Here is a 69,971-nt window from a genome sequence, read left to right as displayed (position 1 = left end):
ACCCCACCACTCTGCTACTCACTGTCCTCCAAAGGAGGCCCGCCACCTCCTAACCCTGACCCTCTGCCACACATGGAATGCATCTGCACCTGAAAGAAAGTTACAACATATGTCAAACACCACCAGGGTAACTCACAAGCTGCAAACACCTTATGTCAATCTAGGAACAGCATCTAGAGCCCAAGTACACCCCACATTACAAATTTCAACTCCCCAAGGCTTGTCCTATTGCAGCAGACCATGCGGCAGGGCAGAACAGCTCCAGCACAAATGTGTGCACACACCCGTGACACAGAACGTGACAAACAGGGGGACATGAAACACGACACATCATGCTTGTGGTGAGGGCCTCGAGGGGAGAGGGCAAAAAGGACCAAAGGACCCAAGGACACACTAGGGAACACGGCACACCGGACAACACAATGCACACCGGAGCTGTTCTGCACTGCCCGCCTGAAAGCTGCCATCAAAAGTAGAGCCTCTCCCTTTAGCTGTCCTAAGAGGCCCTTGGACAAGATTGCCTTTCCCTCTGCTCATTTTTAAATCTGCCCCAAGAACTCCCAACCTGCTACTCTCCCATCTCCAGGCTGTGGACACCAACTTATCTTTTGGATGATCGGTGATGGGAATCCACGCTGCACCTGAAATGAGTCTGCCTCGGAGGGCCCCGTGATGGCCTGTGAGCCTCTCAGACACCTACAATAAAGAAAACCAAAACCAAAGTGTGAGTCCAGAGTTATGTGGGCCAAATCCCAGTAAGGCAGCTACTTGCCCTTTCCTGAGTGTGCCTGGCTCCTTCAGGCTCCAGCTTCATCCTGATTCCAAGGCTGGGGCCTTCATTAGGGGTGGCACCTGGGTTAGAGAAAGGCAAAGTTAAAAGGCATTCCTCTGAGTGCACTGGATGACCTTGTGTGCTGTAAGACATGGGAATGCCTCTGATAGGCTTCTGAACAGCCTTGGAAAGGGTCCTCAAATAAACAAATAAACACCCTTTCTCACCCCGCTGTCTGCAAACCTCCCCCTGCCCACAGTAACTCCTAACTGGATACCTGATCACCCATCCTCTCCTAATCACAATCCTCAACTCACCTGAAGCCTCAATCTCAAGCATCATGCTTCACACTGGGCAGATGCCTCTTGTGACATGATGAATCTGCTGAGAAATTGTTGTTCTTGAGAGCTGAGTAATAAGAACTACTTCTCTCCACTGCTCACCTTGACTGCCGGTATCCAGATTTATATCCTAAAAAGAAAGACAAAGAACAGAGCGGTAACACAGTCACCATAAACGCTTCTGCTGCGGAGACAAATGGGGCCTCACTGCTCGGGGAAAGCCCCTCACCAAAGACGGGGCCCTCTGGCACAGATTTAACCCATCTCAATCTGAAAAAAGTTAGGACAAGTGTCAAAATGTTGCAGCATAACTCAAGAGCTCCAGATCTGATGTGTCCATGTACAAAACCCATCTAGAGTCCAACTACCCCCACATTACAAATTCCAAATCCCCGGGGCTTCTTCTATTGCACCAGGCTATGGCAGCAGGGCAGAGCAGCTCCGGCACAAATGTGTGCTGACACCCGTGACACCAGGACAGGATATGACAGACAACGGGGACACAACAGGGACAGAAATGTCTTGGCAAGGAAAATGGCTGCAAGGACTGAGAGAATGCAAAAGGAGATGACCGAGCTGAGACCGATGGTGAGCTGATGAGGCCCCGAGAACCCTGAAGGAAGGTGATGCTAAACTGGATGATTGATTCCAAGAACAGCAAAGATCGATGCCTAGGAATCCTATGCTCAGAATCCTCTGCCTGCCCTCACATTCTTACAAGTCCTAATCCACCAAAATGGCTCCAGGTGGGGCATAGCCGTCCATACAGCTGAGAACAAGACCTGACAAGACATCTGACTGGATGCTTCCAAAGAGAGAACTTTTGACCGGGGAGCTCAGACAGGTATCAGAATCGCATCTATGGCCTGGGTGCCAGGCCAGGGAATGCAGTGATCACAGATGCTAACAAGGATGCCAAGGTTTCTGACAGGCCCCCCTAAGGTAAAAGACATGGGATACACAAACAACACATAATGCACAACAGACAAGTGACATGAGACACACCGGGACTGCTCTGCCCTGCGCTCCTCAGCACTGGGATCAAAAGTGAGACGTGGCTTTTATGGGGCCTAAGGGGCCACTTCATGAACACCCCCCCAACTCCAAATTGGACTCAAAAACCCCTCCCAGTAATTCCCAAACCAGCACCATGCCTTCATCCCCTCTGTGGGTCACAGCCCTCTACTTATCTCTCAGACATCTGGGGATGCCGGTCCCTGTCAGGGGCATAGAAAGGCCACCTCGTCAGCTGGGAAGGTCCTGCTGGCACCGGGGCTGGGGTCTCTCAGACACCTACATTAAAGAGAACCAAACATCAGTGCCTGACCTTGGCACCGCATCGGCCAAAACCCCACCACTCTGCTACTCACCACGCTCCTAAGAAGGCCCGGCACCTCCTGACTCTGACCCTCTGCCACACCTGGAATGCATCTGCACCTGAAAGAAAGTTAGAACATATGTCAAACACCACCAGGGTAACTCACAAGCTGCAAACACCTTATGTTAATCTAGGAACAGCATCTAGAGCCCAAGTACAGCCCACATTACAAATTCCAACCCCCCATGGTTTGTCCTACTGAAGCACGCCATGCAGCAGGGCAGAACAGCTCCAGCACAAATGTGTGCACACACCCGTGACACAGAACGTGACAAACAGGGGGACGTGAAACACGACACATCATGCTTGTGGTGAGGGCATCGAGGGAAGAGGGCAAAAGGGGCCCCAAAGACACGCTAGGGAACATGGCACACCGGACAACACGACGCGCACCGGACAACACAATGCACACCGGAGCTGTTCTGCACTGCCCGCCTGAAAGCTGCCATCAAAAGTAGAGCCTCTCCCTTTAGCTGTCCTAAGAGGCCCTTGGAGAAGATTGCCTTTCCCTCTGCTCATTTTTAAATCTGCCCCAAGAACTCCCAACCCACTACTCTCCCATCTCCAGGCTGTGGCCCCCAACTTATCTTTTGGATGATCGGTGATGCGGATCCACGCTGCACCTGGAATGAGTCTGCCTTGGAGGGCCCCGTGATGGCCTGTGAGCCTCTTGGTCAGCTACAATGAAGAAAACCAAAGCATGAGTCCTGAGTTATGTGGGCCAAATCCCAGCAAGTCAGCTACTTGCCCTTTCCTGAGCGTGCCTGGCTCCCTCAGGCTCCAGCTTCATCCTGATTCCAAGGCTGTGGCCTTTATTAGGAGTGGCACGTGGGTTCCACAAAGACAAAGTTAAAAGGCATTCCTCTGAGTGCAGCGGATGACCTTGTGTGCTCTAAGACATGGCAATGCCTCTGATAGGCTTCTGAACAGCCTTGTGTAGGGAGGCCCTCAAACAAATAAACACCCTTTCTCACCCTGCTGCCTGCAAACTCCCTCCCAATAACTCCTAACTGGATACCTACTTCACCCTCCCTCTCCCAGTCACAATCCTCAACTCACCTGAAGCCTCAATCTCAAATATCATCCTTGACACTGGGCGGATCCCTCTTGTGACATGATGAATCTGCTGAAAATTTGTTGTGCTTGAGAGCTGAGCACTAACAACCACTTCTCTCCACTGCTCACCTTGGCTGCTGGTATCCATATTGACTTGCTAAAAATAAAGACAAAGAACACTGCTGTAACACAGTCACCATGTACAATTCTGCTGCAGAGACAAATGGTGCCTCACCTGTTCAGGGCAATCCCCTCACCCAGGAAGGGTGGCTCTGCCCTGGATTTTATCCTTCTGCAACTGAAAGAAAGTTAGGATGAAAGTCAAAGGGCTGCAGCATAATTTATGGGCTCCAGATATCCTGTGTCCATCTACAAATCCCATCTAGAGTCCAACAGCACCACACATTACCCATTCCAAGTCCCCGAGATGCCTCCTATTGCACCAGGCTACGCGGCAGGGCAGAGCAGCTCCGGCACAAACGTGTGCTGACACCCGTGACACAGGATAGACAGGACAGACAACAGGGACACAACAGGAACAGAAACCTCTTGGCAAGGAAAATGGCTGCAAAGACTGAGAGAATGCAAAAGGAGATGACCAAGGTAAGACTGATGGTGGACTGCAGAGGCCCAGAGAACCCGGGAGGAAGAAGATGCTAACGGAATGATTTTTTCCAAAAACTGCAAAGATGGATGCCCAGGAATCCTATGCTCAGAATCCTCTCCCTGCCCTCACATTCTTTCAAGTCCTAATCCGCCATAATGGATCATTGCGGAGCATGGCTGTCCGTACAGCTCAGAACAAGAACTGACTGGATGCTTCCAAAGAGAGATGCATTTCTGATGCCTGTCTGAGCTCCCAAGTCAAAAGTTCTGTGGCATGGGTGCCAGGGCAAGGAGCGCTGAGATCACAGATGCTAGGAAAGGTGCCAAGGTTTCTGACAGGCCCCTCACAGGGGGCTAAGATAAGAGACATGAGGTATCCAGAGAACACACAATACAGAAGAGACAAATGACACAAGACACACCAGGACTGCTCTGCCCTGCTGCACACCTCAGCACTGTGATCAAAAGTGAGACTTGGCTTTTATGGTGCCTAAGGGGCCATGTCTTGGCTACCCTCATTTCCAGAGCCAACTCAAACCCCCACCACAGAGAGTCCTGACCCAGCAATCTGCTTCCAGCCCCTCTGTGGGTCATGGCCCTCTACTTATCTCTCAGATATCAGGGGATGCTGGTCTCAGGTGCAAAGAAAGGCCACCTCGTCAGCTAGGAAGGTCCTGCTGGCACTGGGCTGGTGGCTCTCAGACAGCTGTATTAAGCAAAACCAAAGATCAGTGCCTGATCTTGGCACCACATCGGCCAAAACCCCACCAGTCTACTACTCACCGCGCTCCTAAGAAGGCCCGGCACCTCCGAACCCTGACCCTCTGCCATGGATGCAATGCATCTGCACCTGAAAGATAGAACATATGTCAAACACCACCAGGATAAATCAAAAGCTGCAAACACCTTATGTCAATCTAGGAACAGATCTATAGTCCAAGTACACCCCACAGGACAAATTTCAACTCCCCAGGCTTGTCCCCATTGCACCAGGTTACGCGGCAGGGCAGAACAGCTCTGGCACAAATACCTGCAGACACCCGTGACACAGAACGTGACAAACAGGGGGACGTGAAACACGACACATCATGCTTGTGGTGAGGGCCTCGAGGGGAGAAGGCAAAAGGGACCCCAAAGACACACTAGGGAACACGGCACACCGGACAACACGACACAGACCAGAGCTGTTCTGCACTGCCCGCCATGAATGCTGCCATCAAAAGTAGAGCCTCTCTCTTTGGCTGTCCTGAGAGGCCCTTCTAAAAGATTGCTTTTCCCTCTGCTAATCTTTAAATCTGCCCCAAGAACTCCCAACCCACTACTCTCCCATCATCCCATCTCCAGGCTGTGGCCCCCGACTTATCTTTTGGATGATCGGTGATGGGAATCCACGCTGCACCTGAAATGACTCTGCCTCAGAGGGCCCCGTGATGGCCTGTGCGTCTCTTGGTCAGCTACAATGAAGAAAACCAAAGCCAAAGTGTGAGTCCTGAGTTATGTGGGCCAAATCCCAGTAAGGCAGCTACTTGCCCTTTCCTGAGTGTGCCTGGCTCCCTCAGGCTCCAGCTTCATCCTGATTCCAAGGCTGGGGCCTTCATTAGGGGTGGCACCTGGGTTAGAGAAAGGCAAAGTTTAATGGCATTGCTGTGAGTGCAGTGGATGACCTTGTGTGCTCTAAGACATGGGAATGCCTCTGCTAGGCTTCTGAACAGCCTTGTGTCGGGGGGCCCTCAAATAAACACCCTTTCTCACCCTGCTGCCTGCAAACCCCCTCCCAAGAACTCCTAACTGGATACCCAATCACCCTCCCGCTCCCAGTCACAATCCTCAACTCACCTGAAGCCTCAATCTCAAACATCATCCTTGACACTGGGCAGATGCCTCTTGTGACATGATGAATCTGCTGAAAAATTTTTTTCTTGAGAGCTGAGTAATAAGAACTACTTCCCTCCACTGCTCACCTTGGCTGCTGGTATCCAGACTTACTTCCTAAAAAGAAAGACAGAGAACAGAGATGAAACACAGCCACCATAACACTTCTGCTGCAGAGACAAATGGGGCCTCACCTGCTCGGGGGAATCCCCTCACCCGGCATGGGGCCCTCTGGCACAGATTTAATCCATCTCAATCTGAAAAGAAAGTTAGGACAAGAGTCAAACTGTTGCAGGATAAGGTAAGAGCTCCAGATCTGATGTGTCCATCTACAAAACCCATCTAGAGTCCAACTACCCCCCACATTACAAATTCCTAATCCCCGGGGCTTCTTCTATTGCAGCTGGCTATGCGGCAGGGCAGAGCAGCTCCGGCACAAATGTGTGCTGACACCCGTGACACAGGACAGACAGGACAGACAACGGGGACACAACAGGGACAGAAATGTCTTGGCAAGGAAAATGGCTGCAAGGACTGAGAGAATGCAAAAGGAGATGACCGAGCTGAGACCGATGGTGAGCTGATGAGGCCCTGAGAACCCTGAAGGAAGGTGATGCTAAACTGGATGATTGATTCCAAGAACAGCAAAGATCGATGCCTAGGAATCCTATGCTCAGAATCCTCTGCCTGCCCTCACATTCTTACAAGTCCTAATCCACCAAAATGGCTCCAGGTGGGGCATAGCCGTCCATACAGCTGAGAACAAGACCTGACAAGACATCTGACTGGATGCTTCCAAAGAGAGAACTTTTGACCGGGGAGCTCAGACAGGTATCAGAATCGCATCTATGGCCTGGGTGCCAGGCCAGGGAATGCAGTGATCACAGATGCTAACAAGGATGCCAAGGTTTCTGACAGGCCCCCCTAAGGTAAAAGACATGGGATACACAAACAACACATAATGCACAACAGACAAGTGACATGAGACACACCGGGACTGCTCTGCCCTGCGCTCCTCAGCACTGGGATCAAAAGTGAGACGTGGCTTTTATGGGGCCTAAGGGGCCACTTCATGAACACCCCCCAACTCCAAATTGGACTCAAAAACCCGTCCCAGTAATTCCCAAACCAGCACCATGCCTTCATCCCCTCTGTGGGTCACAGCCCTCTACTTATCTCTCAGACATCTGGGGATGCCAGTCTGTGCCAGGTGCATAGAAAGGCCACCTCGTCAGCTGGGAAGGTCCTGCTGGCACCGGGGCTGGGGTCTCTCAGACACCTACATTAAAGAGAACCAAACATCAGTGCCTGACCTTGGCACCGCATCGGCCAAAACCCCACCACTCTGCTACTCACCGCGCTCCTAAGAAGGCCCTGCACCTCCTGACTCTGACCCTCTGCCATGGATGCAATGCATCTGCACCTGAAAGAAAGTTAGAACACATGTCAAACACCTCCACAATAACTCACAAGCTTCAAACGCCTTATGTCAATCTAGGAAGAGCAGCTAGAGCCCAAGTACAGCCCACATTACAAATTCCAACTCCCCATGGTTTGTCCTACTGAAGCACGCCATGCGGCAGGGCAGAACAGCTCCGGCACAAATACCCGCAGACACCCGTGACACAGAACGTGACAAACAGGGGGACGTGAAACACGACACATCATGCTTGTGGTGAGGGCCTCAAGGGAAGAGGGCAAAAGGGACCCCAAAGACATACTAGGGAACACAGCACACACCGGAGCTGTTCTGCACTGCCCGCCTGAAAGCTGCCATCAAAAGTAGAGCCTCTCCCTTTAGCTGTCCTAAGAGGCCCTTGGACAAGATTGCTTTCCCCTCTGCTCATTTTTAAATCTGTCCCAGGGATTCCCAACCTGCTACTCTCCCATCTCCAAGCCACAGCCCCCGACTTATCTTTTAGACGATCAGTGATGGGAAATCCACGCTGAGCCTGAAATGAGTCTGCCTCGGAGGGCTCTGTGATGGCCTGTGAGCCTCTTGGTCAGCTGCAATAAAGAAAACCAAAACCAAAGTGTGAGTCCAGAGTTATGGGGGCCAAATCCCAGCAAGGCAGCTACTTGCCCTTTCCTGAGCGTGCCTGGCTCCCTCAGGCTCCAGCTTCATCCTGATTCCAAGGCTGTGGCCTTCATTAGGGGTGGCACCTGGGTTAGAGGAAGGCAAAGTTAAATGGCATTGCTGTGAGTGCAGTGGATGACCTTGCGTGCTGTAAGACATGGGAATGCCTCTGCTAGGCTTCTGAACACCCTTGGATGCAGGGGGGCCCTCAAATAAACAAATAAACACCCTTTCTCACCCTGCTGCCTGCAAATCCCCGCTCCCAAGAACTCCTAACTGGATACCTGATCACCCTCCCTCTCCCAGTCACCTGAAGCCTCAATTTCAAACATCATCCTTGACACTGGGCAGATCTCTCTTGCGACACGATGAATCTACTGAAAAATTGTTGTGCTTGAGAGCTGAGCAATAACAACCACTTCTCTCCGCTGCTCACCTTGACTGCTGGTATCCAGACTGACTTCCTAAAAAGAAAGACAAAGAACAGTGCTGTAACACAGTCACCATACACACTTCTGCTGCAGAGACACACGGGGCCTCACCTGCTCGGGGCAATCCCCTCACCCGGGACGGGGCCCTCTGGCACAGATTTAATCCATCTCAATCTGAAAAAAAAGGTAGGACAAGAGTCAAACAGTTGCAGGATAACTGAGGAGCTCCGGATATCCTGTGTCCACCTACAAATCCCATCTAGAGTCCAACTACACCCCACATTACACATTCCAAGTCCCTGGGACTTCTCCTATCGCACCAGGCTGTGCGGCAGGGCAGAGCAGCTCCAGCACATATGTGTGCTGACTCCCGTGACACAGGACAGGCAGGACAGGACAGGACAAACACTGGGGACACAACAGGAACAGAAATCTCTTAGCAAGGAAAATGGCTGCAAGGACTGAGAGAACGCAAAAGAAGAAGAGTTGAAGCTGATGGCGAGCTGATGAAGCTCAGAGAACCCTGGAGAAAGAAGATGCAAACTGAATGATTTATTCCAAAAACTGCAAAGATGGTGGCTCGGGAATCCTACAGTCAGAATCCTCTCCCAAACCTCACATTCTTACAAGTCCCAGTCTGCTATAATGGATCATTGCGCAGCATGGCTGTCCGTACAGCTCAGAACAAGACATGACAAGACATCTGACAGGACGCTTCTAAAGAGAGATGCATTTCTGATGGCTGTGTGAGCTCCCCAGTCAAAAGTTCTATGGCATGGGTGCCAGGGCAAGGAACGCTGAGATCACGGATGCTAGGAAAGGTTTCTGAGAGGCTTCTCACAGGGCTAAGATAAGAGACATGAGATATCCAGACAACACACAATACACAAAAGACAAGTGACACGAGACACACCGGGACTGCTCTGCCCTGCTGCGCACCTCAGCACTGTGACCAAAAGGGAGACTTTGCTTTTATGGGGCCTAAGGGGCCACATCTTGGCTAACCTCATTGCCAGAGCCAACTCAGACCCCCACCTCAGGGAGTCCCGACCCAGCACCCCACGTTCATCCCCTCTGTGGGTCACAGCCCTCTACTTATCTCTCAGACATCAGGGGATGCCAGTCTGTGTCAGGTGCAAAGAAAGGCCACCTCGTCACCTGGGAAGGTCCTGCTGGCACCGGGCTGGTGTCTCTCAGACAGCTGTATTAAAGAGAACCAAACATCAGTGCCTGACCTTGGCACCGCATCGGCCAAAACCCCACCACTCTGCTACTCACCGCGCTCCTAAGAAGGCCCTGCACCTCCTGACTCTGACCCTCTGCCATGGATGCAATGCATCTGCACCTGAAAGAAAGTTAGGACACATGTCAAACACCTCCACAATAACTCACAAGCTTCAAACGCCTTATGTCAATCTAGGAAGAGCAGCTAGAGCCCAAGTACAGCCCACATTACAAATTCCAACTCCCCATGGTTTGTCCTACTGAAGCACGCCATGCGGCAGGGCAGAACAGCTCCGGCACAAATACCCGCAGACACCCGTGACACAGAACGTGACAAACAGGGGGACATGAAACACGACACATCATGCTTGTGGTGAGGGTCTCGAGGGAAGAGGGCAAAAGGGACCCCAAAGACGCACTAGGGAACACGGCACACCGGACAACACGACACAGAGCGGAGCTGTTCTGCACTGCCCGCCTGAAAGCTGCCATCAAAAGTAGAGCCTCTCCCTTTAGCTGTCCTAAGAGGCCCTTGAAGAAGATTGCTTTTCCCTCTGCTCATTTTTAAATCTGCCCCATGAACTCCCAACCCGCTATTCTCTCATCTCCAGGCCTTGGCCCCCGACTTATCTTTTGGATGATCGGTGATGGGAATCCACGTTGCATCTGAAATGAGTCTGCCTCGGATGGCTCTGTGATGGCCTGTGAGCCTCTTGGTCAGCTACAATAAAGAAAACCAAAACCAAAGTGTGAGTCCAGAGTTATGGGGGCCAAATCCCAGCAAGGCAGCTACTTGCCCTCTCCTGAGTGTGCCCGGCTCCCTCAGGCTCCAGCTTCATCCTGATTCCAAGGCTGTGGCCTTCATTAGGAGTGGCACCTGGGTTAGAGGAAGGCAAAGTTAAATGGCATTGCTGTGAGTGCAGTGGATGAACTTGTGTGCTGTAAGACATGGGAATGCCTCTGCTAGGCTTCTGAACACCCTTGGATGCAGGGGGGCCCTCAAATAAACAAATAAACACCCTTTCTCACCCTGCTGCCTGCAAATCCCCCCTCCCAAGAACTCCTAACTGGATACCTGATCACCCTCCCTCCTCCTAGTCACAATCCTGAACTCACCTGAAGCCTCAATCTCAAACATCATCTTTGGCACTAGGAAGATCCCTCTTATAACATGAAATATCTGCTGCAAAATATGTTGTAATTGACACAACCAGGAACCTCTAGAAACTGTGCTCCTCCTGAAACCAAGAAGACAACAGAACACGAATAACACAAGAAATTGCAAAGGTACTTTACCACCCCTAAGCTCAAAACCCAAAATCATGAGCTTAAATACTTCCTGTATTCCATGGTGCTTTCTTCACAGAGTTTTTCAAGCCTCTGTTGCTTCAGATGCCCAAAAACACCTGCTGGAAACACACTGAGATGAGCTAAACGAGCCTCCTTACTGAAATGAGAGGAGAGCTCTTACCCCAGTACATCCCATAGAGGGAATGAAGGCCCTCAGCCAAGGCTGGGGTTAATATACCCCTGATGGTGCCCGCCTCTCGTTCCCATGGCACCCGGGAAAAGGGAGGGGTCGAATCCCACTGGGTATAAAAGCCCTCAGAGCAGCTGCAGCTTTTTGGCTCTGACTCAGATTCAAGGGCAGTAAAGGGCTCGTTATAGAAGAAAGCTCTTCAGAAAAATAACAGCGCTTGGATTTTTGTAATAGCTACTTGGAGCAGAAGAACAGAAAAAAACTGGTAAGACGTAAAACTTTGTGTTTAGGTAGCATAGCTAGATAAATTGGATAATTGGGTAATTTGCTGTTAACTTACGTAATTATTCTTTGTTTCACAAAAGCTGTCTAATAAATTCGCACCCAAAACTCCAGCAGCCCAGCTAGCCCTACCAAATGTGTATGTTTATACATACAGTAAACAAAACCAAAATATCAATACTACCTATCACAAATATTTGAAAGAAACTTCTTGAAATTAGTCCTACCTCAAATACAAACCAACCCATCTGGAAAGTTCGCTTCACTCAAAACACAAATTACACAGAGTTAATAATACCGAGAAATGAAACAACATACCATATGCCACCAATGAATATAATACTGAAGGAAAAAAAACTACTTTTTTTTCATTTTGTTTCTTTTTTAACTATTTTTTTTATTAGCTAGAGCAAAAGATTTTGCCAGGATTGTAACAACAGCAACTTTTTCTTCTTCTGAAATGTCCCTTCTCATTCCCTAATTCCTTACAACTTCTGAGTGTAAATCCAAGCAAAAAGGGAAATTCGTGCACTTGTGCGTTCGATGCTCCTGTCAGATTCTCTGTTTTCCTCCACATCTTCTTACACTTTCAGTCTTCACGCTGTTCTGCTGCCATGAGTTTGACAGAAGAATTGGTAAATATTAAGAGAGGATTTCCCTCCCTCGCCCCCTCCCGTCCTCCCTCCCCAGAGCTGGTTTCCTCAGTGCATTTCACTTAATCCCAAGCCTGCAATGATGCATGCTCCCCACAAGGCTGACAGCTGTTCGGCTAAATTCAGCTGTTGTCGGCTCAACTCGGAGATTGTCGGCCGCATTCGGCTGTATTGGTCTCTTCGGCGCGGCTCGGCTCGCTTCGGCCGAACTCGGAGCCGCTCTGTGCGCTCGGCTCGGACAGCCCTGCCAGGGATGCTGGGGGTGGGACTGTTGGCATGTCAGTGCAGGGCCAGGGGTAGAACGCGATAATCCTTGTGGGTCCTTTTCTAGTTCGGGATATCCCACGGCTCTATCCCATGACTGCAGCTGCAAGACGCTGGCTTCAGACGGCTGTCAGCCGAGCCGGGCCGCGGTGAGTGTGGCAGCGCTGTGCCCGGCGCTGTGAGTAGGGCAGCGCTGTGAGTACGGCAGCCTTTGCCCGGCACTGTGACTCGAAGGCGGCTCTGTCCGCACGGCTGCTCCCGAGCCCGTCCCTCGGGTTCCGCTCCTCGCGGTGCTCCCGCAGCGGCGGCTCGGCGCTGGCTGTGCTCGGTTAGTTCAATCCAGAGCTCCGTCCCGGCTCGGGCCAGTGCCCGCCCCCGGCTCCTCCCCTCCGGGGCGGGCGGCGCAGTGCGGAAGGAAGGAAGGAAGGAAGGACGCGGGCCGGGAGGAAGCGGATCCCGCCGGTCCGCGGCACCGGGCGGGGCGGCCGGGCGGGCGCACGGTGAGCGGGGCGGCGCCGCGGGCCGGCCGGGGCTCGGGGGACTCCTGCGGGCTCCGGGCGCTCCTGCGGGATGGGCCAGGCCGGTCCCTGCGGCGGCCCCGCGGGGTCGGGCAGAGGCCGGGGCGGGCGGTGCGCGCTGATCCGAGGGCACGGAGGTGCCGGCAAGGGAGGGCAGGCCCCGCAACGAGAGACCCTCGCTGTGCCCGTTCTGCCGATTCTTAGCACGGCGATGGGGCTGCTCTGGCGTTTGTTTATGGTTTGCTGCGCTGAGAGAGTTCCGGAGGGGTTTTTAGGATCGCACTCGCGTGTGGCTGGCAGGCAGCGTCACCAGCACGGCACTGCGATGCTTCGGCCGCCGCAGGGCAGGGTTTGCATCCAAATCAAACGCTGCTTTCGTGAAGGAAGGCGGGGGGAAAGCCAAAAATAGGTTGACGTGTTTGTTCAGTCCTTTGAAATGTCTTGATGGCTTCAGTGTTTAAAATATCCTGTCCTTTTGTACAAGGGCAGAATTGGTGAAATAGATCTAAAAATTGAAGGCTCTCCGTCTGCTTTTGGCGCTAGTATACCATTAAGGTGGCTGTTGTTCTTCCGTATTGCTGGTAGCTGGAAAACCTTTTTTTGTTGTATTTCCCTGAGAAGAAATCCTGTTTATCAAGTTTTGGGTAAGAAATTTAAGCTAAAATGGAGTAGGGTTAGATTTAGGTGTGCTCCCTGAGAAGGTGTTGAGGCCCTGGGACAAGGTGCCCAGAGAAGCTGTGGCTGCCCGATCCCTGGAATTATCCAAGGCCAGGTTGGACAGGGCTTGGATTAACCTGGGATACTGGAATGTGTCCCTGCCCATGGCACGGGGGTGGCACTGGATGAGCTTCAAGGTCCCTTCCAACACAAACCAATGTGGGATTCTGTAAAATTCTTGTTGTCTTAAGCAAGCTATCAAATAAATCCAGATGTTGAAGGGTGTTTCTCTGGTTAGTTCTGTTTTTGAAACACTCTTATGCCATCTTTAGGTAATCCCTGTATTTTTTTGGACTTAGAGAAACCAAATCTCATGAGGTAGGATGGGGGAGCAGGGGATTTGTTGTTAGTTTTTGTTCAACGCGTGAAATCCCTGGGAAAGGATTCAAACCAGCTTTGCAAGGGAGTTTCACTAACACCGTTCTGTTGCCTGGGCTGCCCATGCTGAGGCACCATGGCTTTCAGCAAGGAATACCCAGTCTATCACAGGCTGGATCACTAACACCATCCATCTTGTGTTGCCAGGGCTGCCCTGCCGAGGCACCATGGCTTTCAGCAAGGGGTTCCGAGTGTATCACAAGCTGGACCCGCCTCCCTTCAGCGTGATGGTGGAGACCAGGAGCAGGGAGGAGTGCCTCATGTTCGAGTCCGGAGCCGTGGCTGTCCTCTGTGAGTCCATCTGGGTTTGTGTGGTAGGGGTGGCACACCTGGCGCTGTGTGAGCCATTTCATTTGGGGGAGGGAGAGAAGCAACTCTACTGCTTTTCTGTCTGCTGATGAAGAGGCTTCTGGTTTAAATGAGTAAAGAGACAGTTTCTTATCTTCATCTGTAGAGAGAGAGTGTTGCACGTTTCATTACGTTTCTTTATACATCTATATTTTTGTGTCCACTAAACTTTCTTACGATTGCCTCCAACATCACCTTGTTTCTTGGGTTCTGAACAACCCTATTTTGAACATGTGATAACTCGCTGACCAGCTAATTCTGCTGTTGCATTTCATAGCAATAAATTCTGTGTTCTTGAATGTTATATCATAATTTGGTTTTATCTCATTTTGTGTGATTTTTGATAGCTTTTTGGTTTTTAGCTTTATTTTGTCACTATATTTTTCACCTCCCTCTAGACTGAGTATTGCTCTGTCTTGTAATAAAATGAGTAATATTTTGAAGCAGGATGTCTTGCATTGCAAAGTTATTTTTACATGTCTTAAGTGAAAAATGCATGAAGATAGTTCCTTAAATTTTTGCCCCCTCCTTTTTTGTTTTGCTGGAGAACACTAGAACGAGAAGTGCAGAAGAGAACCTTAAGGCCTCTACATAGACTTTTAAAATATGTAATATTATAAAATGTGTTTGTGTTCTTTAGGAAGTCAAAGCACGTGGTTGCACAGCTTTCCTGAGCTGGATTTTGGCTCCTCTGCAGAAAGCTTTCATTCCATGGCAGCAGTTTTCTCCTTAGCCAGCACCTGTTAGAGGCCAGGCAGTGACTGATGTGGCTGCTGCACCTGTGTGATGGTCCAGGTGAACAGTGGGTGCTTTGCTCCTGTTTTTAAAATTCTGCGGTTTCTTTTCCTGGTACAGTTTCTGCTTGCCATGGCTTTGGTAGCAGTATCCATAAGGCACTGTGGTGTGGATTTGGGATAAGTGTCCAGTCATAAAGGCAGCAAACAGTTTTAGTGCAAGCTGTGAAATATTTTGAAGATTTGTGGAACAGGTTGTTTTATCCTTTTTGGTAATTATGGAACATGCTTGAGCTGCTTAAGGGCTAACAGATGAGAAATGGTTTATTCCTGAAGGTTATGCTGGAAAAGGGCAGTTAGTCACTTCTCTTGGCAGGGTACACTGCAGGCACCTGGATAAATGGCCTTTCCTAAGAATTAAATCCTGTGTCACAGTTCTTGCCCACCTTGTTGTTACCAAGCAGAGGAAGGCAGCCCTGAAGGAGCTTGGAAGCCTCTCTCCCCTTGTGTTCTGCGCTTAGGGGTAGCTCATCATTAATGTGCACAGCTGTGTCCTTGGGGTTCTCACTGGTGGGTTAGGTCACAGCGCATGCTCATTCTCAGCTGGAAGTAGTTACTGAGCATTGTTTGCAGTGAGCTTAACCAGGAGACAGGTTATTCTTTCTCTCTCTGGTGCATGGGCATAGTTTTCCAGTGAATATTTACAGTGGCATTTTGCTTTAATTCCCTCTGTTTTATTTCCACCTAATTCCTTAAATTCTTTAGGTGCTGATACTTTTCTTAATGGTTGAAGATCACAGTCTTAAACTGACAGCAGAAAAGACCCAGGAGTCCCCTGGCTCAGGTTTCTTTCTTCTCTTTTTCTGCTTGGTGTTCCCGTCTGGTATCTGTTCTTTTTAGCACATATTTAAAGGAGCACAGTTATTACTACTTGGGAAGATTTGTGAAGTGTTGCTTTATCTCACTGGTCGTGTCACAGAATCCAGCCAGAAGATTGCAGGCTGTAGCTGTACAAACTTACAGGTGTTTGCACAAAATATAGACCAAGTTAATGCTATACTGCTGTGCCTTGGGCGAGATTTCCCATGTTTGTAAAATCGCTGTGAATAGACAGGAAAATGGTCCGACCAAGTATATATCAATGTAAATCCAGAACAGCATCACTTTAAACTGCCAAAAGCTTCTGGGTTTTGATGATGGTGCTGCCGCTTTTTAGAGTACAAAAATTGACAATGCTGACCTCAAGACTGTTAGACATTTTCCCAAATATTTTAGTAAATACTGGAGATGAATTAACACGTTTAGCCTTACAGCTGATCATAGTTCTTAGCTGTGTGTGGAGTGGATAATACATGCACAGCAGAGTAGATAATACCTGCACAGCCCAGTGAAATACGTTTTAGCATAACTGATTCATGTGGCTCAGTTCTGAGAGCCTTAGTGAACTGCAGCTCCTGGAATATCCAGGTACAGAAATTTGGTGTTGAAATGGGCTATGAGAACGGAGTGGAAGCTTACTGATCCTGCAGATGCCATCTTAAAGGAAGCACGTGTGTCACTGTGCTGAGGGAAGGATAAAACTGCTTTAACCTTCCTCCCCATGCCCTCGGTGTGGCTCTGCGGGATGATTCAGAGGATTCAGCCCAGCCTGGGTAGGAAATGCTGCACGGCTCAGGTGGTGCAGCACCTGGCGTTCAGAGTGTGTGCCATGTGTTGTTCCCGTCAGCCAGGTCCGAGGGAAGCAGGGAACAGGGTGGAAGGAATGGTTCAGAGGTGGTAGTTGTGTAACCCCCAGTCTGAACGTGGGAGCAGCCCAGGCCATGCTTCTCCTGGAGGTGCTCTGTGTGGGTTATCTCATGTTGCTGTGGCTGATCACCTGAGCCATGCTTTGCTTTCCTGTGTGCATTTAACACCTCTTTGGTTGGTATTGGGTTACTGGAGTGTGGGGATCCTTCTCAAACCTGCTGAGAGCACCTGGGTTTAAATGCCAGCAGCTTCACTGCTGAGTTGTTTGGATTTTAGTGGGAGGGTGTCATAGATGTGTTTTTGCTGCATGGGCAGTGTATTTTTCCTTTGAAATAGGGCTTTCTGAGATGTCTGAACTGGATAGGTTTCCCTGGCTGGGCAGGAGTGTGTTCTCTCCCTCTCCTGCTGGTGACTCATCCCACATGAGTGCTAAGCTGTCTGTGCTCCTGTCCCTGCCATGGAGAACATTCTGTCTGATAAACACAGAGCCGTTACTGTCACGGCATCCCTGGGACCTCAGTGTCGCTGCAGGTGGGAGCAGGGGGAGCACACCTGCGCTCAGTGCCACTGCAGGGCTGAGCAGGGGAGGCACACCTGGGCTGCCGGGATCTGTAGTAACCTGTGTGTACCCTGGTAGCTGTTCACTGCCATGGGGAGCAGTGGTACTCAGACCACTCCTTAGAGAGGAGATCCTTCCTTGCAGATCAGCCAAGGTGGTCTCAGCAGGCCTTGAAAAGCAATGTGGCAGGGTTTTCTCATCCCCAGCATTGTGAGCTGAGCCAAAAAGAAGAGGTGTCAAAAGTAATAAAATAGATATTTGGTTGGTTAATTTAATAGGTGAAAGTGGTGACTCTGTTCTGATTGTGGTAATATTTGGGTTTTAGCTTTAAGTTAAATACCAAAAATCTGACAGTTGTAATTTGACAAAACCCTTGAAAACCTTAGTCTTAAAAGATCAATACCAAATGGTGTTCCTAAATTTTTCACAATTTTTTCATATTTTTTAGGTTCTAAACCTTTTAAAATGATAGTTGTGTGGGCTTTGTCTCGTCTAGTGTAAGTTAGAAGTCCTGGGTCTGAAGGAAAAGCATTCTGAGAGTCCCATGTTCTACCTGGGAACTGTAGGCACTGACTGAAATGTGCTGTCTCATGCCCCTGTGAGCACGCCAAGAACAGAGAAAGCCTACCTGGTGACTTTCAGTGTGATCCGACCCTTTCAGGTGTTAAAACTGGGAAACTGATCTCTGCATCTGGAATGAAGGGGAATACACGTTGAAGCAGATTATCCCAAAAACAGTATTGTTGATGGGGTTCCATTTCTGTAAAACTGGGAGGGCTGATGTATTCCCTTCAAAATCGTGGAATTGTTCACCTTTGGGGTTCCATTTCTGTAAAACTGGGAGGGCTGATGTACTCCCTTCAAAATAATTAATTGTTCACCTTTCTTGTGAGAGTCGGTGATTGAGCAGGTGTGCTTTTTACAGATGGTGTTTTAAAATGCTCTTGGCTGTTAATCATTAATAAATAGTGACTTGAAATTTTGTTGTTTTTCTCTTGACACTGCAGATTGGGTTTTCTCCAGAGTACATTACAAATGAATTTAAAAATCACTTTGCAAGTGTTGTGATCTTGTGCAGTTTTTTGTTAGTTTGGTTTGGGTTCCTTGGTAGTGCCTAACAGTGATCCTGCAAGGATAAAACCTTTCTGTTTTTGGAGGGCTGCAGATGGGGTCAGTGGGACTGGTGCCTTGGGCTCTCAGAGAGCAGATTTGGCCTGTTCAGGAGGCTGGGTAGGAGTCCTTGGGAGGAGAAAGGGAAGGAGTGTGGTGGAGCTGTGTCTGCCTGAGTCCATCGTGGTTTGCAGAAGCTGCAGTGCTTTTCCTGGATGTTGTAACGCTGCTGACCACAGCAACTTCCTCACTGGGCACTGCCTGGAAAGCAGAAGCCTGGTGGGCATGGACCAGGGCCGGATGGAGGAAATGATGCCAAATTTGACGTTTTCTCATGTGAACTTTGGCCTTAAAAAACAACTTGAGGTGGGAAAAGTGCAGGCAGTGTGAGAAAGAAACGCTGAGGAGGTCACTGTGGAAAAGCTTTGAGGTCACACTGAATTGGGGCCAATGGAAATGAAAAGCATGGCATGAAACGCTTGTGGTTGGATCTTGGGCACTTTAAGCAAACAGCAATTGACCAGCCACAGTAAGCTGCTCTGGTTTTATTTGATTAGTTGGTTGGTTTTGCAACCCTTTGCTACTCTATTGGCCTTTGTGGGCCTTTTTTGTTGGTCTGAATTTGCAAAGCCCACGTTACTTAATTTACTTTTTGAGGCTTAGCAAGGATATCCAGCATTCTCTGCACTGGAAAAAGAGAATAAATCCATGTGGGACAGAAAAGGCGTTGTTCTGACATGTCACCAAATCCCAGCAGGCGCCTCTAAGGAAAATCCTGCAAGAAGTTTGAAAGGAAACCTGATCTTTCCATAATCATTTCAGTTGTGGAGGGAGAACACAGCAGCTTTCTGGGAACTGAGTTTAGAAGAGTGCGTTGGTATCGTGAAACCCGTTCTCAAAAACAGACTGAAGGAACCAGGGTCTGAGGTTTAGGAGTTCTTCCCAGCGCAGTGGTTTTCTGGTTAAGAAAAACGCAGTTTGGTGATGCTCACAAAATGTTTTTAGATGAGCTGCAGGTTCTTAGCACTCACCCTGGGTGAAGACTTCAGAAGTACATCTTCATATTGCTATCAAACTATTTTTATTACATCTGTATTAAAGGAATATTAGTGCAATAAGGTAAAGAAAATTTTAAGAAGTCCACTGAATAAAACATTTAATAGGGTTGGATTTTAGGCTGTGGTTAAATAATTGTTTAATCTATTTTAAGTGTCTGATCCACTTTAATGAAAGAGCTTGCGGATATTTGAACACAAGGGTTGTGCCTGTGCACAGGCAGGGCTGTACTGATCTTTGGGGATGCTTGTTGGGAAGAGCAGTTCTAGGTAAAATAGAGGGTTTTTATTCTAAATAAAATAGAGATTTTATTCTAAATGATGCAGCTGATGTGAGAGAGAGGACAGCAGAATGCCAGAGCAGATGGGCGTTTTGATTTACTCCTCTCCATGTCATGTCCTGAGGTTTTCAGTGCCAAAGCAGAACGGTGCTGATTGTTGGTAGCCATGAAATCCCGATCCCTGCAGATCCAGTGGCCAGGCTGAATTGTTGGTGTTCCCTCCTGGTGCAGTCGTGGTCGTGAGCAGAAGCTCAGGCCAGGTGGGATCCAGGGATCCTGCTGCTCTGGCTGTTACAGTGCTGATGGAAGGGCTCAAATATTCACTGAACTCCCAGGAGAGCCATGGCAGATAAACTTGAATTTCTTCTAAAATATGACAGGGCTATTTTGTGGGTTTTGTTTCAAAACTGCCTGTGGAAATTGTGTCTTCCCCATTCATGTAAAACATGGCTTTTCAATACCAGTTTTTGCAGACCTGCAAGAGTTCTGATCTGCTTGGAATATTTCTAAGATAGTTAAAATGGACTTGTAATAGTCTTGTGCAGAGATAACACTGCCACATGACAGCTTTATTCTTGGAGAAAAAGGGTCATTTAAAAAGGATAATTTTTTTTTCCATGAAAAAAAACAACATTAAGCACTAATTTTAATTACAGGAGAGCCTTCTCAGTCATCTGATTTGTCTGTGCTGTACATGCTTTTTATAACAAGAGATGATGTTGTTAAAATGCCAGTGTTCTCCTTTAATGTCACTTGGAGTTTTGCTTTTTTATTGCTGAAAAACATGGCACGATCATACTTTGTCATAGAGTCAACCCCTCATTTTCCATTATCAAGTGCCATATGCTCATGCATTTTGATTTCTCTCCAGAAGCCTCAGTACGCAGCTGCTTTGTGATCCCTCAGTTTGGAGTTTTCAGTGTGGAGTGTCTCGTTCTCACTGCCATAGTACTGGGGCTTTTACATCAGCAGATCTTTCATTTCCTCTCCCCAGCCTCTGCAGAAAAGGACACAATCAAGAATACGTACTCCAAAGTCATGGATGCGTACGGGCTCTTGGGTGTGCTAAGGTTAAACCTCGGTGAGTCAAAGATGTGAAACTTGTGTTTTTCATTTGGGCCCAACCCTGTGCTGCTCCTGTGCAACTGCATCTTTGCAACAGAAACTGGGCTTATTTTTTTCTGTTTGTGTGGTTTGATTTTTTTCTTTGCAGACTAACTTAGAAATTTGGAGCACTCCCAGAAATGAGGGAGTGGACAAAAATAGCTTCTGTTTTTGCAATCCCTGCTGTTTGCGGAGTAGTTTCTCCTTGGCATTGGCTCTCTGTGCATTTTCAGGCACACTGGGGTGGGTTTGTGAGCCCTTAGTACAGGAATGGATCAGCACCTGCTCTGCTGAGATGCGTTCTCTCCCTGTGCGGCAGGGGACACGCTGCTGCACTACCTGGTGCTGGTGACGGGGTGCATGTCCGTGGGCAAGATCCAGGACTCGGAGGTGTTCCGGGTGACGTGCACCGAGTTCGTGTCGCTGCGCGCGGACCCTGCGGACGAGGACCGCGTCTCCGAGGTGCGCAAGGTGCTCAACTCGGGCAGCTTCTACTTCGCCTGGTCTGCCACGGGGGTCAGCCTGGACCTGAGCCTCAGCGCCCACCGCAGCATGCAGGAGCACACCACTGACAACAGGTTCTTCTGGTGAGTGCACAAGTGCTCTGGCAGCGTTACACCGTGAGTTCCTTTGCACAGTAATGCCTGGCAAGTGTTTGTCCCTGTCCTTACCAGCTCTTACGTGTGCACCTTTCTCCCACAAACCTTGGCATTGATTAGCATTACTCCAGCTCTGAGGGCAGAAGTGTATTACTAATGACAGGCTGTTTCTGTGACCACTTGGAAGCTTCTTAATTGGAAGGCACAGATTTTTCACTGCTTATATTGTATTTTCATCTGAACATTGCCTGTGATGTTGTGTTTCAGTTTTGGTGCCTCCTAATTCTTCAGTTGTGTCAGTTTTTTAAATGGGTGTGGTTATGAAACTTAACAGGAAAAAATTACTGTTTTTTAGAACATTCTGAATTCTAAAATTATGTGTTGTTTATAGATAGATTCCAAGGGGGTTTCCAACATGTGAAAGCACTTCAAAAGTTTTGTTACTCAAAAAATTGTGATTTTCCGGGTTTTGTTGAGACAGCTGGTGGGCTCTGCTGCAAAGTGCGCTTTGCTTGGCTGCTGCATTCACTCTTATTTTACTGGATTTTTTTGAATAAAGTATTGTTTAGAGAGAGAATTTTTGGTGAGAGGAATACTGCTCTTTCTGTCGATCAGCAGCATAAATAATGCCAGTAATGCACCCTGACATGTCAGAAATTCTCTTCCCCTCAGCTTTTGCTAAAAATGCTCTGTGTGTCCAGGTGTCTTGGTAGGGTGCTGAAGATTTGGCTTTACACCGTTAGAACAGGTGAAAAGCTACATCCGTTCCCCTCTGCTGGCCAAAATACACCCAACCAGCTCCAGCATAGGAGCCAGTGTTTCTCTGGTCTCAGTCAGGTAGAGGAATCTGATCAGAATGTAATGCAAGAAAAAATTGTTAAGGAAATAAATAAGCTCAGGTTTTCAGAAACATTATTCCTTGATGTAGGTTTAGAGGGCTTGTAGAGACCGTGCTGTTTGTCCGTGCATCTGGAAAAACACTTGGCTCTCCATGGATCACTCAGGGCTTCAGAGAAACAGTGCCTGGTAACCCTGTCAAAGTGAGCTGGGCTGGTTCTGACCCCTGCTGTAAAACTCTGGCAGTGACCCTGTTCTGTGGGTTTTTAGCAAGGACCAGTCCTGCCAGGAGGTGGCTGGAATGTCCAGATTCCAAGGTCTAGAAATGCAACCACTGAAAGCCAAGAACAGGAAGTATTCTTGCATATGCACTGAAAGTCAAGAACAGGAAGCATTCTGCATATGCACCTCAGTGAGCTTCCTGGGGGTTTTCCTGCTCAGAGTGCCCAGGGGAAGACTTTTTCCTGTGTGTCCTATTATAATGCACCTGTATACTCAGGTTTAGGATGAAAAGGCTAAAATTTAAGAGCTAGAGATTTACAATGCGTTAGAGAGTTATAATGAACATGCTGTTTGCAATTCCAGTAGAGTTTTCTGGGCAGAGGCACAACCAGGCATCTTCCTGGAATTGGCTTTTCTTTGCTGTGCTGAAAACTTTGCTCCCTTTTTATACAAGTGAATGTTTCCAAAGAGGATGAAAAGCCAAGCCCCACTAGAGTGAGGCAAACAGAAAATCTCACAAAACCCAAACTTAAGTCTATCTTGCGTAATGCAGCATTGCTTAGTGCTGGTAAGTGTGCAGGTACATTCAAACTGTGGATCTTCCTTTCATGTGAGCAGTGACTGCTGTTAGAGAGTCATGTATGCAGTACATGGAGTACCAGCACCCAGCCCTGAAACTGATGTTTAAAAATGAAGAGGGCCAATTGGCTGGGAATGTGTTTCTGGGAGCCTTTCTCGAGACCAGGTTAGGGTTAGGTGGCATGTAATGATGACATATAATGGAGTATTCAATATCTATTCTATTGTAGCTTTATTTTGTGGTGGTGTGAGGTTGAGTGGGGCTTTACACACTACAAAACAAGTAACCCTGTCACTGGAATCCTGTCATGCTTTCCTGGAGTCTGTAATCTTTGGCTTCTCCAAAAAAGGCTGAGCAGAGCAGTATAAACAACTTAGTGGTTTTTTTTGTTTTTTTTGGGGGGGTGACGAACAAGGGCTATGAAGGTTATTATTTTAGGGTCATGGAAATTGATAGCTTCACCCTGTTTTCTTATTGTGCTATTTGCAATTTCAGGAAGAGAGTTAATGAGAGTTATATCACAAAACTGTAGCATGCCTGTTTTCCTGGTCCCATTGGTGTTAGTGGGTGTGAAATGCAAGGAGTTAGCTTAAGAGTTGGAGCTGAGTTGCAATTCCCTCTGGTTGTTTGGCTGTGTTCCCCTGCAGGAACCAGTCCCTGCACTTGCACCTGAAGCACTATGGGGTGAGCTGTGACGAGTGGCTGCTGCGGCTCATGTGTGGCGGGGTGGAGATCAGGACCATCTACGCGGCTCACAAGCAGGCCAAGGCCTGTCTCATCTCCCGGCTGAGCTGCGAGCGGGCGGGCACCCGCTTCAACGTGCGCGGCACCAACGACGACGGGCACGTGGCCAACTTCGTGGAGACAGAGCAGGTATGGCGTGCCCCAGTGCCCACAGCCGGGCTGACGAGGCAGTGGAAGCCCTCAGTCACTGCAATGGTGAGATTCCTGCTCTAAATCAATGTATCACAGGTCAAGTCTGGCATCAGCAGGTATTGGAATGGTTTCTTTGATGCTAAATGAGGAAGCTAAGCAGGTTATGTAATTTGATGATCTTGGTTTTTAGTGTGGCTTATGGCAGGGCATGCCTGGGGCTGAGTTACAGCAGCTTAAGAAGGTGCTGAACTCCTGTGGGTGCCTTTGCTTCCCCTGAGCCCCTGGAGCTGCGTGTGCCCCTTCTGGCCTGAGCTAATCTGAAGCAAGAGAAACAGGCAAAAGGGATTTTGGGCAAATACCGAAACACTGGAACCTTGTGGCTCAGGAAAGATAAAAGCATTGCACTTAGCACAGCTCCTCTGGAAGGCAGCCTGTAGAGCCACTGTCCTTCTGCTGCCTTGGATTGTCATGGCTCTGCCGTCATCACACAGAAATGTGAGACCCTGCTAAATCCTTTGTGCTGGCTTGCCTTGGTAGCCTGTTCCTGCCGGGGTGGTTCCTGCAGGGGTTGTTCCTGTGTTAGTGCTTCCAGGTTTCTTTGGCTGACTGACTCCTTCCAGAGCCCAGTGACTGAGGGAGGATTCCGTGCAGGAAGGGCTCTGCTTGTGCACCTCCAGTGCCAGTTGTTCAGTCAGAACACCCTTGTTACACTTGCTGTGCCCAAGTTTCCTGGTGTGCCAGTGTTGCTGAATGGCTGTGCTGTGTTATTCCACTGCAGTTTTCCTTTCCTGTGTTATTCCCCTGCAGTTTTCCTTTCCCGGGTACTTCATGGACTGTGATACGTTGGTTTCTGATGCAGAAAATCTGTGCCAGGGCTCTGAGTGGGCTGCACAGTGATTCTCTGTGCATTGGTGTTCATTTTAACTGTTCCTGCAGGAAGGTCTTACCAAGTTGTTTCAAACATCCTACTCCTAGTGCAGAACTTACTCAAGGCCAAATAATAAAAGCTGTGTTTCTGTACACGTTGTGAATTTGGATTCTGCAGGGGACCATGAGAGTGATGGAATTTGTTGTAGGAATTGTTCAGAGTCTTGGAAACAGTGTTTTAGTTTGTAGTGTGAAGTGTGTGATGCATAAATATATTGTATTTGCTCCATGTTTAGGTAAAGCTAAGATTTTGAGAATCTTACACTGTGATAATTATTAATACTGTGCTTTACTTTCCTTACCAGGTGATCTATTTGGATGACTCTGTGTCATCTTTCATACAGATTCGAGGATCTGTTCCATTATTTTGGGAGCAGCCAGGACTGCAGGTGAGCAGGAGATAGATTCAATGATACAGATAATTGTTATTCATGTCCTTTTAAACATCATCCAGTAGCCTTTGGGCTCTGCTTCCCAGCTGCCTGTGAGGATGAGGTGGTCCTTGAGAGCATGTGGGTGCTATTGTGTCTCACCAAACCTGCTTCTCTCAAGTCCAAAAGTTTCTTTTGTCCATTCTTTGTTCCATGTCTCCTCTTGGAAGTTCTTTTTCCTCTTTAAATGGGTTATCCAAGGACATTCACGGAGGCTGTTTTCTTCTGAATTGCTCTTGAGGAGAAGTGTTCTCAAGAATAAGGATCAAGAGTTACTGCAATACAATTTCATCACAATTTTCTGGAAAGAGGGACTGATTCAGCTCCTACTGCTGTGGCACATTTCTCACAGGAAAGGTTAAAGTAGTTTGTGCCTTGCAGGGACTCTGGGTCCTTTAGACATAACAGCATTTCTCTCCAAACAAGACAATTGAATGTGCTCTTGGTGTTGTAGGTGGGATCCCACCGTGTCAGGATGTCAAGGGGCTTTGAGGCGAATGCACCAGCTTTTGACAGGTAAAATCATCTCAAGGTTTTGCTAATGCACTAAAAACCTCTGATAAGTTCTATCCCATCACAGAGATGGGATATGTTATTCCAAAGGGGAGGCTTTGTCTGTACAAATGTGGAATTGAGCAAAGCTGGGAACTTGGTGGGGATTGCTTGTGCCTTTCAATGCTTTGTTGACAAGTGTGAATAAAATTTGTTTGATACTTTCCAACTTCTCAGTGTTGCAGGTGTTGCTGTTAATTTTTTGTGTGCCAGAAAATGACTGTGGGATTTTTCTTCTGTTAACAGGCATTTCCAAACACTTAAAAATTTATATGGCAAGCAAATTATTGTAAATTTACTGGGGGCAAAGGAAGGGGAGCACATGCTCAGCAAAGCCTTCCAGGTGAGTATGGCAGTTCTTTCCCTGTGCATATCCTTGGAATTTGCTTGTTTGCAATGAAGCTCTTAACAGAGCCCCTGGGGGAGTAAGGGACAAACGTGACTTTGTGACAAGGGAAACAAAATGCACATGTGAAATATTAATCAGTTCTGAGTGATTAATTTCAATGGTGATAAAAGTGGTTTCATTTTACCTAAAAGAAAGCTAATAAAAGCACTTTTAAAATATTAGTAATCTCTTGTTTAGCTCCTACTTCTGTGTGTTCAGGTACTGGTATATTGATACTTTTTTTTTCTGTTTCCAATGCCAGAGCCATTTGAAAGCATCTGAACATTCAGCTGATATCAAAATGGTGAACTTTGACTATCACCAGATGGTTAAAGGTGGAAAGGCAGAGAAACTACACAGCGTGCTTAAACCTCAAGTCCAGAAATTCTTGGAGTGTGGATTTTTCTATTTTGATGGGAAGGAAGTGAAAAGGTTTGTGTGTACAGCTTTCCTCAGATTAAAATGTGGTGCTGGGATGTGTTTCACCCCTCAGCAGGAAGATAAGAGAAAGCATGTTGCCTCTGTTATTGCGGTTTTAGTGTATCTGGGTGATCCTTAACAGCTGAAATATGAGTCACCATTTTACTCTGGTGAGATCTTCTCTCATTCTGTGTGTGCTCTAAAAATCTCTAAAGATGATCTCTGTGAGACATTCAAGGGGCAGGAATTAATTTCAGGCCTTTCACCTCAGGATTTTGTGAAAGGGTCAATGATCCCTTTTCTAGCAGGCAGCCACATGGAATTAATGTCTGTTTTTCCATCTTGCTGTGTAACAGGCTGAGCACTTCCCTCGGTGATGGACCCACAGTGCCATTTTTGTGTGGTGTAAATGTTTGTGTTCAGGACAGTGGTTTGGCTGTGCCTGGATCCCCTGTTTGAGAGATTCCATTCTCTCCAGCAGGATTGAGATGCATGTATCCTGCTCTGTCCTTATTCTTGATTCTTGGAGCAATGTTCGTGTTCAGGACAGTGGTTTGGCTGTGCCTGGATCCCCCATTTGGGAGATTACATTCTCTCAAGCAGGATTGAGATGCACATTTCCTGCTCTGCTCTGTCCTTATTCCTGATTCCTAGAGCAATGGCTGTTCTCATCTCAGCAGGAAAAGAGAAGCAGGGATAGAATAGGCAAGACTCCTTCTCTGCTCCCTTCCACACCCTTAGTCCTTTTAACTAATGCAGGGCAGGGTGCTGAGTGAGGCTCTCCCTGAATGATGAGGGGATGAGCTCCAAAAAGCTTTAAAAGTGGCATTTTGGTTTTAATTGGGGGATTCAACTAATGTCATCACAAATGAAAATTCAATAGACGGAAAGCAAAAAAGAGTTGTGGCTTGTGACAGCTCAAGGAGTTGTGTTAATAGAAGGTGGTTATGCTTGTGAGTTCATAAACTGTCTCCCTTGGGAAATGTCAGGCTTTTTGCTTTGTGTTTCAAATCAAATGCAGAGACATTAATGCTAAAAAGGAAAAATCTTGAAGCAAGTTGTTCAGAACTTGCAGTTTTTGGTTAGGTCTCTAAAGGTGCTGAAACCACCCTGCCTTTGGTGGGCAGTGTGCAGTGGGAATGCCACCAGTGAGGGATAATGTTGTGTCCTTGGGAGACCCATCAGTGTTTGTACTCTGAGCTGAGCAAGCAGCCCATGGTTGCTGCTGAACATGATCCTGTTGAGAGCTTCTAGCAGGAGTTCCTGGGCTTTTCCCAAAGGAAGTGCAGCAGTCCTGAGTGCTTACAGGCCTCAAACATCCCTTGGGCTAAAGGGGAGAGGCTCGTTTTTCATTTTTATCAGCAAGTACTGAGGCACTGGAATTGGCTTTAGTTAGATCATAAATTCCTGTTACTTTTAGTTAAAGAAAATTCAAGAACTGACTCAGTAGGTTTGTTTTTTTTGTTTTCTTTTTTTCATTTTTGTTGTAACTACGAGTTATTTCTCTCTGAGGTTCTTTGGAAGTGTGTTAGTTTAAGTGCTTGAAAAGAAACCTTAATCTCGCATGGCACTTAACCAAGCAAGGAGGACTGGGAGCAGGGGAAGCAGAAGGACTGATGTGATTTGCAGAAACAGCCTGAGCTGTGCTCAGTGAGCACGGGAAGCTCACCCTGTGTTGCTGCCACGTTTATTGTGTCCTTGTGGGGCGCGGACAGTGCCCTGGTGTGCTGCTCTGTCCCTGCCTGTGCTGAGGAGCTGTGTGCTGGGTGAGTGATTTCAGCGTTTCCCTGTCCCGTTGTCCTTGGCGCAGGTCCCAGAGCGGCACCGTCAGGACCAACTGCTTGGACTGCCTGGACAGGACCAACAGCGTGCAGGCCTTCCTGGGCCTGGAGGTAGGAACTGCATCCAGCTGGGCTCTGGCTGGGAGAGCAGCCTCACCTTCCCTGGGAAGGGCAATGGGCTTTTCACAGCTGCATCCTACAGTGGGACCTGCTTCTTGGCCTGACTGCCAGAGACAAGGCCTTCAGCGTGTTTGGAAATGCAAATACATGCATGCTGCAAGGTCAAGCCATTATCCTTCTGTTTTCTGAGTTTTATTGAGTTAAAATCCCCCTCTTAAGAGGAATTTCTGTGACAACTTACAGGTGTTGGTTTTGGAACAGACCTATCTGATTGTGGACTGTGTAGTGCTTGGCTGCTGCATTTACCCAGTTTGCTGTGGCAGAAGACTCTTCTTACATTTTTGATGTGTAGAGTCCTTAGATGTCAAACATAGCTATCTAGCTCTGTTTTTTCCTGTCATATCCTTTTAAGAACTGCATAAATACAACGGTTTTTTTTAAACCAGGTGTGCCAAGTTTTTCAGCAATGAGAATTATTATTTCAGCTGAAGTATGAGAGCTAAAAGTATACAACTAATTAATAAGGGAAATGGCTAATCCTGAGGAACTGCTTACTTTAATTTAAAATGCTATTAAATGAGATATGTGAATTCTTACTTGAAGACAGTAATACTTAAAGTAACAGGTACTGAACTCTACATGACCCCCTAAAATTATCAGAGCAAGCACCCAATTTCTAAACTTCTTGTCTATTTCTTCCTTATTTTGTTTTGCAAGTTTCCTTTTGTATCTTTTGTTAATTGCTGCCCCGCCTTCAGAATTGTGCTTTTGCCATTCTGTGTCTGTTATTTGAGGCTCCTTCTCCTTCTGTCAGACACCCTAAGGTTTTAAAGATTTGTAAAAGCTCTTGAAAATGGCTTTTGTGTTTAGTTTGGTGAACTTCAATGTGAAAACATTTACAAATCAGCTATGTATTTTTTTCCTGTATTACTGCCTATCTTCAAAGGAAGAGGCAGTGTTGGTGCTGAATTACATGTGTGATGCAGCCTTTCAAGCATGTTGTGCTGACAGTTTGCTCAGAATGAGACATATAAACCCACAGGATTTGTGGGGGTTTATACATATCTTCTGAAAAACACAACATGCCTTATAAGAAATGTATTTGAAGTGGGGTTATTTTTTGTTTTGGTTTGGTTTGCTGGGTTTTTTGCTAATGCTGTGTTCCCCTGTTACAGATGCTAACCAAGCAGCTGGAGGTGCTGGGGCTGGCTGAGAAGCCTCAGTTAGTGACTCGCTTCCAGGAGGTTTTCCGATCCATGTGGTCTGTCAATGGGGATTCTGTCAGTAAGATCTATGCTGGAACTGGAGCCCTTGAAGGAAAAGCAAAGGTAAAGTACATCTCCTCAAATGCTTCACCAGTGTTCAGTATGGGTTTGAATGAATTCTACCATTAATTTAGCAATGATGAGATTTTATCTTCAAAAAGCTGCTCTTTGTAATCCTAAAACAATCCCAAACAAAACCCAACCAACCAGAAAAATTAATTTGAACGGTTGGTTCTGTTGCTAACCAGGTCATGTTCCTGTACATCCCTTCCTAGCCATGCTCCTGCCTCCCACGTAACACTATTCTGTTGGATAATTCTGAAATCTTCCATTTCTTTAGAACATAGCTCAGGAAAATGTATGTTTGAATTAGCTTTTGTGTCTTTGAATACTTTTACTTTTCTCTCTGTACCTCTCCTATTATTTCGGTTCCATTCACTCTATCTCCTTGTCAAGTGTGTTTGATGGGATGTTGTTCGTGTTTTTCATGTTTAATACTGTTAATACTAATCCAGTTGTAGCCTGGTGGGTTTTGTTTGTGTGTTTGTCCAGCTTTATCTTCTTAGTTTTGCAGTCACTGAAAAACCCCAGGTTTTGTTTCCACCCTGCTTTTTAAGGCTGTTAGAACAGTTCCATGCTCCATGACAGTGTCATGTTTCTCTTCAGCTTGTTTTGTCTGGGTTGATACCTGACTTGTTCCCATTTTCTAATGCTGCCTTTTGTTGTTTTCCTCCCAGTGTTGCTTCTTTGTTTCCCTAATCCTGTCCTTTGCCAGACACCTGTCAAGACAAATGTTGGCTCGTAGCAATTTTTGCCCTTAGTTCCTTCAAGAATGTCTTTTCACCCTGTTCTTTCTGCTCAGGAATGTGCTGCTCCTCATTCCATGTCACAGCCCATGTACCCGCAGCCAGCTGTTCTGGGTTTTCCATCATTTGAGCAGTCACTCTGTGCCAGGGTCCTTCTCTGCTCATGTAGGAGGTGTCACCACAAAATACATAAAAAACTAAGTTACCAAATCAACTTGTTGCTTGTTCTGCCCCTTAACTGGTGCACACCAGACTTCTTCATTTGGGAATTGCTTGTATTTTACTGTTGAATGGAATTTGGTTCAAGATGTTTAGTTTTATTTTCTTACAAAAATGTCACCTAGACTGCCAGGCAAAGTGCAGTAAGTATTTTATGGAGTGTCTCCCCTTGTCTTGGTTTTGCCATTCAACCTTCATTCCTTTCCCTAAATTAATAAATATACATTTAATCTAGTTCATTTGGCTATATAGATGTATTTTTTTTACTTTAAAAGATGCATTTAATATATTTCCATTTTTAATGTTCAAAACACAGAGTAGATGGTCCTGGTTTCAGTTGGTTAAACCACCACAGTACATTTACTCTGCTGTCTTTGGAATAATTCTGAATCCCTGGCCTGGAACAACTCTTAATTAGTACTGCATCTCATAAATCAAATCCCACATCTCTAACATGAGTCCAGTCTGTTCAAAGAGGATCTTTAATGCTTGCAAAACCATACAATACTTGCTCTTGTTTCAATTAAACCTGACTCAGTATGTTTTGAGTACTTTGAGTGTATATTTTAAAATGTAGTTTTTAAGTTGCATTCTCATTTCTCAAATGAAAAGTTTGATGCCTCAAATTGTTCCATTTCCTACTTGTCAGTTTGATTCTTCAAAGCCCAAGAATACTTAGAAGTAAAAATACAGAAATTTCACATGAGAGAAAATAATTTTAACCTTAAGTGTGTTAATATATCTTTCTATACTGCAAACCAGTTCTTCTAAAAGCATTGTAATACTTGTTCCATCTAACTCCTTACCTGCTCTTTCCTTTGCTTTCTCGGGGTTCCTTTCAATTAATTGCCTGGTATGTGGATGGTGAGTGTGGATTTTTGGATCACCAGTTGTACGTTGTGTGCCAGGGAGGGGAGTGCATCCTACCAGAATTGTGTTGCGATGAGTGCTCCCCACACCCATGCCCACTGTCTGCCAGGAAGGGAGTGCATCCTATCCCAATCCTATTGCACAGGGTGCTCCCCACAGCACATCGCCGTTGTCTGCCCAAGCCACTTAGCCTTGCCAAAAGAGCAGCTTCTGTCTTGCTGCCTAGTTCTGAACTAAATCCTAGGGCAGTTTTGTTAAGCTTTTGCCTTCTTTCCACATGCATTTAAGAGACTCATGGACAGTGCAAGCTGTGAACTTGGGAGTATTTTGTATAATAACACAATCCTTGCAGCATCCCTGATGGAGCCCATGCAGCACCAGGTGTTTGTGTGTGCCCAGTCAGCACTGCCAGGTTTGGGATTGAGCACCAGACTGCCTTCTGTGTTACTTACATTATCCTTCAGATGTGTGTGACCCCAGGTACATCTGCCTCAGCAGCACATTTCCCTGCAGACCCTTGTTCAGCCCAGGTGTAGGACACTGCTTCTCTGGGCTGCAGCTCAGTCAGGCCACAGTGAGCAGAACCCGTGTCTGGGTGTGTGTGTGGCCACGGGTCAGTGCCTGTGCTCCTTCTGGGATGCTGCATGACACTTGCATGTCGTTTCAACAAGTTAAGGGTGGTCTTAAGTCGAAGCTCTCTCTGGTTTTAACATGGGTATTCCAGAATGTGGATTCTGAACTCCTGAGTGCATAAACATGTACATTCACGTGTCATGGCATTTGGATCCGAGTGCTTGCTCATTTCTCACTATTTGGGGAAAAGCCCAAAATCCCTGTCATGGTCTAAACATGGCACTATAGCAAATTAATTTTTAAAGAGCTAGGGTTTAGGGAAAAAAAAATCCCCTCCCTGCAGTATTTTGTTTAATTTTATTTCATTTAATTTCCATCTGCTTGTTAGATACGCCTTGTAGGTATTGCTGTGCTTTTTAGCATCTGGGCTGGGGGTGGGGGGAATCACATGTAGCCCAGTAGGCTCAGACAACTTGATTTTACACTTAAAGAAGAGAATTGCCTTAGCCCTTAAGATCATTAACACAGTTTGCATATATTACTGAATATTGCCAATGTATTGTGAGCAGTGTCCGACATAAAATATTCTATACGTGTTCCTCCCCAACAGGCTGGGAAGCTGAAGGATGGTGCTCGTTCTGTGACCAGAACGATCCAAAATAACTTTTTTGATAGCTCCAAGCAGGAGGCCATTGATGTTTTGTTGTTGGGAAATACCCTAAATAGTGATTTAGCAGATAAAGCACGGGCTCTGTTAACCACCAGCAGTTTACGCGGTATGTGTCTTTCAGGATTTTCATCTCTCATAACTATTGCTTTAAGAAAGCTGTATCGAGTTTGTTTTCAAAGCACTGTTGGAAAGTATAAATGCTATTTCATGTTCTCTTGGCTTATTAAAATATGGTAGTTACTTCTGCTTTACTAATAGTGCCGAACTAACGTGCTGCAGAAATTGCTTTACCTGTTTGTGGTTTTTGGGTCAAGTTCTACATCAAAACCAGACAGATTTTGATGAGGAACTCTGCTTGTGCAGGGCAGCCACGTGAGGGTTGGGGGTTTTGTACCAGGAAGGGGGTTCCCCTCATGAGAGCAGGGTGTCAGTGCATCCCCAAAGAGGTGTAGCCTCTGTGGCCCCAGAATTGCAGTCAGTCCCATGCTGTGCAAGTCTGGTGGCCAAGAAAATAGTGGGTCAGTCACAGGTTTGTGTCCAGCCCTCTCCTGGGACATCAAAGCTACAGAAGCTCATATTTGGGCAGAGAAGGAACTGAAATTTGAATCTTCTTTCCAAGATCCCAGATAGTAATATTCTGGGTTACTGCAATTTTTAGGGAAACGTTCTTAAATTTTCCTTTTCATTTTTTTTTTCCTTCTCCCAGACACATCTTGGAATGAGGAAGAATATGTCAAAGCTCCCAAAGCTCCAGTGCAAATTTCTGGCTCAAGAGGGAAATAGTTGCCCAGCTGTAGCCTCATGTTGAGGGTCCCCATCTTCATCCAATGTTTAGGCTGAGGGAGTGGTTTTGTCCCATTTGTTTAGCACAAGGTTTCAGGTTATTGTGGTTTTTTCCTTATATCTGAAACCTGGTGAATCGGCCTCACCCCAAAATGAGTTACAATTTGTTGTCATTTGCTGTCCCTTTATCCTTTCTGTGTTTGCAGCTCCTGAGGGCTGAGGAGCATTAATCCCTCTGGCCTGAGATCTCCCTGCATTCTGTGCTAGGTGCCAGGTTAACCAGAGGGGTACCCCAACATGTGTGAATCCATTGTTAGGGAGAAGAGGATTTGCTAACCCTGGTGTGAAACTGGGTAGATTTCGCAGCACAAAGCATATGCCTTAGCTGATGCCAATGGTTATGTGTAATAAATTGTGTATTAACAGCATGTTCTCTCACACATTGCTGGAAAATCCTAAAAAGCAATAAGTTATTTGACTAATCTTTTCTTGTTTCCCTCTTACTGCATCCGTAGTTTCAGAGCAATCATTGCAATCAGGTATAGTATAGCACAGTAAAATAAGCTGTAAATCCCTGAGCAGCTGCTGCTGTCCTCTGGCTTCTCTTGTGTCTGTGTGATACTGGGCTGTGGGCTCACATTGTCCTGGTGGTGTTGGGATCTGGCATTCCCGTGCCCTAACATCCTTTAGTCCAATAAAAGTGAGAGTGTAAGAGGTGAAAATGCTGCATTTGAGCTTGGGTGTGAGTTAGGAAATGAGGCAGCTGATTTGCTGGGTTTTCCTTTTTGCACATGCCCCAGCTGCAAAGGAATTTTCCTCTTTATCTGATTTGGAGGCTTCTGTATTTCTGCTTTGTTTAGTATAAGAGGTGAAATTCTCCAGTACAATGTGTAATTTCATCTTACTTGCTGCTAGAAGGTTCCACTTGCTTGTGTTCATGCAGGACACTTGTCAGCTGTGCAGCACTTCCTGTTCTTGTTCCCAGAAACCATTATTTAAACTAAAATATTCCTAATGCTCTAAAATCTATGCAGAATTTACTGGGTATTGAGCAAATTTAAATGGCCCTTTCATTGGCCGGTTTTGCTTTTCCTGTATGTCTTTTACTCCACCTGCTTAACTCTCAGTGAGTATGTAAAGAATGAAATGTGAGTCGCAGGCAATGTCTGATATTAAGTGATTCACTGGCATCTTGTCAGTGTAACCAATGCTCATTGGAATGACTGCTCACACTCACTGATGCTATTGCCTTCTATCTTAGAGCTCTGGAAGAAAAGCCAGCTATTTTTTAATATATTTATCAATTACTGTTGGTATTATTTGTGTCTAATTTTTGTTATTTAGTAGAATTAGATTTTTTTTGTAAGAGTTATAAATCAACTATTTTTTAGCATTTCAGGGCTTCAGCTGGATACGAATTGCATGTATTGAAATATTCCTACAGGAATTTGGAAGTTTCAGTGAAACAGTTCCATCAAGTTCCAACAGTTCCATTCAGTTGCACAGAATATTCCCAACAATTTTAAATTACACTCCCTTTGTAAAACTGATTTCCAAATTTCTGCTTGTCTAGCAAGAGCAGCAGTCAAAGTATTTTTTCTGCAAATAACAGAAACTCTTAACTGATTGGATTTCTGATGTTGTAGAGTGAGGCACAATTTTTCTGAAAAGATCAATGACCAGAAATATGTAGGAAAATCATGGTCTCAGGTGCTCTGAAAAGCACGTGGTTCACTCAGTATTTTGGGAAGAAGTAGAAATTTTTATTTTTAATTACTCAAATTTATAAAAAAAGTCATTCTACAATTTAGGAAGATTGCTAGTTTGAAGAAATAATTTTTTTGTTTGTGATAAGCTTGTTGTCAGTTAACTTTTCAAGTTAGAGTCTAACCTGGTAAGGCTTTTCACATTAGGGTCTCATGACAACATCAGGGGTTAAACAGGCAATACTGAAATTTTGCAGCTTTTCTTAAAAGCTGCTCAGTAGCAACTGAATGATTTGGAGTGACTAAAGTGAGGCGGAGACCCAGTAAATTTTGAGTATAAAAAGATGGACCCCCAGAGGAGCAATGTGCAGACTGTGCTGTTAAAGTGGCTCAGAGTGCTGCGGAGGCTCCTCTCTGCAGGGCTGCACGGCTGCTCTGGGTTCGTGGGGTTCCGGCTGTGCTTCCAGCCAGACCTCGGGATGAGTTGGGTTTTGGATGTGCTGTGGCTACAGCATTGCTGGGATTGTTTCCCTTCAGGGGCCGGGTGCTGAGGTGGCTCATGTCCTCCACCCTCTGTGGCCTTTTGTGCAGGTGTTGTCCAATTCCTGGCTGGAGTTGCCTGCAGTGTGGGGCAGGAGCAGAGCCCGTGTTTGGGGTCTCAGACCCTCATGCCTGGAGGGCTCAATGATCCTGTGGGCTCCCTGCTGTTTCCTAGACTTCTTTTCCCTGGCTTTTGATGAAAGCATGATCCTGAGCATGATAAGCTTGGAGCAGCAGGGAGACACCAACCAGTCCTTTTTGTTTTCTGTGTGTTTGGCCTAGTTACGGGTGTGTGATTTGTTCAGCAGGGAAAGCATTCCCAGCCAACAAACACAATAGATTTCCTTCTCTTGCTCCCAGTTTTTTTCAAACCCAGTAGGGATAGAGAATGCCTGATTTTTGTTTTGACCAGGTAGCCAAGAGTGACTGAAAAGACAGCAGCAGCTCACTAATCATCTTATTTGGGGAATTTAAATGGAAATGCTGTTCCCAGTAACTATTTTTTCAAGACAGCATCAAGTGAAGGGAAGAATTCCCTCTAATATTGTTTAAATTGTTCTTTTGGAGTCAGATAACTTGAGAACATTCAAAATAGGTAAATTATTACAACTGAGGTAAAGTACCTGAGCATTGAGTCAGCTTTTTCCTTTCTGTGTTTCTCACAGTGTCCTTCACATATGGGTCATTCCTCTCTCTTCATTTGGGAGATAAAAACACGGCAAAGGGAAGGGCTGATGGGACAGAGAAATGAGTTTAATTAGTTTGAATCCCAGCCTACTGTCCTCACTAAAGCAGCTCTTCAGGAATTCAAATGATCGAAAAAGAATTCAGATTTGTGGCTTAAATAGACATACTCTAATATGATGAAATAATGTACCTTCTCTGTTTTAGTACTTGTAGTGTATCAGCAACTTTTACCCTGCTGGGAATTAATATACGTGCATGTTGGTTCTGGAACAGAGATTGGATTTCATGAATTTAATCTGTGGAAATGAGCCAGATATGTACAGAAAATGATGGCTTCCCTAGAAAGTCATGGATGAGATGAAAGAACAGCAGATATTTATAAAACATGGGGATTGTTTCCTCGTGTATCATTTGTCTCTATGTAATTCTGAACCAATTGCTGCTGTTTTTCGGTCAGTGTGTGTCCCTAAGGGTACTCTCCCCTGGGCAGGCTGCATTCCCTGTGCTTTCGCACTTTAGCTTTGTCTGTGCACGTGCATTGGGCAGATCTCAGTGCCAGCTTTCTGGAACGTTCTCCATAAAACGAATGCCTTTTCCAATGTTCTTGCAGCATCTGTGAAAGTGCTGAAGAGCATGTGTGAGAACTTCTACAAGTATGCCAAACCCAAGAAGATCCGAGTGTGCGTGGGAACGTGGAATGTCAACGGGGGGAAGCAGTTCCGCAGCATTGCCTTCAGAAATCAAACCCTCACTGACTGGCTGCTGGATGCCCCCAAGCTGGCTGGGATCCATGAATTCCAAGGTAGCATCTCTGTTCTGCCATTACTTTTACTGGAAAGATCTGATTTTTGTACAGAGATCACAAACACAGAAACAGCTATCACAGAACTGTAGAACTGTGTAGGGAGGGATGGTAAAGATGCAGCTCCACCCCCTGCCAGAGAAACACCTTGCAAAATCTGCATTTATTTATAAGCTTCTTTGAGACAACTGGAATTTTACAGAATCCCACACTGGTTTGTGTTGGAAGGGACCTTAAAATTCACCCAGTGCCACCTGTGCCATGGGCAGGGACACATTCCACTGTCCCAGGCTGCTCCAAACCCCATGCAGCCTGGCCTTGGACACTGCCAGGGATCCAGGGGCAGCCACAGCTGCTCTGGGCAGTGCCTGCCCACCCTCACAAGGAGGAATTTCTTTACAAGGAAGGACTATTTTTCCTTAAAATGAACATATGTATGAGTATATATAGATGGATGAGGTCTTGATTGTTGAGTTAATTAGAAACAAGAAATAACTCTTTCCCTATTTACCTCAAGATCACAAAAACAAACCTGTGGACATATTTGCCATTGGATTTGAAGAAATGGTGGAGTTAAATGCAGGAAACATTGTGAACGCCAGGTGGGTGATCCAATCCACGCACTACTTGTTTTGCTGATAATCACATTTTTCTAGTCATATGTTATTTGAAATTGTGGTTTCTCCAGTGCTTGCAGTGCTCTTCAGTTGCTGTGTCTGGTATTGCTGTTAACAGCAAATCCTGTGAACATCTTTCCCAAAGCATGTGTTGTTGGAGTGCTGTTATGTACCAGGTTGTGATCTGTACAAAGGAAGGTTTCCTTCCGTACTGTTAGTTTGCACTGCCATTCCATGTATTGCATGGATGCATTGCTGTGGAGTTGGCATTTTTCACTCCTAGCAGACTAGGGTCATGTAAATACATTTTTCCCAGTGGTGGCTGTTACCAGAGATATCCAGTGTGTGTAGTCCTGGGACCATATTCCCTGTGTCCACTGTTTTCTCTGCCCGCTTTGTGTGTTTCCTGGTGTTAGGGAAGGTTTAACTCATTGGGAAGAGCACATACAGCCTATGGTACTGTAGCCTTTGTGCAGAGCTTTGTCTGTTGGGCACCAGGTGTCAGCTTGTAACCCCTCATTTCACCCTTTGTGTAGTTAATGCTCTTTGCAGGCCTGATATTTTTCAAATTTTCATGTTTTTCTTGATCTGACTGTTCCACCTGTTTTCCAGTATTGACTGAGCTCTAGGCTAGGAGTGACTCTCTAAAACAATCCTTAGGTTTTCCCCCTGTAGTCTTGGTGTGTAAATACAGCAAAGCTAGCCATGGCTCCTACAGTTGTCCGTGGTGTTGGGAACAGTGAGGCAGTGTGTGTAGAGACTGAATTGCTAACAATGATGCCATGACAGCCTCGAGCTTGTGTCTCTGCTGGGAGGCATCTGAGCACCATTCCTAGCTTGGCTTTGGTTCACTGCCTCAAGGTTTGCTGCAGGTCCTTGGATGTAGCTCAGCTCAGTCACCAGCTCAAACCTGTTCACTTTGGTTCATTCCCAACCTGGTGTTTTTAATCTCCCTGCCAGCACCACGAACCAGAAGCTCTGGGCTGCAGAGCTGCAGAAGACCATCTCCAGGGATTACAAGTATGTGCTGCTGGCCTCAGAGCAGCTGGTGGGCGTCTGCCTCTTCGTGTTCATCAGGCCCCAGCACGCTCCCTTTATCAGGTCAGTGAGCCTGGGTCACCCTCAGCGTGCCTTGTGTTGGGAGATAACCCCCAAACCTCCTCAGAGCTGTGTGGGGCTCTGGGAGAGCTGTTCCCCCTTCTGCTGAAGTAGCTTTTAAGGTTCTTTTCTCAAATGCCCAGAGAGCACTGGTTGCCCAGAGAGCTTGGAAAGCTGAGGTTGTATCCTGTCAATGCTCAGTGACTGTTGGGACTTTATAAAACCAGCCTGTGGCTGGGAGAACGGTGTGTCTGTCACACTCAGAGCCAGCTGTGCCAGCTCCTGGAAGGTTTAACAGCTGTTCCACTGTTGCAGGGATGTTGCTGTGGATACTGTCAAGACTGGCATGGGAGGAGCCACGGGGAACAAGGGGGCCGTGGCCATTCGGATGCTGTTCCACACCTCCAGCCTTTGCTTTGTGTGCAGTCACTTTGCTGCAGGCCAGTCCCAGGTCAAGGAGAGAAATGAAGACTTTGTAGAGATTTCTCGCAAGCTTGCCTTTCCAATGGTAAGTGCTGTGTTCAAATTCCATAACAAATGCAACATGGAACCGTTGGAGCCCCAGCGGTGTCATCCCAAAGCTCCATTTGCATTTTTCCCTTTCCCCAGTTTCCTGTGGAAATCAGATTTCCTCGGGTTAGATATCTCAGAGATAACTGAGCTCCCACAATGTTTATTAAAACAGAACACTGCAGAAAGAACAGACCTTGCCATGATGGAACATGAGTTCGCTTGCATTTGGAATCAAGGACTAGGTGTAGGAAAGAGACCTTACAGATCCCTGACATGCAGTAGAACTTTAGGCAGGAAGGTAGGCACAGGAAACAATCACCTATGAGGAAAAATCCCTGCAAAACAGCCCTGTTCTCAGTACGCAGGAATTATTCCATGCCGTGTTCTCATTGTCAAATCGCCAAGTTGAAACTGTTATCAGTGCAACAAAATGCTTCTTTGAGACTTACAGCTGTTTTAAGTTTTGCCATCAAACTTAAATTTGTGAATTTCTGTGGCACTGGGCAGGAGTCTTACATCTTATTTTACAGGGTTTTTATTTTCTAAATTTGTCCCCACTGTCATGTTACAGTTTTCCTAGCAAGTATCCAACAGTTTCCTAACTGCTGTTGTTTCAATGTGCCAGTGTATCTGCTTGGTTTTACTTATGGACAGTGGAAAAATCAAAACAAAGGGGGAAGTAAAAGTTGTCACTCTAAAATCTGGGCTTTGTTTAAAGTAATAAAGCCCTGATGTCTCTCTCTAGTGATGAAAATGAGATGGAACTGAAAAGTCTTCAATTAAATGTGAATGATAAAGCTCTGGATTTGCAGTTTGTCAGGAGACCGTGTCACGGAGTCCCAGGGAGTGTTACGTTCTCCTCTGTCACAGGCAGCAGCCATCACCTTTGAGCAGGCTTCTGAAACAGGAGGGAGGAAGATGAAGAGTTTTAGAATCCAATTCACTTGAGTCGTGTTGCTTTAGAAATGGGAACTCCATAGGAAATGTCAATTCTCTTGTGTTCCATATATTAACACCACACTGTTGATCATGTTGTTGTAACCATAGGGACACTGAATACTAGGGTGTGTTTCAGTTGTCTTCATCACCCAGAAATGATACATAAATTCACATTCATCACCCAGAAATGATACATGATTCACAGCAAAAAACTGAGTTTGTGAACCTGGAAGCAGTAAATGTGTCACTCATTGCTTTACTTCCAGTGTGTGCTGCTGTTTTGCAGGGAAGGATGCTCTTCTCCCATGACTACATTTTTTGGTGTGGGGACTTCAATTATCGAATAGATCTGCCCAATGAGGAGGTGAAGGAGCTAATCCGACAGCAGAACTGGGATCCCCTCATAGCAGGAGACCAGCTCATCAACCAGAAAAACTCTGGGCAGGTGTGTTCAAACGTCACCGACTTCAGAATACTTCCTTTTATAACTGGTTTTAGCAATTGCTCTGATGCTCCTGTAAATCTGTATCCTCAGCATGGAGTTTGCTAATTATAATATTTTTCTTTTGTGAGATATAACTATTCAAGAAGAATAATTATAATGTTTGGTAACGTTACTCTGTAGTTAAATTGTAATAGGCCTAATGCTGTTACTGTTGGGAAAAGGACTAGTCCAAATGGTAGCTTTATTTGCAAAGAAAACACAGAATAACCAAGTGTGAAGAAAGCTACATTTTTTACATTTGTTGGGTTTCTTGTTCCCTCTCTGCAGCTCTGTGTGGGAAGGCTGGACATGGTAAAAAGAGAGACAATCCTCAATTGTTGGTCCTGTCTGCTCACTAGCACTTGGATCACAAGCAGTGCTTTTGCTGATTTAGGGTTTGCTGATTTCCCTTCCATTTGTGCTGGGATCTCGTGCACCAGAACAGGAGGCAAAACACTGGATTTTTTTACTCGCTCAGTTGTTTGTTTAACAGCTGTTGGCTAGAGGAAGCAAGGTGTACATTCACACGGTCAGACAGCACTGTCTGTTTGTCACATTGTCTGTCAAGTGGATCAAAACATGATGTGTAGAGGTTGTGGAGACACCTCCAGCACTTAGAGAGCTGGACAAATCTATGGAAACTGCCAGAACATGGAACTGCCAGGAAAGGACTCCTGGCCCGGGAGCAGGAGCAGCATTGCCTGTTGGGCTGATATCCCATGGTTTGGGAACTGCTGGCTGAGTACCAGCTCTGTCCCTGCTGGGGCAGGTTCACATCTGTTCCTGCTGCTCAGGAAAGGTGTTAACACAGCAGCTTGCTCCATTAAAATAGGTTAGGAAACAATTACTGAAGCCAAATTAATTGTCTCAGAAGTTGTGAAGCTTCCAGCATTCTGACACTGATCTTCTGACATTGACTTTTAAATTGACTGGATTTCAAATTGTATTTCCAGCAAGAGAAGCAGGTCAGCCTGCCACTCGGTGCAGATTTGACTGTAAGATCCAAGTTAGATTTCTATTTTACACATTTCTGAAGTGAAGGAAAGATGCCCATAGAAGGTTGAACTCAAGAATAGAGCTGACTGAATTAGCTAAAGGGTTTCATTTGGTGTCCAGCTTAAACACTTAATGAGTGAGAAGCTCACTTGGAATAGATTGAATGTATTAAGGACTCTTCTTGGTTTTTTTGGGTTTTTTTTGTAATCTATTTATTTGATGGGGCAACTTGTGTCAGCTTTTTCCTGGAAGAATTTGGATGGCACCCTGAGCAACCTGGTCTGGTGAATGGCATCTTTGCCCATGGCAAGGGCTTGGAACTGGATGATCTTTAGGGTCCCTTCCCACCCCAACCAGTGTGTGTCTGTGAATTTATGGGAGAATTTGGCATGTTCAGATAGATATAAACCATAAAATGTGCGCCTGAATTCCCCACTTTTGCTGACCCAGGAACCAATAAGCAGCAGAATGAAGTGCTGTGTTACAGCATCAGTGTTCTGGGTGACCTCCAGTCGGTCATGACATTGAAGGAACAGTAGGTCATTCCTAACCCTGGGCTTCAAGATATAACTACTGGCATACTTCTGTTCATTGGTGATTGTCTGGGTCGCTGGTTAGTCATAGTGTCAAATGTGTTTAGTCAGAGTGTCAAATGTTTTCAGTAGGCAAAATGTGGAGAGGAATCCGTTTTAACAAGTAGCAGGTTTTTAAATTGTGTTTTGAGGTGTTTATACAGGTTGTCAGTGTTAGCATAGAGAACTCTGGTTGATTTCAGCTGTTTCCCTTGTGTTGGTACAGATTTTCAGGGGATTTCTGGAAGGGAAGATCAATTTTGCCCCCACGTACAAGTATGACCTGTTCTCTGATGACTATGACACCAGTGAGAAGTGCCGCACGCCGGCGTGGACGGACCGGATCCTCTGGAGGAGGAGGAAATGGCCCTTTGACCGATCAGGTTTGAGGCTTTCTTTCAGCTGTCTGAAACGTTCTTTACGTGACTCAGAGGATCCATTTCGTGATGCTCACAATGTCAGTGATGCTGAGCTCCTGTTCCTGGCTTGGTAGGATACAGCACACTGGTAACAGACCTTCAGTGAACACAGTGAGGCTGAAAGAAAGGGCCGTGAATCACATCCCACTTACTGACATCTGAGGAGTGGAGAAGGAGCTTTGAGCAGGGGGCTTGCTATAAGACACTCTATTTGGATTTACTTCCTGTGTTTTCTCTTTATGATTAGCACACCCTTGCAATCACTGTGTTTTTCCTCCTTTGTCATTGCTGGTTGCAGCTGAAGACCTGGATCTCCTGAATGCCAGTTTCCACAGTGACACTAATGTCCCTTACACATGGAACCCTGGCACTTTGCTTCACTATGGGAGAGCAGAGCTGAAAACATCTGACCACAGGTTCCAATTCCATTTCATACACCACTCCCTGAGATTGAATGCCCATGCTGTGTGTTTTGTTGCTCAGATACTCTGCTGACAGGATTTTCTTGTCTGTTTTTTCCAAGGCCTGTGGTTGCACTGATTGACATTGACATATTTGAAATTGAAGCAGAAGAGAGACAGAAGGTGTACAAGGAGGTGATTGCAACGCAAGGTCCCCCTGATGGCACTGTGATGGTCTCCATCAGAAGTTCTTCAGCTGAAGAAAACTATTTTGATGATAACTTGATTGATGATCTTCTTCAAAAATTCGCAAGCTATGGCGAAGTTATACTTATAAGGTTAAAAAACTTCTTGCTTTTCATCTCTGCTTGTAGACTCATGGAAATGTTTGGGTTCAAAGGGATCATCCTGAATAAAGTTATTTCCTTAGGTAGGAAATAACTTTTCAGGTATGATCTGTTTAATTTTTAGCATTTGAATTTCAGTTTAAGTGTCTTTAGAATTCATTTAGCATACTTAAGTGTCTTTAGAATTCATTTCTGTGTGTCTCAGTTTTCAGACATGATTTTTCCAGATACTCTTATTCTTGAGAACTTTATACAAATGTTGTATTCTAGAATTAGGTTAGTAGTTTTAAACTGAAAATGAGGATGTTGCATTTGCACTAGGCTAGCAATTGTACTGTGAAGTGTTGTGGTATTTTGTGGTTATTGTTCCCAATGAACTTTGCAGGTTTGTGGAAGACAAGATGTGGGTAACATTTTTGGAAGGAAGCTCTGCTCTGAATGTTATGAATTTGAATGGTACTGAGGTAATGTAAAAATGACTGAATCTTTGTATAGCAAGAGAAAATCCAGCTTTTTAAAGTCTTCTTTAGTGGATTGGATTTACTGTTTTTCTTTGATTCTTACAAGTTTTTTCTGTTCTGTACTAGACTTTTGCATCTTTGTTTTTTTCCTCTCAGTAGCGACATACCATATGTTGAGTTTCAAAAGCCATATAAAAGAAGTATCAAGCCTCATTTCTCTAACAATATCCTCCTAAAAATAAATTAGGAGCTATTGAGATGAATATTCATCAAATGATGGGTTTGGGGTCTTTTATGATTTAAAAAGCAGAGTTTAGTTCCTTGAATTAACCAGTTAAAAATCTTTATAGCCTGCAGTTATTAAAAATTTAGCACTTCTGTTCTACAAACTCTGAAAAGTGTCAACATTTCAGCTTGCATTGACTTCTGTGGGGTCAGTATTTAATCCTTGTGAAAATTTAACTTCTGATGTTTAAATTTTGACTAGTGTGTGGCTGTTAAGACTTGGAATGTGTGATGTTTGCAGGTGGATCCCTGGGTCTGCTGAGATGTCACTGGCAGGTCAGACAGGAAAGGGGTTCTGGGTAAAATGTCACTTTACAGAATGAGGACCTGCTCTGTGCCGGCCTCTAAAAATTACTTCATTTATGTAGTTTATAAGCAAGTCTCTTTTTCTTTTAAATAATAGTGTCACAGTAAAAAAACCAGAAGCTTCCCATTTAACTGAGAAGGAGAACCGTAGGAGAGGAGTTGCTAGTTTTTCTACCAAAAAAAAATTAAATGGTTGTAATGAGGAGTTTAAGTTACATAAGTGTAGTTACCTACCAAAATGAAGTGAAAATCATAATTATTGTTTAGTCACAGAAATTCGTATAACCTTATTGGTGATATTTTCAGTAGTTATTATTTTCTTTTTAAATCTAAAATGCTGAGCTTTAACATTCCTACTCTTAACAACTTCTGTTTTGTGCATACCTTTTTTGGCAATTCAGCTACAAGGAAGGATTATAAATATCAACTTGAAAAATCCAGATTGGATCAGAAGTTTGGAAGATGAAATGAATCTAGAGAAGATTAATATTGGGCTGCCTTCATCCACAAGCTCCACTTTGCTTTGTGAAGATGCTGAGGTTACTGCAGACTATGACATGGAAGGTTTGTTGAGATAAAGCATTCCTCACTTTGAAATGCTTACAGTCCTGAATGATGTGGTAATTTAATGCATATATAAATATATGTAATGCATATATAAATATATATCTAAAACAGATTAGAAATCACATTATTTCCAACAGTATCTCAACAATCTGCTTCACTCTTATCTACATTTAAATATATTCTAAATATATTCTAAATTGACAGTTTACTTTTCTAAAGCACATCTATGTTGAGCCTTTTTTTAAACACTGTTCCACCTTTTGCAAGCAGAAGTTGTTACAAATAACAGATACCTTGAAATCCCCTGCCCAGCCTTCTGAAGAGCAATGAAGCTTGTCATATTGCAAACCAAGGAAATAACCTGTGAAGATAATTGTTTCTTAGATTAATCAACTTCACATTTGCCGCACTGTTACAATTACCTTTAATATATATCTATAATATATATTACACGCTTGAAGTATTTTCAGCTGGTTTGAATACATTTGTGTTCTTCATGTGTAATTTTGGGATGTGAGAATCACACTTTGGTTGCTGAGCTAATTCCTTGAAACCTGGGGGCTTTTCTTTCAAAAGATCTCATTTTTATGTGCTTTTCTCCCCTGGGCTGTGTTCTGCAGGAGACGTTGATGACTACAGCGCTGAAGTGGAAGAAATCCTTCCCCAGCACCTGCAGCCGACGTCGAGCTCCGGGCTGGGCACGTCCCCGAGCTCCTCCCCGCGCTCCAGCCCCTGCCAGTCCCCGACGCTGCCCGAGGGCCCCGCGCTGCCGGCCAGGCCCAGCCGGGCCCCGGGGAAGGTTCCTGGGCCCCCTGCGTCCTCACAAGGTGGGTGCTGCACAGCCCTCGTGCTTTCAGAGGCTCCTGGGCCCTGTGTGCACACACAGTGGGTACTGCACTGCTGCACTGCCTCAAGAGGCTCCTGGGCCCTGTGGTCACACACGATGGGTACTGCACACTGGCACAGCCCAGTTCTGCTGCAGTGGGTCTGTAGGATCCTGGCTCACCCCAGTCGTCTCTGGGAATGCGGCCCCTGACCATCCCTACTCCTGTCAGCTCCAAGACAGAAATTGTAATCAGCACATTTGCAAATTGGGAGCACAATATGAAAACTTCTGTTTAAACACAGCCTTTTTTTAAATTATGAACATGTGAACACAGTGATGGTGCTTGGAGTGACTTGGTATTGAGTTTATTTGATCTGCTGAAATGCCTTGAGAATTCCCTTTGTAGCATTTTTTTCCAGAGAACTTAGTTCACAGGTTAGAGTCAAAATCAAAATGTGGAATGCTGCAATTGGTAAGATTGTTCAGGATTTCATGGAAAACGTGAATTTACTATAACATATGAGGCAAAAGTTTTGATGTAGGGAGTCTGCTTCTTTTCATCATTGGTTCATTCCTCTTGTTTTCCCTCTGTCAAGAACTTCCGTATTGTTATTTAGAAGAGCTTTGCCATGTTTGTAATGTCCAAGATGTTAATTTGTGCCTTGTTTTCTGCCCTGTCCTCCAGCTGAGTTGCAGGCTGGTGCCCAGCAGAAGGAGCCTCCTGCACAGAGCCTGGAGCCCAAGCGCCCTCCGCCCCCTCGGCCCGTGGCGCCTCCTGCCCGCCCGGCTCCGCCGCAGCGCCCGCCCCCACCCTCAGGTAACGGGGACCTTGTTCTGCTGACCATGGGGTGCCCATTGGGTGCCCACTGCTGCCTATGGGGTGTCCATTGCTGGCCATTGCCAGTCTGGCTCCTCCGCAGCGCCCGCCTCCCCCCTCAGGTACCTGGGGGCCTTCCCAGCTGCTCAGGAACATTTATCTGCTTTCCAGTCTATGAGAGGGACTGGAAAGTGAAAACCCAAACTGTGTATTGCACTTTGGGCTCACTGGTTCTTTAATTGAAATGTTTAATTGGCACATTTAAAAGCAGTGGGAAATAACAGCATTTTTACCATTTAAATATTATTAGTGAATAAGTTTATAAAAACTTAGTTTCACAGTTTTAAAAATGTGAAATTTTACAGCTATGTTTACTGAACATCTTCATTTTTTGTAGCATCTATTTTAAAGTAAAATAGAAATAGACTTGTGCATTCATTGATTCATTGCTATTCCTTTAGTTTTGGCATCAGTATATATGTGTTTTATCATGTCCAAGTTTTTAATGTGGAGTTCATTTGGATCATCTGACAATGTGAACAATTGAGCACTAAGAGAAACTGGATGTTCAGAAGCATTTGGGCTACATAGTTAATAACAAAGTGACCCTTGTGATTTTTAACTCTCATTCTTTTTCTTCCCTCCTACTACACTGACACTTTTCATTATTGCTGCATTCATTTCTTAAATACTGTCAGGCGGTAGGAGTCCTGCACCTGCTAGAAAGGAATTTGGAGGTAACGATTTTAATTGTTTTTTGATATGACCGCGTAGCAAAACTGCTGTGGGGACCTGTTGTGACAGTACTTATCGTGATGATTTCTGAAGGTGTGAAAATGGGCAAGTCTCAAAGTTCCAGAACTGGATGATTCATGAATGTCACTGCCATTTCTTTCTTCCCCCTCTGAACTACGTTTCACTTTCTGGTGAAGTAATATTTCTCCAGAAGTTGGTATTTTAAAGTCAGAGATGAAGGTCGTTCCAGATTTCTATTACTTTGTCCTGGGTGAGCACATCCAGCTAACTTTGCTGTGAAGTGCTTCTCAAAGTAGGCTTTGTCCTTCTCTGGCCCACATTTGCTGTCCTGCATGGACTTAAATCAGCTCATCAATACGTGAGGGAGGGTGAGAAGTGCTAGTGGCAATTCCAGGCACTGCCCCTCAGTTGGTAGGAAAGAGACATTTTTGACAAAATGCTTCCAAAGTTTGGAGTAATCTCAGAAAATACATGAACTATTTTAAATAGTCTGTAACTATCAGGTAACTTTGGTGTCAGGCAAAAATGGTCTTGGCTCTGAAATACTGGTGAGACAAGGAAGGTTTCATGCCCAACGTGGAATATTTCAGCTGAGTTAAAATGCAGAAGCTTTAGGAAGCCGTTGATAGACCACACTGAACATAGGTGAGATTTAATTCATTGTTCTCCAGTCCTGTGTGGTTTTCTGTGCACTGACACAATCCTGTTTGCCTGGTTTGTCTCAATTGTGCAAAGACTACTCAGTTGTCTTCTTTTATCACCTTTCCCAATACAGCTTTCCATAGAGTTGTACCTTGCATAAAACTTGCTTTTTATGCAATCATTTGAGACGCTAGTATATTTTTTCATGTGTTGTTCCAACCAGAAGCTCTTTACTTTTTTCTGCTCTCCATTTTCCACTCATGGTGTGCATGTGTAAGCATAAAGAACGATTTTCATGGGTACCTGAGCTCAGCTCCAAGCAAATTAGCCCAGGGCTGGAACCAAAATCAGTGTCCTTATGGGTGACTGTAGTGGGGAAAGGGCACCTGTTCCTCTTCCCTAGGAGCAAGGCTCTGGAAGCTCTGTGGAATATCCCTGTGTAGTGTCTAAGTGGCTCAGACTTTGGGTTTAGACTTCCATAGCACATGCAAAGAGACGTTGATCATGTCTTTTAAATGTTGTGCCTTATAAATAAACTTTTTTTCCTAACATATTTTGACCTTTTTTCCCCCAAGTGCTTCAGTCCCTTCATTGCCCATGGCACTTTTTCTAATGCCTCAGTATGCTTTGAAGATGAGAGAAGGTTTTGGGCATCTAAGTGTTTTATTTTGGTCCTATTTTATATCAGAAGTAACTCAGAGTTCAGGTGAACAAGGCTCTGCACTCATTGCAGGGCTTTACAAAGTGGAGACCTTTTGTATGCTAATACAAAAAAAAATCACTGAGGATCCTACAAGTTCCAGTTGTTTATAGTTAAAAATTAAAATGTTGCCCTCTGTTTACCCAGTGTTTTTGTAATACATTACAGATTAAATTTTCAGAGAACATTAAAAACTATAAAGGCTGCTAATTGTCAATTGACATTAATAAATAACATTTGTGGAGTTTTTTCCTTTAATACTGTTAGACAGTTTTCCTGATTGTTGCAGCCAAGGCTTTTATAATTGGTTTAAAATATTTTTTATTGTCCCTAAGATTGAAATATTCCCATGCTGCCCTTTGTGATAGCATTATCACAGCACAATAATTTTGCTTTCCCGCTATTGAAGAGAACTATGAGTCAGTGAAATGAGTACTAGGAGTAAGTGAAATGTCAGGTATTTACCCTCTGTGCTGTTTCTGCCCCTTGTAGTGAACGTTGGTTACCTTGCCCAATCTTCACGCCAGAGATCTTGCTGCCTGTGCGTGGTGCACTGATGCAGGAACGTGTGCCCGTGTCCCCCTGCTGCTGGGAGGAGCTGCCTTTGGTCCTCGTCCTGCACAGAACAAGAGCAGAGGGATGTTGTCAGGCAGTGCTCTGATCCTGTGCAGCCCCACTGCTGCTCCTCTCACAGAGTTAGTTATTCATGGTCAGAATTGTGATCAGAATTGGCAGAGCCTGGCTCTCAGCCAGAGCAGATAACACATGCTGGGGCTGAGCATCTTTGAAACAGATCTTCAGCCAAAGCAGAGATCCAGCATCTCTGGAGCCAGTCCCATTTCAGCCCCAAGTGCAGCCTTCACTCTGCCCACTCTGTGACTGACAGAGCTCACAGATCACAGGGAGCTCCTGGGCACATCTCACACTGGTGAGAGAGCAGCAGGCTGTGTCACAGCTGAGGGGATTTAGCAGCAGGCTATGTCACAGCTAAGGGATTTAGCAGGAGGCTGTGTCACAGCTAGGAGATGCCTTCAGTATTTCCATCATGGCTGTGTCCTGCCCTGTTTTTGCCATAGTTTTGGGAACCCAGTGCATGCTTGATGATACTGCAGAAATAAAGTAATTCAGCATGGTTATGCATGATTGAAAACCTGTTCTCTCAATCTGAGCTGTTACACCAATGGGTGCAGCTGTCCCAAGTGCACAGTGCTGTGTAGAGGCAGCTCAGTAATACAGTTCTTCAGGATACACTACATTATGTGAGGTGGGAGGTATTGCTTTATCACATTTCCTATTCAGTGCACCACGGCACAAACAGACTGCTCAGTGTTCTGAGTGGCAGGGATCAGGCTTGATTCTGCAGGGTGACAGTGCTGTGCTCATTTATTCCCCAGCATTTGAGCACAGCTCTGTGCTCTGCTCTGTTCAAGACTGGCATGGCAGATCACATGGGACAGCCAAAGGTTTGTGTAGAGTGAACATTCTGAAGGAATCAAATTCAACTATAATGTAAAATTGAAATAACAGATATTACTAAACATGATTGTACTTGATGGTTTGTAATTCACACCAGTCTGGTCCCCCATGCTGCTACAAAGAGTTATTTCCTACAGGTGACTGCAATCTATCCAGACCAGAGATAAATTGTGTAAACACTTGTGGCAGTGTTCTTTCTGCTTTTTCTTTCTCAATCTACTGCTTTTCTTATGCTATGTACAGCTTCTCTTCTTTCTCTGAAAAGGTCTTGGAGCTCCTCCCAGTCCTGGGGTAGCTAGGAGAGAAGTAGAAGGTAACACAACAATTTTTGTGTTCTAGAAATGGATTTCTGATTTAACATCTGAATAATATTATTGCTTTTGTGACACTAAAGGTGGTTTCATTAACGCATTTATTGCGTAGGATCTTTGTTCTTTTATTTAGCATAGCTTTCACCCAGCCAGGCTGCTTCCTGCTTTTCAGTGGTGGTGGGGATTGTTACAGAAGGCATTTATTAAAAACTCAGTGAAAACTTAGAGAGCTCTGATCAAGAATGCCTTTAAGGCTGACCCTCAGAGGAAGCTGTAGCTGCTGGTCATCAGAGTGATCATTGCACCTGTAACTAAATCAGGAATCCAGGGAGCCTGACTTTTCATAAAGGACTATGAGTGTTTGTATGTTCTGGGGAGAGAGGCTTCAGTTTCAAAAATTTGGTCTATAATTTTATGTTTTGCCTCTTTTTAAAGAGCACAGTGTAGATGTTTTGATTCTGATAGCCAGCTGTGTGTAACACAGTTCTGAGAAGCATTTCTCTTGCACCTTTCTGCTTGGAGTACATGGGGTTATTGTGGATGGGTCCTGCTTTAGCCATGCCTGCAGAGTCATGGGCTGGGGTTTATTCCTTGTCTCTCAGGAACGTGTCCTTCACAGCAAATAGCAATGCAAGTCCTGATAGAGTCACCGGCAGGGTTTCCTCCAGATGCTGCCATTAATTTTGGCTGCATTGCTGGTTCGTTTTTCTAAATTGGCAAAACCACTCTATGTGTAGAATATTTGTGGTGGGGAGGCCCCTTCGGTGATTATCCACTCCAGCATTGTGCTCCAAGGAGGGTGAACTGGCACCAGGTTGCTCAGGGTGGGAGCTGCTTCCCTGAGAGCAGCCCCAGAAACCCGTTCTGACTGGTTCCGGGGCAGGCTGATAGCTGAAAGCTGATTTGATAAACTGGGTGATGCACCACAGAGTTCCTTCCACTGACTGCCACTGGCACGGTGACTTTGCCTTCCTGGGGAATAAGCAGCAGAAACTCAAGCCAGAGTCCCAAACCTCCCTGCCCGTTAGAAATTGTGGAATTGTCTGAAGTAAAGGTATTTTTGTCACCTCTTGCCCTGCCCACTTGGCATGTTGCATCTGAAGGTTGCCCTCAGCGTGGCCATGGTGAAGCTGGGCTCTGACACATTTATCCCATACACAGAGTGGGGTCAGGAACTGTCCATCGGCTCTCTTTGGTTTAACCCCTGCTGGTAGAACATCAACAGAATATACCAGCAAACACAACAGCTTCCATCCAACACCATTGAGAACACTGGGGACCTGTACAAGTGGTGTCTTTAGCTTGCAACAAATAGGATGTGATTTAAATTATCTGTTATAAAAAGGGTCAAATGACGTTGTGTGTGGCATCGGATGGGAGTGTGTTACTGACAGTGGGTGGATATGTTAGAGATTTTGAAAAAGTCACTGCTATCTCCTTGCTTCTATTCCCAGTAGCAGTAATGTAACATCGCCCTCTAATACCCATTTGTGGCTTATCTAACACAGACAATCTGTTTGTTTTCCATGCTGCAAAGCACAAAAAAGCCCTGGAACACAAAGAAAAGATACCTTAGGTAATAGACACGTGCTTTGTACTAACTATTATACAGACAGACGTTGGTTTTGCAGTGAGTGGTCAGTCAGTGATCTCTGCTCTCTGTTCCAGCTCGGACTCAGCCTCCACCCTCGGCGGGTACAGCCAGACCGGTAGGTGTGGTTTTAATGTTTGGAGATCATTGTCCTGCTCAGTGTCTGCTCTTTGTTACATCCACATTTCTGTTAGTCACAGCACACGTAAGAAATCTACAGAGTTAATGATCTCAACAATTTTTGTCTGTTGACTGAAAATGCTGTGGGGTGAGGGGAAGCCACCATGTGTGTTCAGACTGGATGGGACTGGATTGTTTTGCACTCTGCAATCACACAATAGGCTCCCAAATACACATTTGACATCTCCTTTCAAATAACTGCAAGGTTACTGTTTTTATTCTATGTCCTTACTGATTTGGTGTGATAAAATGCATTATCTTCTGCACTGAAACACAAATCGTGCCAGCAGTTAATTACTGACAGGCCATTAATGGTTACTGTGCAATTGAGATCTTCTGATGTACCTTGTTTTAAAGACTGATTTTCATAAGAGTCTTCATGTAAAAATGAAACCTTCAACTCTTTCAGCAGATATTAATACTGTGTTTCATTCCTTTGTTTGTGGAACTGAACTGAAGGAGGGAAGGAAGGGATTTATGGGCATTCAGGTGCTTCACCCCACAGAGGAAACCAAGAGATGAAATCTGTCTGCCTAGTTTATTCTCAACAGAAGCAAGTAGGAGCCTTATGGGAGAGAAGAGGGAAGTGTTTGAATAGCTACAGGTGTTCTTAAAGAGTTACTGAGTAATGGGACTGTCTGTTGATAATTCTGTGACTTTGCAGCATATTCCAATATTGGAACTAATGAAAACTGCTGTTGAAAGTCTCCCTTGAAGCAAATTGTACAAATTCATTTTTCTCAAAGAGATTGATTCTCACAGTGAGCCGTTCATGATCTTGGCTCTTTTTTTTTATTTCTTATTCTTCTGGAAATGTAAAATGGCCTCTTCTACAATTTGGGCAAAGAAAAAGTGGTATATATAGGCAAGAATGTATTCGTTTTTCACGGTGTGGTTGCCTTTGTCTCAGGTGATTGTTGGATTTCATCTCAGGGATTTCAGGACCAGGGACAGTAGCTACAGTGGGTGCTGCTTCCCACTGAGGGATCCTGAGAGCTGCTTTACACTTTCTCTTCTGTTCCTTTTTGGCATATTTTTATTTTTTAAAAATACTTTTTGGTGTATAATCCAATCATCCTCCTGCCTACTATCAGAATATTGAAAGAAATAACAAAATGCATCTTGGCAATCTCAGATCAGATAGGAGATTCAGGAATTCAGACAGGAATTTGAGGTCAGGTGGCTGAAAGAGTTCAGGACGTTGGTCAATGGACCCAGCCAAGCATAAGCAATCACGTGATACAAAGCCAGGGACATAGCTAGTAAAACTAAGATCAAGAATTAGACTATTTTTTATAGTATTCGCTTGTTTCTAATGAATTTTTGTGTAGAGTTGTGCAATGAAATTTGCTCTGAAAACCATTTCTAGCATGTCCTCTGGTACACAACATTTTACAGGAAACAAGTCTTACAAACTTGTCTCTCAGTCCTTTTCCCTTGATCTCTGGCATTTTTATCCCAGGGCCTTTTATTCAGCTTTCACTGTGTTGTTTGTAATTTACTGTTATAATTCTAATCTGAAATAGCTTCCTATGCGTCTTCAAATACTGATGTAGACTTTGAAATTTCCTTTCCCGGCACATTAACTTCTATTCCATCAGCCTCAGGGAGACGTCAGCCTTCAATGACACAGGATGTGTTTCATTAATACTGTTTGATGAGAAACAGACCTCCAAATAAAGTAGTTGCTCTTGTTGGTTTTGTTGCTTACAATTCGTGGACTTAGGTAAATTATCTTATTAAGACTAGCAAACTAATAACTGTTTCTAGCATTGTTGCACAGGTAAGCATTTATATAAAGTTGAAAAGCATTGTAAAAATCCTTTGCTTTGAATTGAACCATCATAATGTTTTGAAAATATATTCTTTGTTCTTGCATGTGCATAAAAAAAATCAGTTGAGCAGCCGTTATAAAAGAATTTGTTGTTCACAGAATCCTGGTTATCCTGTGAAATAATCAGGATTATTCTGAATCATTTAGCAGTAGGTGACTGCAGCTCCAAAGCTGCACTAAAATCCTTTCTTTTGCCCCCTTTGCTGTCAGACTGTTCCCCCCCGAGCTGGAGTTATCAGTGCCCCACAAAGCCATGTCCGGCCCTCGGGGGCACGAGCAGCACCGGAGGCGCAGCCCAAGGCAGCGGAACCCCCACGGGGTGAGTTAAATACAAATGTGCCGTTCAGCCAAGTGCTACAGTCTGCTTTGAATGCTTTGTTCTCAATACATGCCTCCACTTTTCACTAGGAATAAGATTCTTGGATGGAATAGCATTTGGCACTTTGTGTTAGGCACCCACAAGTATTGCATTTTTGGATGCTAATCTCAAGATCACCCATAGATTCTGTGGTATCAGAGAAACTGTGCAAAGATTGCAGGGTTTGGTCTGAGCACCCTGGTCTGTCACAGTCTGGCCATTGATCCCCAGATGCTCTATGCATTGTTAGTTCTGTGATCATAAGATGTGGAATAGCATTCATGTCTGACTCTCAAAACAACTTCCTAAACTTACAGTTTAAAAAAAACCCTTATCTTTTTATGTATGAAAATACACATTTTATAATAGTGACTTCCAAAATACTGTTCAGTATAACTGAAGCTCGTTTTGGGGTGACATGGTTTGTGTTTTGTGTAAAACCACAGCATGGTTTGTGTTGGAAGGGAGATGAATTCCAAGCCCCTGCCTATGGTCAGGGCCACCTTCCACCAAGCTTTGTCTGCCCTGGCCTTGGACATTCCAGGGATCCAGGGGCAGCCACAGCTGCTCTGGGCACCCTGTGCCAGGGCCTGCCTGCCCTCACAGGAAGGAATTCCTTCCTGATATCCCATCTAACCCTGCCCTCTGTCACTTAACCTTGAGTAGCAATTTTTACTGGAGATGTGCTGAGTTTCTGATGGATTCCAGTCCCGCTGCCATGAACAGCTGCTGTTCTCACAGCCCTTTCTCTGCAGTTCCCTCTGGTGCTTCCCCATCCTGCCATCCCTATCCTGGTCACTGTTCCTTGCCGCGACAGTCACTGCCGTGTCCTTGCAGGCTCGCCGCTGCTCCCGGAGCCCCTGAAGCCGCAGGCTGCGGGCCCTGCCCAGCCCAGCCCCGCTGTGCTGAGGATGCAGGAGCCCCTGGTGCCCGTGGCAGCCCCGCAGAGCCTGGAGCCCCCGCAGCCGCCGCCGCGCAGCCGCTCCTCTCACAGTTTGCCTTCGGAACCTGCTCCCTCCCAGCAGCACGTGAGTAAAACCCTGCAGGGACCTCCTGTCACTGTGTGAGTGAGCACAGCTCGTACTGGTGCTGCAGGCTTCTGAGGAACCCTCAAAGCGAGCACAGAAACAAAAACAAGGGTCCAGAGATTGGATTCAGTGGTCCCGGGGCTCAAGGAGAGCAATAATGGCTTGTGTATTGTCCTTGAATAACTAACATCTTAAATACTAAACATTGAATTTCGGATCTCTTGTGATAGCCTTACAGTTTATGGGCAGCTCAGTCTTAAAATGATGTTGTCATTTGGCAACTTTGTATGGTAAAGCTCTCGATCAAGGCAATCTGATTTGATAATGCTATGTGCATGACAAGCTGCACGGTAAGGCAGCACAGGTTTAAATTGTTACTGCATGGTGTGGTGCTTGATGTTGGTGATCACTCATAGAAGGGAGATGACATTGATAAGTAAGTAAATAAGTCTAATCAATATATTAATAAATACTTGAGAGAAATAGAATTCTTCCAATTCCTCAGTGTCAATTAAAATACTTAACCACATAATGTGGAAATTTCATACGGTAACACTAACATTCTGTTTTCTCTGGGATTATTTAGACTGTTATGATAAAAAACACCAACTTTTTCTAGGAAAAGCCATAGTTTCTTATTGCTGCTTAAAAATGCAGAAGCAGATTTTCAGTGCTGCTCAGGTTTCTTCTTTTGCCTGTATGTGAAGACCTTTTTTGCTACAGTAGTTAATGCCTATGTTGTACCACAGTGAAGCAGCCAAATTCAGTGCTCAGTGAGCTGATTTTTGAACTCAAACTGGAAAAATCTTTAAATGCTTTTCCTTTGTTTCTCCTCAACCTCTTTCTTTGCCTGTGAACTGCCTTTCATTTTGGAAACTTAGACCAAAAAGTGCAGGTTTCTGAGGAAACATCTTTAAAGACGTGCAAGATCTTTTGAGAAGTAGTGAATTCCATGCCATCCTTCTATGCAAATCTTGATTATGATTTTGGAGAAATTAAATCTATTCTTATAAAAATAATGACTGGTACAGTGTGAATATTCAGGAGTTTATACAATCTCCACACTGCAAAAGAGAATTAGTTACTGGAAATAGATCTTTATTGCAAAGAAGGGAGATTCTGGATTTCCACAGGAGGAGAGGCATTATGGGTTTTATCAGCTTGCAAAACTGTTTCTGTAGATCAGGGATGATACTGACACAGTTCCCAGAATGAGAGCTGTGGGGTTTTCATGGTAATAGGTGACTAGAATTAGACCATCCATGCTCAGATTCCTGTAATTTGTCTCCAAAAAGTAGCATAATCAGCTGCACAATGGGTGTCTGTATGGAAATATCATTAGAATGGACTTGAGTTGGTTTTTTATGACTCCTAACGGTCGCACTTACAGTAGAAGACAACAGAAATGGAAAATTTAGTGTAGTGTGTAGTAAACACTTGTGGTTTGTATTTAAAACTCAAAAAATGGCTTTGTGAAAACTTCTGAAAGTATTATTTTTAACACGAGGTTGCTTTGTTAGTTGGATTTTCTTGCTGATTTCCTTGCTCTGATATGTGTTTCTCTTTCACAAGCAGGAGCAACCGTCAGGGTAACAGGTATCTGACTATTTCCCAGTCTTGTTGTGGCTCCATCCATTTAGCAGCAGAGATGTATGAATGGTGTTTCATACATCTGCAGCCCCATCCCGTTAAACACACCTGTCTGCATCCATGGGTGACTGTCATACCATAGTGTGCTTTTTCCTTTCGTGATGCATTGAAAATGACACTGCTGTTATTCAGGCCAGAAAGACTATTGTGTGTCATCATCTTTTTGTCAAACAATGGGGCCTTTGCCTGTGTTGCTTAGGCACTGCTGAGCCTCCTGATCTCAGGCTGTTCAGGGAAAAACAGATCAGTGTTGGCAATAAATGTTCTCTTTGCACGTAAATCCTGATGCTACTGCACTGCCACATGCTATTTCAGAATAAACCCCATATATCACATTTCTCAGGGAACAGAGACCTTGCTGTGACCCAGAGTAAAACAGTTACCATTTTAAAAACACTTGGTTCCAGAATTACTCCAAGCAAGTTTTTACTTAGAATGAGCAGCAATTTGAATTCATGCTTTCTTTGGGATCATGTACTTTCAAATGGCCACAGGACTTAACCAGCACCAGCTGGTGCCAGGCTGCATTAGATTTCTATTCCTTCTACAGTTCAATTTTTCGCATTTTTTCCTGAGTTACTCAGTGCCTTTGTTTTAATATTATTCTGCTAAAAACTTCAACTATAGACAGTCAATTCAGTTGTTTTGGTACATTAAATTTATCTGCTAATTTGTCATAAAATCTTTTTGTGACATTTGAACTCTTAGAAGCTGTTTTTACTTAAGCTTAACTCATTTGATAAGGGGAAGCTCCAAACTCTGTTCTGTCAGTGTGCATACTGAGCAAAGTAGATACTCCACCTTTTTGGACAGCTTGTACGAGGTAAAAAATACCTTGCATTGTTGTTTGAAGCAGTGTGTAAAACCAGGAATATTTTGGTTTTAAAAGCTGAGAAATTCTGTGGGGAAAACTGTCTTCTCCAAGGATAACTTGTTTTAATTAGCGATTGTCCCTTTTCATGCCAAGAAGAAAGAGGTGCTTACGGATGCCTGCCCTCCATAGCAATGTCTGACTGCACGCACTAATAACACTAATGTTGCCTTTCATTGTGGTGCTTTAATGCTGCTTGTAACATCAGTATGGTAAACTCCAAACAATGTAACCTGAGCTTTTCATTCCATAGCTGTGCTGGGCTCTCCCTTGCTTAGAATCCAGTGTGCCTTGCTTAGCATCCATTTCCTGAACATTTTCCCATGCCAAGTTCCCTTAGTGTTTGTTGCTGGGATTGGGGCCTGCAGGGAGCAGATTCCAGCTGCATTCCCCACCGAGGAGAGGGGAATGGTGTTTAACACCTTACAGGCTTTCCTTTAGACAGAGGGGGTTCAGGCTGCTGTTACAGCTCTAGTTATAACAAAACTGGGTTGAAGGTGGAGCTGGGGAGTGGGAAGGGGGCAGTGGGAATACCCTGGAGCCAGCTGCATGATTCCTGTGTGTGTTGCTTCCTTTGCAGCAGAATCCCAGCGGGACACACGGCACTAACCCTGAACCCCAGCTCAGCAGTGACCCTTTTGAAGACCTGTCATTCCAGCTGCTCGTGTCCAAGATGCAGAGTTCTGTCCGAACATCACCCGCTCCAACCTCAAACCAGAAGGAGTTGATACAGTTGCCTTCATCAAGGCAAAGAAATGCGGAGAATTCGAATCCTGTAAATTGCATGTCAGCAACGCCTCCTATTCCAACCTTCCACTCATCCCAGGAACATCAGCACAGCTCTCCAAACCCATTTATTACTGGGCTGAACTGCTCAAATCCATTCACAGAAAGAACTCCTAGTGCTGGGAACCCATTTAGGATGGAGACACGGGAGTCCAGGATGCCCTCACAGGCACTGGCAGGAGCTGCTGCTCCCCACCCATTCCCTGTTCTGCCCCCGCCCAGCTGTGGCACAAGCAGGCCTCTGTTTCCTGTGGGTGCAGCTGCAAACGCCTTTTGCCTGCGCAGTAAATCTCTCAAGGTGGAGAACGTGCAGCCCAGGGGCTGGGTGACGTTTGACGAGGACGACAACTTCCCCACCAAGCTGAAGCCATCCGCCAGCGTCCCGGATTTTACGCAGCTCGGCCCCGGGAAACCGGCCGCGTGCCTGGCCCTGCTGGGAGCTGAGCACAAACCCTTCCTGGGATCGGACTTTGTCTTGGACGGTGGCTGGAGTCAAAGTGGTGCTGACTGCTTCTGCACGCTGCCAGCCAGAAAGCCACCTGCCCCCCCCATGCCATCCAGAGCAGGCAGCAGCAGGAGCCCTGCAGAGCCCTCCCTGGCACCCAGGGTGTCACCAAGCCATGGCTTCACAGAGAGATAGATAGGTGGCCAGAGAATCAGAAGGTTGCATTTGTTTCATGGTTTTACAGATAGGTGGCCAGAGATGCAGAAGGTTGTATTCATTCCTACGTTTTATCCAGTAGAATAATTGGGCATTTGCGATTATTCTGTGTGCAATAATTAATTGTTAAATGCACTGAAACTTAACTCTGCTCGTAAACAGCCACTTCAGCTTGTGTATAAACTTTGAATGTGTATATATGGTAGAGCACAACAAATGGTCAGAAGTTTATGGAAATCTCGGTGTAATAGTATTTGAATAGACCAAGAGAAGAAGGGTGAGCTACTGTCTCACTAAAACCTGTCAATCCTGGACACAGATTTTGCTTAGGGAGCTCTTTCATTTCTGTTCTCCTCTGTGGAATTCCACAAGAAGAGGCTCCCTGCTGGCAGCCTCCCCCCTCCCTTTTGACTGTTTTGTTAGTTGATATTTATAAGTATTTACCAAAGAGCTGCCAAAGTTTATGGAGATTTGAATGTTGACAAGTATTGTTTAGAAGCTGTTTAATTTATAACAGAGGCTATGGCTATTTGTAAGGCTTATATTTGAATTTGAGGCACAACAAAAATAGTTTACTTTCAAAATAGAAACAAAACTTTGCATATTAATATATTCAATTAATCTCCTGTGTCAGTACATTTCAGTTGTTAGATCCTATTGTGACCTGCACTCGCTAGCACTAATTCAGAATAATTGTTTCATATCATCCATTTATTCATTACTAGTTTAACTAAACTTTTTTTTTTTTCCACAAACTGGAAACAGCTGATACAGCAAGCTTTTCCTCAACCTCTGGAAAACTCCCCTTGGCTTTTGAGATACAAAGCAGTATTTGCCAGTTGCAGGCCGTGTAGTGTGCCAGCCAGGGGGTGAACAGCACACTTGGATTGTATTTAGAGTAGTGCAATATCCCAGGGCAGCGCGCTTTGGAAAGCCTCAAACGCTCTCACAACATGATCCATGACATAATCCACGATTCCTTCGGACAGCCCTGGCTAGCCACGAGCTGCAGCCGCCTAGAGGAGTGATAGTGAGTTTCTATTGCGCTTTTTCTGTTCAGGTCATTCCAGTTGTACACTTGGAAACAGCAGTGGTACTACGTGTGCTTCGGTATGTGAGTTCCTTGTTTCACGCTGTCGCTGCAGACATCCAGCAGTGTGGTTGATGTTTTGGTATATCCTTACATTAGCAAACCAAATTCAGGGGGGAACTTTTGCTAGTGGGAGTCACGTGATAAAATATGTTGTCGAATATTTAATGGCAGTGATTAAAAACTATCTGTCTGAACTGTACCCGGCGTGCGGCTCCTCTGCGCCTCACAGGACTGCGGGGGCCACAGGGAATGCTCCCAAATTTCAGGGTCTGTATATATGTGTGTATGTTTATACATGTGAGCTGCAGCGAGGCCCTGCCTGTGTTGATGGGAGCAATGAGCAGCAGCAGATGCTCTGCAAACACTGAGCATGGAGGTGAGACCCACTGCCCACGTGTCCCTGGACTCTGTTTCCATGGCTGTATCCCCCAGGACACCCAGGTATGCCTGAAATGTTCCCATCCTTATGGTCTGGGTGGTCATTCTCTCTCTGTGCCCCCATGCTACCAAATCCTCCTGAATCAGCAGGATAAATTAAACCCTCTACAGCCATGTGTTTAGTGTCAGCAGGTTAGGCATTCCTTTATTCTTGGCCGGGGGCTGTATGCCTGACAGAATTCCGGCCTCCACATGGGCACTGATACCAAACTTTTTCACTTATTTAAACATTTTTAGTAAACCAAGACATTAGTGTTCTTGGGTTCTAAATTACATCATTATCTTTAATTAATTAGTATTTTGTCGTTTACTGGTAATTTATTTCTCACTTCTTATGCTAATTAGTGCGCATTTTTAGTCTTTTTGTATCTTTCCCTTTAGTAGGGAATTTCCAGTGCATATACGGAGTTTTTCTCTGTGTTTTTCTGCATAGTGTTCTTGTGATCCATAAATTCTGCATTTTAGATGTCCAACCTCCCCAGTCCCTCTTTCTCTCCTGGGCTTTGTTCATTGGAAATATCAGAGTTAGTTTATCAAAACTGAATGTTTCAGGCCTTTTCCCAGGCTGTCCTCACAGAAGTAGCTTGTAACAACTTTGCTAAATACCACCTGAGCGTAATTTAAGAGTAGTCCTCTGCTTATAATTGATATAAATATAGCTGATGATTAATTAGAACAATCAATTAAAGAGGTAATTAAACTCCTTAGTTGCAATTAGTAAGACGTTCTGCTGTTCCCCTCACGGGCCGGTGTACGCGGGCCCTTTAAGGGCTCCCGTGCCCTCACGGAGTGGTCGGAAATACCACTACTTATAATTTACATAAATATAGCTGCTACTTATAAATTATATAAATATAGCTGATGACTAATCAAAACAATTAATTTAAGAGGTGATTAAACTCCCTACCTGCAGTTAGCGGGACATTCGGTCGTTCTCCACACGGGGCAGGGCGCGCGGGCCCTTTAAGCGCTCCCGTGCCCTCACGGGGAGGCCGGAAGGGGAAGCAGCGGCGGCACCGGCGGAGGCGCCGTTGCTGCGGGACCGGAGCCTCCCGAAGAATCCCGGTGCTACCGGCGGGGGCGGCAGCTGCCCCCCGCGCCCTCAGGGCCCCCCGAAGCGGCGGGCGCGGCCGGTGCCCGCGGTGCCTCCCTGCCGCTGGTATCCAGGGACTCGGCTCCGTTGCTGAGGGGGCGCCCGGGCCGGCCATGGTGCGGCTGCACGTCAAGCGCGGCGGCGAGAGCGAGTTCCTGCTGGAGGCGCCGGGCAGCGCCCGCCTGGCCGAGCTGGCGCCGCTGGTCGCCCGCATCCACAACGGGCGGCTGAAGGTGCAGCGCCTGTGCGCAGGTACCGCGGGGCCGCGGCGGGCGGGAGCGGCTCCGCTCCCGGCGGGCTCGGTGCGAATTCCCGCCTTCGGTGTCCAGTGAGGGCCGTGCAAAGCGCTGAAACCTGTCCCGCTGCGTGTGCCGGCAGCGGCTGCTTAAATCGGAATCGCGGAATCGTTTGGTTTAGACCTCAAAGCTCTCGCAGTCCCACCCCTGCCATGGCAAGGACATCTTCCGCTGTCCCAGGTGCTCCAAGCCCCGTCCAGCCTGGCCTTGGGCACTGCCAGGGTTCTGGGAGCAGCCACAGCTGCTCTGGACACCTGTGCCAGGGCCTGCCCACCCTCACAGGGGGAAGCATTTCTCCTCAGTATCCCATCTATCCCTGCCCTGTGGCGCTTTGAACACGTTCCCCCTTGTCCTGGCACGCCAGGCCCCTGGTTACGGTCCCTTGTCCAGAGTCCTCCTTCAGAGCACTGTGAGGTGCTCCCTCCGGCCCAGCAGCTTCCGAGGCAGCTTTAAAAAACATTTCCAACCCCGCCGTGGGGCTGTGAGAGCAGAGATTGGTGTCAGGTAAGCCTGACCTGGGGCTGCAGCCCACCCACAGCTGCTGTGCAACAGCCACGGTGTTTGTGGGCTGTCTGAGGCTGAACTGATGCTAGTCTGAAATTTAAAATCTGACCAGGGAAATACCAAAAAGAAAAGGTTTATAGCCACTAAGTACCATGAGGGTTTGTATCCCTGCACGTGTCATTTGTTACATTGTTTTATGGTTATGTAAAATGTATAAATTTCAACATAATTACACTATCCCTATCTATATATGTGTGTTTATATCCCTTATTCTTTATTCCCTGAATCTACCTGTTTGGAAGCTAAAAGCTAGGGGCAAGTTTTCCCTGCATGTACATCATGTGAAAGGCTTTTTTAAATGAACTATAGTAACAGAGGCTTTTAATCTTGTTCTCTAAACTCTCTAAAGAGATGGAGGAGCTGGCAGAGCATGGCATTTCCTTACCTTACAACATGCAAGGACTGACAGATGAGCAGATTGAAGAGCTGAAGTTAAAGGACGAGTGGGCAGAGAAGTGTGTCCCAAGTGGTGGGAGCGTCTTCAGGAAGGATGAAATGGGGCGAAGAAATGGATTTGGTAAGTCAAATGTCAATGTTTGTTTCTTTCCTTCAGGCACAGACAGTCCATGATATAACAGGGAGCAACAAATCCCTGATTCTGGAGTGGGGTAGCTGAACTGTAAGCTCCACATGTAGGAATTCTGCCTTGGCTCAGAATCTGGGGTAATGCTGATTAACAAGCCTTAAGAGCAGTGTCTCTCTTCAGCACATCAACAATCACCAGGAGCCAGTTTGACTGTTCCAGTTCAGCTTACTCTCCCCACTTGTAAATGTGAGAACTGGGTTTCTCCGGGGACTCCCAAGATACATTAACGGGTTGTTTTTCTAATATTTCTCCTTTTTTTCTCACTGACTGGGGCTCAGATTCACGGAGCATGTTTTTCTAAGTGGGAGTTCAGCCTTGTGATATTGACCAAGTTAGAAAATTGAACAGGGTGTGTATGTAAGCCAAACTAGGTGCCATCAGATGATGCACCCAAGTGGGACATAAGCTGGGCATGAGTATGCTTTAGCTGGATTTTGTTCTTGAGGACAGGCTTTTTGTAGTAATTGAAATAGATAACTGTGATATGAAATGTACAGTGTATTTGTGAAATTGTCTTCTTTGTTAGATTGAGATTTTAATTAGAAAAGAAAGCTGCAAGCTGTTTTGCCCAGTTAAAGCATGTCTGCCTGTACAGCCCACAATAGTCCAGCAGGGAAGGAGCCTTGGATTGTTGTGGAGGGTATTATGGGATTATGGTTGTTGCTTTCTACTGAGGACCTTTGTCCCAAGTGAAGTTCCAGATCACAGAACCATGGAATCACAGGATAGTTTAGGTTGGAAAGGACCTTAGAGCTCATTCACTTGCACTCCCCTGCCATGGGTAAGGACACCTTCCACTGCCCACACTGCTCCAAGCCCCATCCAGCCTGGCCTGGAACACTTCCAGGGATCCAGGGGCAAGTACCAGTCACATTCTTTGGGAAAAGTCCATTTGTTTGTCCCATGAAAAATACTGCTTATTTCTTAAGTTAGTAGGAAATACAGGAATGAACTATGTAACTCTGCTTTATGATACAATACTGTTTCATGTGCTCACAGTGGAGTCTGCACAGGATGTGTGCTTGGTTTCTTTTCTCTTGGTTTCACAGTAAGCATAGACTGTGAGATATCTCTCTTACTTTTAGCTCCAAATGAAAAAATGCAGCAAGTTATAAAGAAGACAATAGAAGAAGCCAAGGCATTAATCTCTAAGGTGAGTTTCCTCATGTGATGTGTGGGGCTTTCCTAGTAAGTGCTGTGGAGTTGGGCATCTTAAGTAAAATCAGACTTTTTTTTGTGCAGGGGCTGACAGTTGTTGAGAAATGCCATGAGGTGATGTGAACAGTCTAATAAAACCTGACATTGTGGTTAATGTTTTTCTTTAAGGCTTTTGGCAAGTAGTTCAGCAGGTTAAGGAATCAGATCCAAACTCCAAGGGAATGCTGGCAGCCCAGCCCATCTGGAACCATAAAATCACATTCAGTTTTATCTGTGCAATTTGCTACTGTTGTGTTCTTTGGGTGAATGCTTGTCGTGCTTTCTGGTGAGAAATTAACTGCATGCTGTGCTGTTCTTGGAGTTAATGGAGTCATTTGACTTTTATGTGTAATTAGTTGAAAAATGTGTTCCAATCTCTTAGGTTATCACAGAATCCCAGATGGTTTGGTTTGGAAGGGACCTTAAAGCTCATCCAGTGCCACCCCAGTGCCATGGGCAGGGACGCCTTCCACTGGAGCAGGGTGCTCAGAGCTCAGTCCAGCCTGGGATTCCGGGGATGGCAGGGCTTAGGCCTTGGTTGAACTTGCCCTTGCACTCAGCTCAGTCCTGCTGAGTGGGTGTGTGCAAAGACAAGTACAAGGGTTGCCCTGATGGGACGGTGCTCTCAGGCATTCAGATTCACAGTGCCAAACCTCTAGGTGCTCTCTGTGGTGTTTCAGCCTTCGTATGGCTTTGAAACACAAATTTAGGAACATTTATGAATGGAGTTAAGGATAGTTTGGAAAGTGGTTTGTTTGGTTTGCCAGTTTATAAAGACAAAAAAGAACAAACATGCTTGTGTATTTGGGGCTGTACTGGCCAGTTAGCCAGATCAAGAACGTCCACAAGGAGGCAACATTCCCTTACCTCAGTACTTGAGAAACTGTTAAATCCGCAGGGAAGACCTTTATTTCTGTTCTTCCAGATGTGTCATGTTCCTCCTTTGTCCTTGCAGTAGGGCTTGGAATGATCTCAAGTACTTGTTCTTACAGTTCTCTGCATGAGCTGTGCAGTTTGCCAGGCTTTGCACCTCTGCTCACATGTGCTCTATTTTTTTTCTCAAGTTTTAAGCCCCTTCTCCATTCCTGACTTGACTTTTGCTGGCTTGAATCACGTTCATGAGTCACAAGTGCCTGGAGCCCCAGCAGCCCTGTCTGATATTGTGGTCACACGTGTCCTGCTTTCAGTCCTGTGTTCCAGGGGCAGTTGTCTCCTCACAGTTTAGTGAAGGTCTCCCCTTTTTGTTTTCTCCCCTACCCCACATGAGCAGGTTAAACGGAGGGGCCAGAGGTGAGAGATGTACTCCCAAGTCAGTATTCCAGTGAGGAGATTTGCACTCCTAAATTTTTTGCGCAGCCTGTTGGCTCTGCTCAGATGTCCCATCATTTAACTTTTGAACTGACCACTCTCTCTGCAGGTTTGCTTGTGTTGCCACTGATCCCTGTCTGTGTTTCAGACAGGTTTGCCTGTTTTGCCACTGATCCCTGTGTGTGTTTCAGAAACAAGTTCAGGCCAGTGTGTGTGTGGACATGGCGACGGTGAAGGATGCCTTGGAGCAGCTCCGAGGGGCTGTCCTGATCGTGTATCCCATGGGATTGCCTCCCCATGATCCCATCAGGATGGAGTTTGAGGATAAAGAAGACTTGTCAGGAACTCATGTACGCAGTAATGTATTCCCATTGTGTGTGGTCCTGGGTTAAACATGGCCTGTGCTGTTCTGCATCTCATCAGCGAAAGTTGTTTTCACCTCCAACATGGAGAATTTGTGTCCCAAAGTGTTTATATTAGATCAGGATCGAATGGAATATAAATAAAAATGCCACAGATGAATATGAGGAGAAATATGTAGGAGTAAAATTACACTTCATGTTAGGAATTCCAGAAAGATTTTTATTTTTCCCCTGAAAAAAAAATCAAGAAACAATATCCTCCAACTCTTCACCTTGTTTCTTTTGTCACAGGCTGGAACTGAAGTTATAAAAGAATCAGAAGCACAGTTGTGGTGGGCAGGAAAGCAGTTAGAAGAAACAAAGTTGCTCTCTGACTATGTGGGCAAAAATGAGAAAACAACCATCATTGTGAAGATCCAGAAAGTGAGTATGGCTGGGAGGTTGCTCTACAAGTTCCTCACCCTTGGCTCTCTGTTCTCTGTGGAAGAGAACTGTCCATAGAAGTATAAAATGGATTAGATTAGTTCCAGCTTGTGCATCTGCTTTGAAGTTTGAATGGATTATACTCTGAGTTTTTCTTCAGTAGCTCTTTAGCCTGTCAATTACATACTGTAGTTGCTGTTTGTTGCTCCATGGTGTTTTTGTGAAGTACAACAAGGAGGTATTTAAAGAATAAAGGGAATACAAACTGGGAAGTTTTATGGCAAATCTTGCCACCTGCAGTGGGTTCTGCAGTGCATCCCTGAGAGGTAAGGCAGGTGGGTTTAGGTGATTTAGGTGATCGATTTAGATCAGATTTGCTTTCCCATTCCTCCCAGGGTCACTGGGAAATGGTGTGGCCTCTCAATAGCCCCTGCAGTGTAGCCCCCCAGGAATGCTGTCTGTTTCATTACTTGAAGGACTTGCTCAAAGAACAAACTGCCTCAGACCTGTTTGTTCTTGAGAGCATCCACCATCTCTGTGCAGGATGCTGTGCTTGCACTTGCTGACAGCACGAGTTTTCTGCTTTGCCCTTCATTTCTTCCAGGGGCACAGTGGCCTGGATAAGAAATTCCCTTTTATTTCTAGTGGTGTGTAGCTCCCTTACTTCCCAGCTTTACTGAATCCTATGCCGTGCTGTGTCTGTATTAGTTGGGGAGCTAAAGAGATATGTAGAGTGACCTTGAAACAGATGTATTGTATCTTTTAAAGTGGAAATTTATGTAAAATAGATTTAATCCTGTTTGCATCTTCCATTGATGTCCACAGAATTGACAGCATGATTCAGATACAGAGATGAAAAAATAAAATAGCCCTCACTTCCCTGTGAGGGTGCTGAGGCCCTGACGTAGGGTGCCCAGAGAAGCTGTGGCTGCCCCTGGATCTATGGAAGTGTTCCAGACCAGGCTGGATGGGGCTTGGAGCACCCTGGGCTAGTGCAAGTGTCCCTGCCCACAACAGGGGGATGGAATTAAATGATCTTCAAGGTCCCTTCCAACCCAAACCATTCTGTGATTGTATGAATGCAGCCACAGTTTCTCAGCATTTGTTTTCCTGTCCTGAGGGACCTTATTAAATTTGAGCAATCCAGCTGTCTGAAGAGAGCTTTTTGCTGTCTCTGTGTAGCAGCTTCTGCTCTGTATCACCAGAGCCATCAGCAGCATTTTCAATTTCCCTTGCAGAAAGGACAGGGAGCCCCGGGGCGGGAGCCTGTGCTCAGCCACGAGGAGCAGAAGGAGATGATGCTGTACTACTACAGGAAGCAGGAGGAGCTGAAGGTGGGTGTGTGCCTGGGGTGCTGGGCTGCTGTGACAGGACAGGCTCAGGCTGTGCCCTCACTGCCTCCCTCCCTCTCTGCCACAGAAACTGGAGGAGGAGGACGACGACTCGTTCCTAAATGCGGAGTGGGCAGACAACCATGCTCTGAAAAGGCAATTTCACGGTGTCAAAGATATCAAGTGGGGTCCAAGATGAAGCTCTGCACACCCCTTCCTAAGCTGCTTGGTTGATGCTGTTGTTTGCAGCAAGGAGTTGTGTTGTGTGTGGTAGATTCCTCAGACAGCAGCTGAAAGTGTCACTTCTGTGGCCTTAGATGTTGAATAAATGTTCCTGTTTCTCTGTGACTGCAGCAGCACTTTACTCTGCAAAGAATTGTACAGATTCTCCTGATGTTTGGCATTTTATTTGAAACTTGTAATTTTGATATGCAAGTGTCAATCTGTTTCATAGGTAAGAGATGTAGTAAATATGCACTGGAGTGTTTGTTGGTGTTCAGAGTGCTCTTTATACTCTCTTCTCACTCTTGCATTGCTATTGGAGAAAGTAATTTATTTTATAGGAAATCAGTTTCCCCTGACTAATCCAGGGAGATTGAAGGGGTTTTTATGTGCTTGTTCACATTTCAACATAGCACTTTCCAAACTGTAATTTTTAAATGAATTAACTTCTTAATAATTGTTTAAAGGAAATGTTTTTATATAAACACCAGTGACATCCTCGTGCTTCATTTTCATTCTTTGGGTTTAGTTTTTCTTGCTGGTATATAGAGGTTGACAGTAATTAGTGTACAAACACAAGCATCATTTGCAGGTAGACTGGATAAACCCAAGTTTAATAGGACCAGATCTTTTAGGATGGAAGTAAAAAATGATCATAATTTTCTGTATGAGTTTGGTTGAAGAGACACTGATCAAGTTGAAAGCCAAGTGTTTGCTGAACTCGCAGCTTGAAGACTGGATGCAGAACAGGTAATGAATGCCATTCAGTGAACTATTCGTGGTGCTTTTACTGCAATCACTTATTTTTTTACTTTCAGGGAAGTTTGGTGTCTGGTAGTTTTCCTTGAATCTCAACTTTACAGTAACATGACTTTTTACTAAAGGAAAAATCAGCATTTTTAGTCAAAAAACATCAAATATTTTTA

At 45.4% G+C, this 69,971-nt stretch overlaps 2 protein-coding genes, 1 long non-coding RNA gene and 1 other non-coding gene across 14 annotated transcripts in view; 3 read left to right on the top strand and 1 right to left on the bottom strand.

Moving 5' to 3' along the window:
* The window catches only part of LOC134415278 (uncharacterized), a 14,714-nt gene extending 4,778 nt beyond the window's left edge, over positions 1 to 9,936 (bottom strand). Inside the window, exons 1-2 of the long non-coding RNA XR_010027012.1 lie at positions 9,812 to 9,936; positions 8,645 to 9,734 (exon numbers count right to left, since the gene is read on the bottom strand). This is a non-coding gene — a long non-coding RNA (uncharacterized LOC134415278). The remainder of the gene's footprint in view (positions 1 to 8,644; positions 9,735 to 9,811) is intronic.
* A 2,926-nt stretch (positions 9,937 to 12,862) lies between these two features.
* SYNJ1 (synaptojanin 1) lies at positions 12,863 to 61,424 on the top strand. Of its 11 annotated transcripts, none has more exons than XM_063150295.1 (33): positions 12,863 to 12,936; positions 14,197 to 14,340; positions 20,877 to 20,963; positions 21,306 to 21,573; positions 23,872 to 24,097; positions 25,333 to 25,416; positions 25,913 to 25,974; positions 26,257 to 26,353; positions 26,661 to 26,830; positions 28,629 to 28,710; positions 29,895 to 30,047; positions 33,063 to 33,228; positions 34,421 to 34,444; positions 37,449 to 37,640; positions 38,158 to 38,242; positions 39,218 to 39,358; positions 39,671 to 39,863; positions 41,094 to 41,252; positions 43,086 to 43,242; positions 43,577 to 43,694; positions 43,802 to 44,017; positions 44,412 to 44,490; positions 45,480 to 45,642; positions 46,266 to 46,472; positions 47,157 to 47,288; positions 47,987 to 48,025; positions 51,128 to 51,175; positions 52,711 to 52,749; positions 52,842 to 52,882; positions 54,989 to 55,097; positions 55,974 to 56,164; positions 57,740 to 57,760; positions 59,269 to 59,359. In XM_063150295.1, the coding sequence occupies exons 2-32, from the start codon at positions 14,217 to 14,219 to the stop codon at positions 57,755 to 57,757; spliced, it is 3,870 nt and encodes a 1,289-aa protein (XP_063006365.1). In that variant the 5' UTR covers positions 12,863 to 12,936; positions 14,197 to 14,216; the 3' UTR covers positions 57,758 to 57,760; positions 59,269 to 59,359. The 11 variants fall into 11 exon arrangements, with proteins under 11 accessions (XP_063006365.1, XP_063006364.1, XP_063006362.1 ...); XM_063150294.1 differs by having other exon boundaries at positions 59,266 to 59,359; XM_063150292.1 differs by having other exon boundaries at positions 57,737 to 57,760.
* On the top strand, positions 33,580 to 33,701 carry LOC134415294 (small nucleolar RNA SNORA17). The gene has a single exon (XR_010027028.1). It is a non-coding gene; the product is annotated as a small nucleolar RNA SNORA17 (small nucleolar RNA).
* A 1,430-nt stretch (positions 61,425 to 62,854) lies between the features above and the next one.
* CFAP298 (cilia and flagella associated protein 298) lies at positions 62,855 to 69,310 on the top strand. The gene is made up of 7 exons (XM_063150283.1): positions 62,855 to 63,008; positions 63,966 to 64,133; positions 65,288 to 65,355; positions 66,899 to 67,057; positions 67,361 to 67,492; positions 68,731 to 68,826; positions 68,912 to 69,310. Exons 1-7 carry the CDS (start codon positions 62,870 to 62,872, stop codon positions 69,020 to 69,022), a joined length of 873 nt encoding a protein of 290 aa, XP_063006353.1. The 5' UTR covers positions 62,855 to 62,869; the 3' UTR covers positions 69,023 to 69,310.
* Positions 69,311 to 69,971: the final 661 nt, after the last annotated feature.

Source organism: Melospiza melodia, chromosome 2 (assembly GCF_035770615.1).
Source record: "Melospiza melodia melodia isolate bMelMel2 chromosome 2, bMelMel2.pri, whole genome shotgun sequence".
Lineage (NCBI taxonomy): Eukaryota > Metazoa > Chordata > Aves > Passeriformes > Passerellidae > Melospiza > Melospiza melodia.
The sequence above is the reverse complement of the archived record's forward strand: the minus strand, read 5'-3'. Positions and strand labels throughout refer to the sequence as shown.

Bases quoted from the DNA above. Each gene is read 5' to 3' on its own strand.
- SYNJ1 (XM_063150284.1), top strand. From the start codon at position 14,217: ATGGCTTTCAGCAAGGGGTTCCGAGTGTATCACAAGCTGGACCCGCCT. The intron at 25,417-25,912 runs GTGAGCAGGAGA...TTGGTGTTGTAG, and splicing joins GGGAGCAGCCAGGACTGCAG to GTGGGATCCCACCGTGTCAG. The intron at 44,018-44,411 runs GTTAAAAAACTT...TGAACTTTGCAG, and splicing joins GGCGAAGTTATACTTATAAG to GTTTGTGGAAGACAAGATGT.
- CFAP298 (XM_063150283.1), top strand. From the start codon at position 62,870: ATGGTGCGGCTGCACGTCAAGCGCGGCGGCGAGAGCGAGTTCCTGCTG. The intron at 63,009-63,965 runs GTACCGCGGGGC...AACTCTCTAAAG, and splicing joins GGTGCAGCGCCTGTGCGCAG to AGATGGAGGAGCTGGCAGAG. The intron at 65,356-66,898 runs GTGAGTTTCCTC...TGTGTGTTTCAG, and splicing joins CCAAGGCATTAATCTCTAAG to AAACAAGTTCAGGCCAGTGT.